This window comes from Ochotona princeps, chromosome 4 (assembly GCF_030435755.1).
Source record: "Ochotona princeps isolate mOchPri1 chromosome 4, mOchPri1.hap1, whole genome shotgun sequence".
Classification (NCBI taxonomy): domain Eukaryota; kingdom Metazoa; phylum Chordata; class Mammalia; order Lagomorpha; family Ochotonidae; genus Ochotona; species Ochotona princeps.
Window position 1 is genome coordinate 45,950,762 of NC_080835.1, and position 71,174 is coordinate 46,021,935.

Here is a 71,174-nt window from a genome sequence, read left to right on the forward strand (position 1 = left end):
CTGCAGCATCCCTCAGCATGGGTGTGGACTGTGTCTGGCATGCGCCAGACTAGGCTAGGCTCCAGTACCTGCTGGTGTTCGTGAGAGCCAGAGTAGGTATAGCATAGGCTGGGCTAGGTCTCTGCACCTGATGAACCATGCAAGAGCTGGGTCTGGGGGTCGGCCAGACAAGGTTGGACTGTGGCACTGAATGGTAAGAGCTGGAAAAGGTGTGGGCTGGTCAGGCAAGGCTGCTGTACCTGCTGGGACAGGAGGTGAACAAAGTTAGGCTGGGCCAAGCACCCACTGGTGTGCACAAGGTTTGTGACTGGGAGGTAACCTGATAGAGGAGCTTGGGGAACTCCTCTGTCAGGACACAGTCCCAGCAGGTAAGCACTAGAACCAATGCTGGGAGCAGCCCAGACCAGGTCAGATTATAGTATCTGCTAGCATACGTGTGGCACAGGTCTTGGGGTGGGCCAGGCATGCCTAGTTAATAGCTCTCACTGTCAAATGTGAGAACCAGGATGGGGTATGGGATAGGTCAGGTTGGGCCGCAACACTAGCCAGTTCACACTGGGGCCAGGACTTGGGGCTGGCTAAGCTGAGCTAGGTTGTAGACCTGCTGATGAATGCCAAGGTGAGGCTGGCCCTGCTAGACTGGGTCACAGTTCCCAGCAGCTGTAGAGGGGCTGCAGTGGCTCCCTGTTGGGCCACTGCACCCACAGATAAACATAAGAGCTGGGACTTGGAGCAGATCAGGCTGGGTAGAACTACAAAACCTGTTGGCCTGCATGTAAACTGGGCTAGGAGGAGAGCCCAGGCTGGGCTAAAGGATCATATCCACTGTGCATGCATGGGCCAGAGTAAGTACAGGCTGGTTGGGCTTTGCTGCAGCATCAGCTGGCAAGTCCTGTCAGGCTAGACTACAGTACCACCTGGTAAGTGCAAGACTCAAGACTGGGACTGGGCCTAATAAGGAAACTTTGGATGCCTCTCTGATGGGTTGCAGCTCCCACTGGTGAGCATGAGAACTAAGGCTAGGGCAGACTTGCCTAGATAGGTGGTAGTTAGTCCCCACTGGCTTACATGTGGGCTGGGTAGCAGAGTCAGGATGAGCTAGCACCCACTGATGTGTAGGAGAGCTGAATGGGATGTGGCACAGGATGGACCAGTCTGCTCCATATGCTAACATGTGCAAAAGCCGAGAATGAGGGTGAGCCTGGTGGAGGCTATTGGGAGTTGTTTTGACTAGGCTACAGTTCCCACTGGTGTGTTTGAGGACTGAGAATGTGGTAGGCAGGGTTGGGCTGGGTCACAGCATCCATTGGTTTGTGTATGAGATGGGGCTGAGGACAGAACTGACCAGGCAACTGTAACAATCAGTGTATGTGTAGGCTGAAGTGGATGATGGAGTGAGCCAGACTCTGCACTGGCGGGCACATACAGGGGTCAGGTCTGCTGTCACCTCTGGTGAGGTTTTTTCTGAGAACCCCCCAAACTGGACTGCTGGACTCAAAACTCCAATCATGGGGAAAACTGCAGGATCTGTGGTTTGACTGTGGAGTACATGGGTCAGAATTGGGCCTCTTCAGTTGTTGACAATAGTGTAGGGCCTGGCACGGTGGCCTAGTGACTGAAGTCCTTACCTTGCATGCACCAGGATCCCATATGGGCTCCGGTTCTGATCCTGGCAGCCCTGCTTCCCATCCAGCTCCCTGCTTGTGGCCTGGGAAAGCAGTCGAGGACAACCCAAAGCTTTGGGATCTTGCGCCCGCGGGGGAGACCTGGAGGAAGTTCCTGACTCTGGCTTCAGATCAGCTCAGTTCTGGCCACTGTGGCCACTTGGGGAGTGAATCAATGGATGGAAGATCTTCCTGTCTGTCTCTCCTCCTCTCTGTATGTCTGGCTTTCTAATAAAAATAAAATGAATCTTAAAAAAAAAAAACAGAAGATGGTGCAGTGGATGGCATGCCCAGATGCACATGGGGGACATGACAGCTCACTGAGGCTTGCAGAGGATGTTTAGTATAATGGATGGTAGAACAAATTGGACAATTCTCCTGGCCAAGCTTTGACAGAGAGTACTTGGGTGAATCAAGATTCTAAGGTGGTCTATGGCAGCCAATGGACCTTGGAAAGATTTCCTCAACTTTAGAGCAACAAAACCAACAGCATCTCAAAACTACTGACACCACTTAAGCAGTATACTCAGAACATGTTCCACATTGGGGACCCTGGGATGACACCGAGTGTCTGTGCCATATCCCTGGGTACTGGTGTAGTTAGGCTGCTGTGAGCAGGACTCGCCCCTTCTCTCCCACTTTTCCTCAGCTACAGGAAGGAAAAAAAAATTGGAAACAATTGTCTCATCCACTTTCCCCCTTCCCTCATCCCTTTCCATCCTAATCAGTGGTCCACATGGGTATGCATCCTTCCCAACTATTTAAATATCATCAAACATAAAATAAAATTATAAAAATAAAAACACATGAGATTATATACACACACATATATAGCTTGTAGTGGTATAATGGCAATCTAGGGTTTGTCTATCAAGACAAATACAAGAGGAGAAATTCTCAAACTCAAAATTCTAGTATTATTATTATTTTTTAAAAATTTGTTTATTTTTATTGGATAGGCAGACATATAGAGAGGAGGAGAGATAGAAAAATCTTCTCTTAGATGGTTCACTCCCCAAGTGGCCACAATGACTGGAGCTGAGCCAATCCTAAGCCAGGTCCGGGTCTCCCATGCGGGTGCAGGTTCCCATGGCTTTAGGCCATCCTCGACTGCCCTCCCAGGTCACAAGCAAGGAGCTGGATGGGAAGCGGGGCTGCCAGGATTAGAACTGGAACCCACATGGGATCCAGGCGCGCTCAAGGTGAAGGCTCTAGCCGACAGGCAACCACGCTGGGCCCCCAAATTTTATTATTTATTGTTATTATTTATTAATTATTTTAAAGATGTATTAATTTGAAAGTCAGAGTTATAGAAAGGGGAAAAGAGACAGGTTCCATCTGCTGGTTCACCTCTCCATGGTTGCAGTAGCTAGGGCTGGGCCAGACTAGAGCCAGGGGGCTGGAGCGTCATCCAGGCAGCCTATGTGGGTGCAGGGGCCGAGTCACTTAGGCCATCCTCCACTGCTTCCCCAGGCACAACTAGCAAGAAACTGGATTAGAAGTAGAGCAGCCAGGGACATGACCTGGTGCTTGTTTGGGATGCTGGTGTTACAGGCAGTGGCCTTACTTGCTATGCCACAATGCTGGCCCTGAAACAATTTCTGTGGAACAAAAGCTAAAACAAAACAAAAAGAAACAAACAAAACCCCACCAAATATACACACTTTTTTTTAAAATATGTGTTTAACTGATTTGAGAGACAAAAACAACATGGATTTGAGAGGGAGGAAGGCAATGGGGAGAGAGATGGAGAGCTTCATATACTGGCTCATTTCCCAAACGCCTACAACGGCCAGGATTAGGCCAGGGCGGAGCCAGGAGCCCAACAGCTGGGTCTCACATGTGAGTGGCAGGCACCCAGGTTCCGAGCATCATTGACTGCCTTCCTCGGTGCATGAGTTGGAAAACAGATTGGAAGCAGAATATCTGGGATTCAAACTGGCATGCTCATATAGACTGTGGGTATCTCAAGTGGTGAGTTCCCTCAAATACCCACATTTCATAAGCAAAATACAATATGTGACTCTATGAAAAAGTGGGCCTGAGATGGCAGATATGGCTTCAACTGCCTGAAGTTCCTTGAGCCCTCAACTCACGAATGCAGAGGAGGCTCCTTTACGATCTTTGAGGAAAACCTGGGGTACTGTACAGCTTGCACACACCCTCACTGGAAGAGGGAAGCACTGTGTTACATCCGTGTCAGTGCCAGTCCACCTAGAGAGCCAGGCAGCCTTCTGACCATCAGACCCGGGGCAAGCCCTGGGACCCAGAAGCCCCAGATGTACCCATGATGACCTGCAGTTCCCATACTGGCCTCCCCACCGACCCGCGCTGAGCAAACACACCTGGCAGAGCTAGCACAACGGCTTTTAGGGAAAAGCTGTTCCGCTCACATGCTCCACATGCCACGTCAGGCAGATGTTATTTCCCTTGAAAAAGTCTCTCTTCTTTCTGCTGGCTACTTCTCCCTGGGATAGAAAGTGCTCATTAGTTGAATCAAAACAAGGACTATTTGAAAAGTTCCAGGAAAATCATACTTCCTGGAGATGAAAAAAATATTTGTCTCAAAGGTAACTAGGAAGAAGCAAGAGATTTTAAAAGGTTGATCTGTGCAAGAGTAGCTGGCTCAGTGCGTACTTGGTCCAAATAAGCCAAGCTCTCTGAAAAGTGCCTGGCCTTGGGAACTGGCTCCATCACATGGGCATTTATGGGATGTTCTCTGTTTAACCTACATTCCTACAATCCCTTGCAACAACCGTAGGAGTCTTTTTTTTGGGGGGGGGGGCGGGATTCTTACATTTTAATTTGCCATGTTGAAGTCACATTTTGAAAGCTAAGAAACAGAATCAACCCAAGGAAATACAGCCACTGTTCAAGTTGGCCGAGCCTGGTCAGTGTTCATAGAATGGCATCATAAGGGCCTGGCGGCGTGGCCTAGCAGCTAAAGTCCTCGCCTTGAACGCCCCGGGATCCCATATGGGCACCGGTTCTAATCCCGGCAGCTCCACTTCCCATCCAGCTCCCTGCTTGTGGCCTGGGAAAGCAGTCGAGGATGGCCCAATGCCTTGGGACCCTGCACCCTAGTGGGAGACCTGGAAGAGGTTCCAGGTTCCCGGCTTCGGATCGGCGCGCACCGGCCCGTTGCAGCTCACTTGGGGAGTGAATCATTGGACAGAAGATCTTCCTCTCTGTCTCTCCTCCTCTCTGTATATCTGACTTTGTAATAAAAATAAATCTTTAAAAAAAAAGAATGGCATCATAAGAGTTAGCAAGAGGTAGCAGCCCTAAACCGAAACCACTGATGCCCATTCTCCTCAGGCAACAGCCAAAAGCCCACTCCACAAAGGCAAGAAATGCAAACACTCTGATGTATAAATGACCCAAATTCTACACTGGGGAAATGAACCAGAGCCAGTCAAAAAGGGTGAACAGATACACAGATAAAGTGCTTACATTCTAAAGCTTACTGTGGTCTAAAACACTGCTAGCTGCTGTTTCTAAGAAAGCAAGCAGAAGATACTATAAATGGACCCACACGGAAAGAAGAAATATGTGCAGGGAATAAGATATTCAGATCTTTTCAAAACAAATTACATAGTAATGAGAAATCAGACCTACTTCATTCTTCCATTTGCTACAAGGACAAACTGGCAACCAAGACTACTGCAAAGAAAACTCAGAAGAGTGGGTGACGACCTTCTGTACTCTGTAACGGCCTCCTCTCTGCCAGTTAACATTGCTCTTCTTCCCAGACATGTATCCACGTGGAAAAACTTGTGAGAGCTTCTGCCAGGGCCAGGAGATTAAATAAAAGAGAGCATGTCCTAATTAGCTACTTGTGAGCCCCGCTGGCATTTCTGGAACAGCCTCGTGGAATCCAGCCACTGGTTGTTAAACATCTGCGAGCTGCAGAAGGCCTTCTCTGTCCGCCACCGTTTCAGCTCAGCATCTCGGAGCTGGGTGCAGTGCCGCTGGTGACTCCCCTCGGGGCTCAGGTGGGTGCTAGTCATCAAAGTCTGGAATGTCATCGTAGGAGTAGCCACGGAAGCCTTTGGATGCGAGGTAGGCAATGTGCAGGTGGTAAAATCCTGGCAGGCACACCAGGATGCTGGTGATCAGCACGGGAACGGCTGGGTCTGCCCCCGCCTTGATGATGTAGCCCGCCAGCAGGAGAGAGCCGATGATGATGAGAAAGGCACCGATCAGGAACAGCACGGTGGTGAGCGCGATGGCCTTGTACGGGATCTTTGGAGGGCTTTTCTTAAACTGGAGGTCGATGTAGCCATTGTCTGTGCTGGAGAGTCGCGAGTACTTCACCTTACTGCTGGGGATTCCAGTAGCCAGGTTAGTGCGAAATGGCATCATCACACTCTGCCGTGGCGACAGCCAGGGACAGACCCGAGGAGAAGCCTATGGCGCCGGAGCCCTGGCGGGGGGCTCCTGGAGGGGACGGACGGCTCCCCCGAGGGCGCCGACAGCTCACCTCACCCGAGCTCCGCGCCCGCCAGCATGGGGCAGCTGCGCCCAGCCAACGGCCTCAAGAGTCTTTTGCTACAATGGAAAGATGTCTGCTTTAATGCCTCTTATTAAAAATTTTTCTTTCTTTATTTATTTATTGGAAAGGTAGAATTTCAGAGAGAAAGACCCTCTGTCCGCTGGTTCACTCCCTAAAGTGGTTGCAATGGCCAGAGCTGAGCTATTCTGAAGCCAGGAGCCAGGAGCTTCTTTCAGCTTTCCCACGAGGGTACAGGGTCCCAAGGCTTTGGGCCATCCCCAACTGCTTTCCCAGGCCACAAGCAGGGAGCTGGATGGAAAGTGGAGCAACCGAGACACAAACTGGCACCCACATGGGATCCCAGTGGTTGCAAGGTGAAGATTAACCACACCAGGCCCTAAAACCTGTATGAGCAGGCATTTGGCACAGCAGTTAGGACTCCGGTTGTGGGGGCTGCAGCCTGCTACACATGCCCAGCTTGGATGCCCACATTTGGCTCCTTTTTCCAGCTTCCTGCTAACACAGACCCTGAGGGCAGCACTGATGACCATGTCACTGGCTCCTTGCCAGCGAGAGACTTGGACTCGGTTCCCGGATTCTGCCTTGAGCCAGACCCTGTGCAGGGTGAAATCTTTTTAAATACAAGTAAAAACAAAACAAAACCTAAAACCTAAAAAAAAAAATGTTGTTGGGTTCGGCGTGGTAGCCTAGTGGCTAAAGTCCTCGTCTTGCACATGCCAGGATCCTGTACCAGCACTGGTTTGTGTCCCGGCTGCTCCACTTCCCATCCAGCTCCCTGCTTGTGGCCTGGGAAAGCAGTTGAGAATGGTCCAAAGCCTTGGGACCCTGCACCTGCATGGGAAACCCAGAAGAGCTCCTGACTCCTGTTCTTAGCTTCGGAATAGCTCAGCTCCAGCTGTTGTGGCCATTTGAGGAGATATCAGTGGACGGAAGATTTTCCTCTCTTTCTCTCTGTAAATCTGACTTTACAATAAAAAATAACAAATACATCTTCTTAAAAATGTTATAAAAACAGTAAGCCATTGCCTGTGATGTCAGCATCCTAGCAGCGTGCTGGATGGAGACCCAGCTGCTCCACTTCCAATCCAGCCCTCTGCTAATGCACCGGGGAAAGCAATGGAAGATGGCCCAAGTGCTTAGGCCTCTGCACCCATATGGGAGCCCTAAAACAAATTCCGAATTCCTGGCTGCAGTCTGCCACAGCCCTGACCATCATGGTTATTTGGGATCAATCAGTAGACGGAAGATCTCTGTCTCCTTTTTATAATAGCTTTTCCAATAAACAATCTTTTAAAACAATGACAATTTCAGTGGGGAAAGGAGTTTAAAGCTTCATATTCAAAGGATCAAAAAATATTTTTGTGGGCCCGGCGGTGTGGCCTACTGGCTAAAGTCCTCGCCTCTAACGCCCTGGGATCCCATATGAGCGCCGGTTCTAATCCCGGCAGCTCCACTTCCCATCCAGCTCCCTGCTTGTGGCCTGGGAAAGCAGTTGAGGATGGCCCAATGCATTGGGACACTGCACCTGTGTGGGAGACCTGGAGGAAGCTCCTGGTTCCCGGCATCGGATTGGCGCGCACCAGCCCGTTGCAGCTCACTTGGGGAGTGAATCATCGGACAGAAGATCTTCCTCTCTGTCTCTCCTCCTCTCTGTATATCTGGCTTTCCAATAATAATAAATCTTAAAAAAATATATTTTTGTGTACATTTCAATACCTTTGGTTTATGGTGCTTCATCTGGTCCTAAATCCACACCAAAGATAATGCAAATTGCATTCTCTAATTGTGACAGACCCAGCTGAGACTTTTAAAGCTTACTGTGGAGGACCAATGGCTTGAACTTTGACAAGTACAGTGCCCTGTCTAGAGGTCACTTGCTTATCAGTGCTACACAGTTAAGATTCCAATCCAGAGTGGGTCGCAGTACATCTGTTCTTTTTTTTTTTAAAGATTTATTTTATTTTTATTGCAAAGTCAGATATACAGAGAGGAGGAGAGACAGAGAAGAAGATCCTCCACCTGATGATTCACTCCCCAAGTGAGTGCAATGGTCGGTGCTGCGCCAATCCGAAGCCAGGAGCCAGGAGCTCTTTTGGGTCTCCCACACAGGTGCAGGATCCCAAGGCTTTGGGCCGTCCTCGATTGCCTTACCAGGCCACAAGCAGGGAGCTGGATGGGAAGTGGAGCTGCTGTGATTAGAATGGGCACCCATATGGGATCCAGGTGCGTTCTAGGTGAGGACTTCAGCTGCTAGGCCACCATGCCAAACCCAGTCATCTGTTCTTAACTGACGACTCTGTGTTGCTACTCCTGCTAACACCAATACCATCAAGAAATGGAAGGCTACAGCCACACATTGTGGCACAGCCAGTTAAGCCTCTGCTTGAGATGCCCACATCTGTTACTGGTCAGAGTCTGACTGGAGCTCCTGCTACTCCCTGCTGTGCACCCACGGAGGCAGCAGCACCCACGGAGGTTACTCAGCCTCTGCCACCCATGTGGGAGACCTGGACAGAACTCCTGGCGTTTGTAGGTGTTTGGGGAGTGAACCAGCAGATGGAAATATCTGTTGTTCTGCCTTTCAAATAAACCAGAGAGAGAGAAGAGCAGACAGACAAAAAGAAGGGAAAGACTGTCAGGCAGAAGCCCCAGGGCTGGGCTTCCATGAGCCACAGAGCAGCTGGGACTTGAACTGCCACTCACATGGGATGCTAGGTGATAGCCTAACCAGCTGCACTATTACACGTCCCCTCCAAAGCAGCTTTGTAGCCATAACTTGCAAGGGCCCAGCTTCTTAGGCACTTGTCCAATGACTGCTTAAGGTGAGTCACAAAGTGAAATGCTTAACTTAGCTTCCTGTCACTTGGGGTTGAAGAGACAAGCAGGGAAAGGCAGCAGAGGAGGCAGATCTGGCTTCTGGCAGAGGCTCGCCAGTGGCAGCTGCGCGGCAACCTCAGACTCCTCGCCAGCCCAGCCAGTGTCCGTGGGCTTCCCTCCCCGGTTGTCTAGGCAGACAGAGACCTTCCATCCCCTGGTTCGGTCTCTAGATCCCTGCAACGGCCAGGGATGGCCCTGAACTGCCTCCAGTTCCCTGCCATAGGTGGCAGGACGCCAAGGCCAGATGAGGAGCAGCACTCTGAGAAGGGATGCGGGCATCCCAGGCGGCGGTGTAACCCACTGAGTAACAACCAGTCACCCCAGGAAGGGAGTATGTCCAGGCTCTCCATTTGCTGTAGAGCTAATATGTGCTGACTTCATTCACTATAGCTCTTTAGAAATGCTACAAAAGATTCTTAGCCAGCTCGGGGTGTGGCCTGGTGGCTGGGGTCCTCGCCTTGATCCCATATGGCTGCTGGTTCTGGTCCCGGCAGCTCCACTTCCTCTCCGTCTCTCCTCCTCTCAGTATATCTGACTTTGTAATAAAAATAAAATAAATCTTAAAAAAAAAAAAGATTCTTAGCATAAAAAAATTCTTATATTGATTACTGAAAAAAAAAAACCCCTCATGAGAGTACTTTTGAGTCTTTTGAGAAAACCACTTCTAGCCTAAAACGTTTTTCCAAATACCTGCATAATTTACTCATGCTACATTTTTCAACATATAGGGATCAGTGTTGTGGCTTAGTCTGTGAAGCCACCATTTGAGAGGCTAGCAACTCAATGGGCACCAGTTTGTGTCCCAGCTGCTCCATTTCTGACCCAGCTCCCTGCTAAGTGCCTGAGAAAAGCAGCAGAAGATGGTTAAAGTGCTTGTGCCCCTGACACTCACATGAGAGCCTTGAAGAAGCTCCTGGCTCCTGCTTCAGCTGACCCAGCACTGGCCATTGTGGCCATCTTCCAACCAACAGTTGGAATGTCTCTTATTCTCCCTCTCTGTAACACTTTCATATAATTTTTTTTTTAATTGGAAAGTCAGAAATATCAGAGAGGAAGAGAGACACAGAAGATCACCTGTCCACTGATTAACTCCTCAAGTGGCCACAAGGGCTGGAGCTGAGCCAATCTGAAGCCCGGAGCCTCCTCCGGGTTTCCCATGCAGGTGCAGGGTACCAAGGCTTTGGGCTGTCCTAGACTGCTTTCCCAGGCCACAAGCAGGGAGCTGGATGGGAAGTGGAGCTGCTGGGATTCAAACCGGCACCCATATGGCATCCTGGCATGTGCAAGGTGAGGACTTTAGCCACTAGGTTACCATGATATCATATAATTTTTTTAAAAAGATTTATTTATTTTATCAGAAAGTCAGACTTACAGAAAGAGACACAGACAGAAAGAACCATCCTCTGGTTCAGTCCCCAAGTGGCCACAAGAGCTGGAGCTGAGTCTATCTGAAGCCAGAAGCTACTATGCTGGGCCCTCTTTTGTATAAATTTAAAAACAAATATTCAAAAAAGTTACTGAGCAAAGAAAGGACACAAAGTTATCCAAGAAAGTTGGTAGGAGAACTTTATTACTTGGCTTGGGTGGGTCTTTGTAGTCTACTAAACACAAAGGCATTTCCCACACCTCCCCCAGCCTAACGAATTATGTGTTTGTGATTTTTATCTACACGCAGCAGAATTAACTCCACTAAAGAAAACCTTCCTTCTCTATGTACTTTGGTGCAAGGATACAGTAGATATCTCTTCCTGTAGGAAGTGAAAACATCCTCAATCTAAACTAAAAAAAAAAAAAAAAAAAAGAGCAAATACGTGAACACCGAGTGTCTGCACCACTTGGCTGCAGGCTGCAGTACAAACCCAAACAGGATGCTGCTTGACATTCAAAGACGTGAGGACCAGGGCCACCTGCCCCCACGCTGGAGGCCTGGCAGGAATGCTCCAGCGGCCCGACGGGCTCACCTCCATCTCCTGCACTGACTATCCCGGAACTGAGCACAGGACACGTCTCCTGGGGCTTAACATACAAACGGATAGCAAACAAACATTGCCTTAGGAAAACCTTACAACTGTTTGACTAAACATTTGAGATGTTTCTAACACAGCTTTCATATATTAAAAATTTCCTCTGGACAGTATGTTTCTGGACGAAATCAAATCTAGTCGCTGTCATCTGACCCGTGATCTGAGCCCCGGTCCGAAGCCTCGTTGTTGGATCCCTCTGGCTCGGAGTCATTGCCAGAGCCCTGGCCAGAGCCCTCATTATCTGAGCCCCGCTCTGACTCGCGATCCGACTCGGCACTGGAAGAGGCTGGCCGAGAGTCATTCTCGGAGCCCGCTGAGCGGCTGCGGGCCGACCTCACCGACTCGTTGTCTGACTGCTCGGAGCCTGAGGCCCGCCTCTTCCTGGGCGGTTGGTCGCTGTCCGAGTCCTCGTCGGACTGCTGGGCCCGTGGCCTGCGGGGACTGGCTGCCTCGCTGCCGGCCTCATTCTGGTTGTCGTCCGAGTCACTCTCCTCTGAAGAGGCCCGTTTCTTCGGCCGCTCATCCTCGTCTGAGTCGCTGTCGCTGTTCCTGGGCCGCCTGGCAACGAGAGAGGAGGGCATTGCTTGACTTTCCCAACAGATCTGCCCCTCTAGGGACAGAGGACAGGCCCTGTATGGCTGGTGAGGCTGAGCCACGGTCTCCTTCCTGGGATCTGCTGCGGCGCTGGGTCCCCTCCACGACTGCACTCCCTCACACAGAGTGCGGGCTCCAGGGGCTCCTGACTGACCCACTGCCAGCTGTTCCATGTAGGGAGGAGGAGGAGGTGCTCTGGCTCAGCATGGAGGTGGCATGGGGAGTGCTGGCAAGCTGAGCCCTTGGCCCACCAGGCAGCCGCCCTGGAGCAGCCACACTTCTCCAGCAGACCTGCTCCCTGGCCTGGGTTTCCATGGTGTACACTGCATGGAGAAGCACTGGCTGGCACAGAGCTGAGTTGAGAGCATGAGGTGGTCACTCTCTTGTTGAGCAGGACACTAGGGCAGGGAAGGGACCCCAAGATGTGCCTCAGTGATCCCACCTGATCTGAGAACATGAAGGGAACTCCAAGCAGCCACACTACTCAGGCCCTCAGCTCATGTCAGTACCTCAGGACACATTAGCAGACTCACTTCCTGATGACCAGGACAAAGTGGGACAGAGGCAAGAGACTCAAATCAGCCTGGCCCTGACCTCAGGTGCAGGTTTGGCAGAAGTTCAGCCTCCCAACTGGATCTGCCTCTTGACACACATAAACAGGGTTGGTCCTTCAAAAACCACACTGGTCATGCCCATATAACCAGCAGACCAGCATGGAGGCCAGGAGAAACCGCACCCTTGGGAAAAGCGATCCAAACTCATGTCAGTCAGGGTTTTCAAAGGGGAGGGGATTGGCATGCTTTTGCTGCCAGCTCTCCAGAGGCCACTCCTCCAGGAGGCAGGCCAAGATCAGCACCCTGAGCCCCTCACCTCTGCCTTACCCCCTACCGCCAGGACTTGGTGCTTTGATTCCAACACCTTTTCTTTCACACACACACAAAAAGATCTCTTAAACTCCCACCATTACCCCAGCTCCAGATTAGGTATGGCCCCTGGAGTGTAATAGTCGAAAACAAGCGACACGACTTCTCCCGGTTTGGTGTGTTTGTTGTGCTCCAAAATCCCCAGGAGGAAGTTAAGGGCTATGTCTTTTTCCCTATATCCCAGCATCTAACAAACTTGCTTCACAGAACAAATGGCTAAGAGCCTATTGAGTGAAGGAATAAAATAGTGGCCGGCGAAGAGCACTGTGTGATGCAGGTGCAGGACTAAGTCCTGGTCTAGGAATCTACATAGAGACTGGAGCCTGAGGGGTAAGTGTAGGACACACAACTCCTCTCCTGCTTCATGAGGCAGGCAGGGAGCTCCAGGAGGGCTCAGGCCAAGCCCCCCACGGAGCAGGCGCAGGCTACTTGCTGGCACTTTTAGGCAAGCACAAGACAGTCAAAGGCTATGCCTCCTTTAGGAAATGCCGGCCATGGCCCATGAAGGAATGAGATTGCCAAACAGGCTTCCTTGAGGGAGAAGGGCGTCGCAGGACACAATGAGGGGCTGAGAGCAAGACGGCTGCCAGGCTCCTCCAGCTCCAAGCCGGAAAGAAGACATCTGGCACAAGGATCTATCTATTTCCTCCAGTTTTCAAGTCTGTTTTCCCTCTGACTAACAGACAAGTGTATTTTCCTTAGCGCAGATGGTTGGATTAACAATCACTTCTAGTTTACCCACACCCCGGAGCGGTTTCCCAAGAGAAAATGCCTACCCTTCATCAGCAATTTTTAGTTTGTCCTCATCTGAAGAGTCATCACTGGAGGATATTATGGCTTTAGATTTGATCTTGCCCTTCATTGAAGGAGGCAGACGCTCTGGCTTGGGCTGCAGAAAAAACGCGAAACATAATGACAGATCAGTCAAGAGTCTGACATGAGTGAGGACTTCCTACTACACTGGACCTGTGCCACAATCATCCCAGCACACAGCCACCCACAAGCAAGGAAAGCAGGCACTTGGGCAGCAGGGGCTGCACCAACGGGAGATGGGCCAGCGGTGCTCTAACTCACCGCCTTCTTCTTCTCCGCTCTCGGAGGACGGCGCTTTTTTGGTTTGGGGCCATTTTCTGTCTCTTCGTCATCAGACCCTTCTTCTCCTTTTGGAGGTCTTAAATAGTGGAGAGCGAGAGTCTGTCAGGAATCATTCGAGCCGTCTCTAATCTACCCCACTCTGAAAACCCTTCTCAATGGGTACTGCCCTCGACCACGCAGCACACACACACAGCACACACATACACACACACACACACAGCACACACTCCTCGAGGCTGGAGGCCATCCTTCCCTTCTGTGGCACAAGGCTCAGGACTGAGCAAAGATCTGGTAGACATGTAACGTCTTGGGACGAAACTCACCAAGGTTGAGATCTAAGTTTGGGTCTTGTGTTTGGTGGGATGACAGAAACTCTGAGAAAGACCCAGGCTCCACACCTTGGCTGTAGTCTTCCCAACTACTAGCTCCAGGCCTACTGCTATGATCTGCACTGCAGCTTCAACTGCATAGGTCTGTCTGGGTACGAAAGAACCCAGTATGTCTCACAGTCTGCTACAGACGGGAAGGGCAGTCTAAGCAAGACAGGTGACAAGGTTCCTGGCCATGGCAGCATCAGGAGAGGGAACAGGACAGCTGAGGTTAGAGAGGGGCAGGATGTGAGTCTCAGCGGCAGGTGGCACCAGACAGTTTAGAAGGTGGACGTTGCTGCTACAATGTTAGAGAGGAGTCTAGGACTGCACATGTGCAGTTGACGTGCACACTAGCCCAGCCTTCTCTTTCTATATCACATACATCTGCCAACAGATACTACAATTTCAGACACAAGGAAGGTGATTCTGACCAAATTCATAGAGAGGGCTGTGGAAGGTATGGAAATTCCAGGGAATTTTGTAATGGGAGGGCAGGGCCCAACTGAGGATGATAGTAGGAGGTGGGGACATGAAAAACTCGTCATTGTTTGCGAAGATCACATGAGCACCAGGTATTCATTAATTCTAAACATCAACAGCCTCAGAGGGTGAAGGGCTTGTCTGGCCCCTTTCCCAGGTTATCTAAAACACTCCTGATGACGTTACCTCCTCCTCTTCTTCTTCTTTCTCTCACCACCCTCTTCTTCTTCGCCTTCTTGTTCACTACCACTGCCCTTTCTTTTCTTCTTCTTTTTGGAGATAGGCAAGTCATCATCTGTGTCATCATTGACAAATTCATCAAACTCTCCTCCCTTCTTTGAACGCTAAAATCCAAACGAAATGACATCAGTTCTTTCCCGGCCGGCAGACTATGGTTGGAACTCCAAGGTTTAGGAAGATGCCATAATTTAGCAGTCACCTGAAAGATCTGTTACTAAGCCACATGCAAGATAGGCTTGACTAGGTCCCTGTTCTTACAATTTCTAATTGTGTTCAATGTCTCAACTGGTTAAAACTTTGCACAGGGCCCGGCGTCGTGGCCTAGTGGCTAAAGTCCTCGCCTTGAACGCACCGGGATCCGATATGGGCGCCAGTTTTAATCCTGGATGCTCCACTTCCCATCCAGCTCCCTGCTTGTGGCCTGGGAGAGCAGTTGAGGGCGGCCCAAAGCCTTGGGACCCTGCACCCACGTTGGAGACCCGGAAGAGGTTCCTGGATCCTGGCTTTGGATCGGCACAGCACCGGCTGTTGCAGTCACTTAGGGAGTGAATCATTGGATGGAAGATCTTCCTTTCTGTCTCTCCTCCTCTCTGTATATCTGCCTTTCCAATAAAAATAAATAATTAAAAAAAAAAAAAAACTTTGCACAAATTATCAACCTCTGGAGGCTATTCCAAGGTACCTGGCAACCAGCCAGCCTTGGAATGCACTTGGAAAGCACCCTCTGGCAGAGGACCGTCTCTTAGTAAAGGGGGCAGTCAATACTGCGATCATGGAGAGGGTGAGTCTACCACACGCACTGCGGAGGATGCCTGCCAGGAAGCACCGAGGTCGCCAGCGCCTGCGGGAGCCATGCCTTACCCGTCCACCAGCCCCTCGCTTCTTCTCTTTCGTGGCTTCCGTCTCACCGGTAAACATGAGAATGTTTTTGGTTTTCTCCACATACTGGGCCCGTTGTTCCAGAAGTTTCTTTTGCTCTTCCTTTTCTCTGAGACGTTTCTCTTCCTGTGAGGAAAAGGCAGGAAAAAGATCCCATCAAGATGTTCTGATAATGAAACAAGGCTAGAAAGACTTAAAAACAAAACAAAACAAAACAAAGTACTCTCCAACCCTGGCACACCTGGAAACCCAGCAGCTACCTGTTCTTTGAGCAGTTTCTGCCTTAGCAGCTCCTTCTCCTGCTCTTGCTTGGCCCGCAGCTCCCGCTCTTCTTCGTCCTGTTTGCGTGCCCGAGCCACGTGGTACTGTGCCTGGCTCAGTAAGTCTGAGCATTGCCTAGAACACACGGGAGGCTCTCAGAAGAGCAAAACAAAACTCAAGAGCATCTGATCTTTCTTTAAATTCAGAAATTGGAAACTGAATTATCACCTGACATGTATGTGAAATCTTAATTAGCAAAACTAATTTTCTTTATCATTTTACTTCCATCAAGTATGTTTAAGTTCCCAAATTACAATGTCTTCCTCAAGGCACAGCTAAAAAGATTTCTCACATTATCTTCAGATGACTCATGAACAGTCCATGAGTCTATGTTGACTAGTAACTCAACTGACATTAGTGAAACAGACAAGCATTCTCCCCACAATTTAAGTTCTTAAGAAAACAGTGTTGGGGGCAGAACTTGGCATAGTAGATTAAACCTCCCCCTCCATCCCATATGGGCAGGACTTCAAGTCTTAGCTGCTCCACTTCCCATCCAGCTCCCTGCTAATGCACCTGGGAAAGCAGTGGAGGACGGCCCAAGTACTTGGACCTTTACACCCATGTGACACACCCAGAAATTCCAGGCTCCTGGCTTCAGTTTGACCCTGCCCTAGTCTGCAGTCATTTGGGAAGTGAACCAAATGGATGGAAGTTTCTCTCATTTTGTAACTCTGCCTTTCAAACAATCAAACAAACAAACAAAAAAAGAAATATTAAAAAAGGGCCCGGCGTGGTGGCCTGGCGGCTAAAGTCCTTGCCTTGAAAGCACCGGGATCCTATATGGGCGCCAGTTCTAATCCCGGCAGCTCCACTTTCCATCCAGCTCCCTGCTTGTGGCCTGGGAAAGCAGTCGAGGATGGCCCAAAGCTTTGGGACCCTGCACCCAAGTGTGGGAGACCTGGAGGAAGTTCCTGGCTCCTGATCGGCACAGCACTGACTGTTGGGGTCACTTGGGGAGTGAAATCATCGGATGGAAGATCTTCCTCTCTGTCTTTCGTCCTCTCTGTATATCTGACTTAAAAAAAAAAAAAAAAAAAGATTCACCCTTTCAAAAAAAAAAAAGAAAGAAAAAGAAATATTAAAAAAGAAAGAAAACTGTTGGCAGAGGGAGTTCTGAGAGAAGTATGGAAGGGTGAGCTCTGTGAAGCCACTGTTGTCACTCTTCCAGCCCAGGCAGCACCAATGCCACGCCCCCTCCCACCACGTCACCTTCCCCGCCCAGCAGCGTTACCTGGCTTCCGTAGCAGCAAGGGCCAAATCAAATCTCATCTTATCACCCACTTTACTCAGGTAACTGAAGTATCTAAATGGAAAATAAAACATTTAAAAAGAAATGGTCCAATTTAAAAATTTTTATTCTGTTCTATCAAAACAGTTTGACAAAAGGCTTGCATACTGACTGACTGACATGGATATACTTAATGCACAAAAGACTATCATCTCAAGAGGAAAACAGCACGTGCAGCTCGTTTAGAAAAGCTGTTATCAGTAAGCTACTTGCTATGTCTCATACAGGACAAGCTCAGCACGGCAGCAGAGGACCGGGCTGGGAGGCACATCTGTCCTTTCCAAGCAAGGTAAGACATGCTAAAGGAGAATTCAACAAAGAGTGGATAAAAGCTGAGAAGATGTCAGGTAATGCAATGTGTGGTTAAATGAAGGCCTAACAAATACTATAAGGTTAAATAAATTTTGAGTTGAGCTGAATAAATCTATTAAACAGTATTCGAGAGTTAAGAACTTAACCCTAGCTCATTGAAAATCAACATCTCATAAGGACACACTAGCATAACAGTTTTTTTTTTTTTTTTTGCCTTTTAAGTAGTTTTTTTTTATTTTTTTTTTAATAATTTTTTTTCTTTTTATTGTATTGTTGTTGACAATCTTTACAACACACTAGCATAACAGTTAAAACCAACCTAAGTAGAATCTAAATTTCTTACAAGTATAAAATCAAAATTATTGTCAGACTAATGAAAAATCTAAGACGAGCTACCAAGCTCATCAGCCAGTTCTAAGGGTGGGGTTCCATGAGCCAAATCTGGCAGGATGCTGGCTGCAGTTTGGTGACACCTAGTGCCAACCATGTGTCTGAGCGCAAATATGGCTAGAATGAAGTGCTTTTCAGCACCTTGTGAGGCACATGCTTTAAAACACACACACACACACACACAGACTGAAGGTGTTTACTAGAAGCTATTACCTATGTGCAAGTTCCAGTTCTTTCACAGCATTAAGTACTTCCTTCAGATTACTTTTCTCATCTTTCAGCACAGACGTAGCTAACCTCTGCAGGACCAGGGCCACGTTAAACATGAGAACCGTATCACTGGGTGCCACGTGTCTCGCCTGTGGGTAAAAAGCAAACCCTAACTGTTACAGCTATGTGAAAACAGACCAAAAGAATTAAAACACACAACCCAGCACGAACACGCACGGGAATAACACAGTGAATTCTCCCTTTTACCTTCAGCAAAGTCTGTTTGCATTCCTGTAGCTTGCCACATTTGAAGAGGGCTCGGGCCAAATACAGCACCACCTCAGTGTTCTGGTGCTTATAGAATTTTCGGAGGCAGTTTTCATACTATGAAACAAAGCGAAATTCAACAGGGATGAAATGGCCTTTCTATTTGGTAGCAAAATTTCAAGTGATTTTGAAGCTTTGTAAAAAAGATATTTTAGGACCTAACATGATGGCTGAGTGGCTAAAATCCCTGCCTTTAATGCCTGGAATCCCATATGGTCACTCGTTCTAATCCCGGTGGCCCCACTTCCCGTCCAGCTCCCTGCTTGTGGCCTGGGAAAGCAGTTGAGGATAGTCCAAAGCCTTGGGACCCTGCACCTGCATGGGAGACCTGAAAGAGCTCCTGGCTCCCAGGTTCAGATCGGCGGTCACTTGGGGAGTGAATCATCAGACGGAAGATCTTCCTCTCTGTCTCTCCTTTTCTCTGTATATCTGACTTTGCAATAAAAATAAAGAAAAAAATTTAAGGTATTTTATTCTGTAGGGTTATTCTCAGAGAATGATTTTGGAAATATTTTTTATATTCATCAGGATACATTTTCACAACATAAAAACATCTTCCTTAGAAATACCAGATACATGAAATAGTTTCCTCACAGAAAGAAATGAACAGTTTGACAAACCTTTTCCTGCTGCCAGCAGGAAATCAGCCATGGAGAATCAGCCTATGACCACTCATCAGCAGTCCCACGCCAGCCCCTTGGGGATAGGGTCTCTAGTGCCTGGCTGTAGGAGTGGTAGAACCCACTGGCCACAAGCATGAGAATTCTGGTTTATTCTTGGTAAGACCAACACAACAGTACTGTTGTTAATTTGGACAAGAATCCTACATTATTTGACCGTGGACTACTTCTTGTCACAGTAAAGACCTTGTTTACAGAAAAGTTAGTTTCCCCCTAAATCTGTAGTAATTATTTTGCATTTATAAAAAACATTATTAGGGCTGGCACTGTGGTATAGCTGGTAAGGTTGTTATCTGAAGTGCTAGCAATTCATATGGGCACAGGTTAGAGTCCCAGCTGTTCCACCTCCTATCTAGCCCCAACTCCTGGTTCCTGGTTTTGGCCTGGCTCAGTTCCAGCTATTGCAGCCATATGGAGAGTGATCATCCAAACACCCCCTCATCAACACCACTGTTGCTCTGCTTTCAAATAAACAAACAAGCAAAGCTTTTTTTAAAAGGTGGCATTATGATTTTGCAGATCAAGAAGGCCACCTTAAAAAACACCTCTCGGCCAGGTGCCGTGGCCTAGCGGCTAGGGTCCTTGCCTTGAACGTGCCGGGATCCCATATGGGCGCTGGGTGTAATCCTGCCAGGCCCCGCTTCCCATCCAGCTCCCTGCTTGTGGCCTGGGAAAGCAACTGAGGATGGCCCAAGGGCCTTGGGATCCTGCACCCATGTGGGAGACCTGGAGGAGGTTCCTGGCTCCTGGCTCCTGGTCGGCACAGCACCGGCTGTTGCAGTCACTTGGGGAGTGAATCATCGGACGGAGGATCACTGTCTCTCTGTCTCTCTGTCTCTCCTCCTCTCTGTATATCTGACTTTGCAATAAAAATAAATAAATTAAAAAACAACAACAATAACAATAAAAACACCACCATATGGTCAGGTTACCGTATCATTCTCAGTTCTGTGAGTCCTGAGACCAACACCTCCCCACTATCCTGAACACCAAAATAACTCACTCTTTAGATTAAAGGCAAGCCACTTCCCACAGCCTGATCTGCTTTTATTTATTGCACTTTTTGTAAAAAGCTTGTTGTTTCTGGCTATAATATAACCCAAAGAATCGTTTTTACATTTAAATATATATAAATATATATACATATATGATTCATGTATTACTTATTTAAAAGGTAGAATTATAGAGTCAGGAGCGATCAACTGGCCATCCTCTGGTCTATACCTCAAACGGTTGCCATGGCCAAGCTGAAGCCAGGAGCCTGGAACTACATCCAGGTGTCCCACATGGGTCTCAGGGCTCGAGCATCTGCTGCTGCTTTCTCAGGAGCAACAGCAGGGAGTTGGATCAATAGTGGAGAAGCCAAGGCTCAAACCAGCACTCATGTGGGAAGCTCGTACAGTAGGCATCACTTACATGACACCACAACGCTGGCCCCACTTTTTAACATATTAAAGGTGCTGAATACAGCCTATATGTCAAAGTCAAATACTCTGCAAATATGATAACCACAACAAAATTCTGCAGTCATGAAAGCCTATCCCTATAAAGTTTTCTTTTTTCTGAAAAAGCAAAAAACAAAAACAAAAAACTGTCTTGCATGTGCCAGGATCCCGTATGGACGCCAGTTCATGTCCTGGCTGTTCCATTTCCCATTCAGCTCCCAGATAGTGGTCTGGAAAAGCAGTGGAGGATGGCACAAACTCTTGGGATCCTGTACCCACATTGCAGATTTGCAAGAAGCTCCTGGCTTCGGATTGGGTCAGCTCTGGCCATTGTGGCCACTTGGGGAGTGAATCAGTGGATGAAAGATTGGTCTCTCCTCTGTAAATCTGCTTTTCCAATAAAAATAAGTAAATAAAAAAATGTCATTTTAGTCTTCTGAAACTCAATGCAGCTTTACAAACCAAACAAACAAATGAATATGAAATCCTCTGTTTACTGGTTACTTAGTAATATGCTCGGCAAACTAGTGCTAAACTCTCTCCACATGGAGTCTGGCAACAGTCTAGGAGGTTGAAGTACAATTATCCTCACCTTAAAGAGGGGGAAGCTGGCTTGGAGAGAATGTTCTTTGCCCAAGGCATGCAATTAGTGGTAGTCTGAACCTCACATCTGTCTGGACAACAAAGCCTGACCTTAACATCATGTAATTACAAACCTCGGAATAGACACAGCATCACAAGAGAGCAGGCAGCTAGCTCTCAGACAGAGCCAGAAAGGCTAAGAAACATCTGCTCCACAATGAACATGCATAAACAGATCTCAGAAGACATTACCATCTGCACAGCGCTGATATATTGCTTTTGCTCCACATAGATGTGTGCTAAGTTCAGCCACACGTCACTGATGTCTGCCGTTGCTTCTCTTACTTGGGCAAACACGTCACGAGCTTCACGGAAATACCCTTTGTGGGCCAAGACAGCGCCTACAGTTATAGAAAGGGTCACATTTAGGAACTGCCTAATTGTAGCCCATAAAGCAACCGCAAGTCTTATTTTACATTTGGAGAGAAAGTCTGATCCATAAGCACTCCTCCAAATACATTCATTTCAGAAATCATAAGGGGTACTCAAGTCTTTTATTATTTATTTGTTTTTTGAACTTTAAAATGTGTTATTGATTTGAATGAAAGTCAGAGACAGGGAGGAGAGAGAGTAGGGGAGAGACAGATAGTGGTCTTCTACCCAGAAGTTCACTCCCCAGCTGTCCACAACAGTTTAAGATAGGCTAATGCCAGGAGCCAACACTTCAAACCCAGGCAGGAAGAGAGGTACCCGTACGAGCCATCACTTGCTGCCCTCTAGGGCACACAGCAGCAAGAACTTAGAGGACGCAGGCCTCCTACACGGCGCCTTAGCCACTGAACCAACACCTAGCCCGGCTGCCTGGGCCTCACACTCACCTATGCCGTTGGCAGCATACAGATTCTTGGCATCATTTCTGAGCACTTGCTTGTAGATGGCCAGAGCACGATCTTGATGACGCTTTTCCTGTAAAAAGTAACAAGTGTTATTTCACAAAATCCAAATAAGCACGCAGAGTGCAGGTTTTGCTTAAAAAGAGAGATGACCTTTTCTCGGTCTCGAGTGGGCTGATGCAAAGTCTGGAGCCACACGTTGCCCAGGGCTAGCATGGAGTATGTGTCACTCTGTGTGGATGGCTGTTTTAATATCCTCTCAAATTTCTTCTGGCCTGGACCCCATTCTTGCTTTGCCAAATGAAGATTGCCAATCAAAGACCAAGCATCTGGATGATCCTGAAACACACAAAAAGAAACAAAATCTGTAACAGATCATTCAACTTCCTACAATGGTGATTTCTGAAGAGGTTTATTAGCTACATTGAAACAGTGGTTTTTCCAACTCAGGAGTTAAGATCCACTACTAGTGCGCAGCTTTCGGCCTAAGAAATCCAACAGCATGGAAAAAAAAAAAACCCTCTGGCAAGAACAAACACTGCTTTGTGGAAACTTTCTGCTATTTATTCATGCATGTATGGGTATACTAAACTCTGACACAAAATCTAATTTTTTCCATGGTTCAATCAAGAAGTTTAGATTGACTTCTACTTTATTGTTCCATTTAAATGCTAAAATACTAGGATTCCACACACTTTTCTCACATGTTCCTAAAATTCCACATGTAGGGACACTAGAAAGGGTGTGTTGAGTACGTACGAAGGGAAGAAGGAATAAAGAAGGAAACAGAAGAAATTCATATTAAGATGATGGCCCAGTTTACTACAAGATTAACAATCCAGGGACAGTGTTGGCTTAGTGGTTGGACCACCTGGATCCCATGTCAGAGCATCACGTGTCAAACCGCAGCTCCAGCTCCTGACTCCAGCTCCTGCTGCTGCAGACCCTGGGAATCAGCAGGTGACAGTGCAAGTGTCTGAGCCCCCGAAACACACACGGAGACCTGGGTGTGTCCCAGATCTTCTGATGTGGGATATGGCATCCTTAGCCAGATGTCTTAACTGACAGACCAACACCCTAGCTACTCTTTAGCATTCTTTCTTCTTCGTAATTAATTAATTTGAAAGGCAGAGTTACAGAGAGAGAGAGAGAGAGAAGGAGAAACGGAGAGAAAAAGTTATCTTTTATCATAGTATACTCCCCAAATATCAGCAACAACTGGGGCTGGGCCAGTTTGAAGTCAGGAACCAGGAACTTCTGGGTCTCCCATGTGGGTGGCAGGAGCCTAAACATTTGGGTCATCTGCCACTGATTTCCCCAGGCAATCAGGGAGCAGCAGCAGAAGCAGAGTAGCTGGGACTTGAAACTTCACTGACATAGAACGCCGGTGTCACAGGTAACAGCTTAACCCACTGGATTACAATGTCACTCCTTTAGTATTCTTAAACTATAAACCGGGGGGCAGGGGGTTTGCTGGTGTGGTGGCAGATCAGCCTGTGGTAGCAGCATTCCATATGGGCACTGGATGGAATTCCATCTGCTCCACTTCCAATCCAGCTCCCTGCTGATGGCTTGGGAGAGCAGAGTGGGATGGCCAAAGGCCCTGCACCCATGTGGGAAACCCAGAGGAAGTCCCTGGCTTCAGACTGGCTTAACTCTGGTTGTCACAGTCATATGCGGAGTGAGCCAGTGGATGGAAGCTCTCTCTTCCTTTCTTTGTAAATCAGCCTCTCAAATTGAAAAAAAAAAAAAAAAAAAAAAGATTTTAATATATGTAAATACGAAAACAAACCAAAAATCAGGGAGACACCAAAGTCACTATAAGTAATGATAGCCATTAAAAAAGAAGAACCTGCTTACAGGGAGAAGTTACAATAATTATCTCTCACAATTAAACCTCAATATTACCAACCTGATTAATCTGAAGAGCTTCCTTAAACCAATCTGAAGCCTCATAAAAGTTCCCTTTATCTCTGGCCATGGCTCCTAGGCGCAAATAGCCTGAAAACAAGCATTTAAAAGGTTTTATGTTTGAAATGCTAACTGCCAACAATCATGACTTTAAAGCCATATTTTGAAATAACTGTCTTTTTGTGAATACAGCCATACAAGAAACAGAAAATTTCCAGAGGGGGAGACAAAACATCAAATATTAATCTAACAAGCTGAAGTATAATTTTGTCACCACCAAGTCTCACTGTTTGGAACCTAGGATTTCCCTCTTCCACTCCATTCTCAATGCTGGTACTCTGGTCCAACTCCTTATCTGAAGCTAAGTTACTTAAGAAGCTTGGCATTGGTCTCTTTCCAGTTTTTAACATATATGCCACTGCCAGTAAGTTCTTCTTAAAAAGCTGTCTGAATAAAAACAGAGCTTATAGGCACAGTGAAACCATGCGCCTATAAAATTATGCATACTGGGCCTGGCTCCGTAGCCTAGTGGCTAAAGTCCTCGCCTTGAACACGCCGGGATCCCATATGAGCACCGGTTCTAATCCCGGCAGCTCCACTTCCCATCCAGCTCCCTGCTTGTGGCCTGGGAAAGCAGTCAAGGATGGCGCAGAGCACTAGGACCCTGCACCTGCCTGGGAGACCTGGAAAGAAGTTCCTGGCTCCTGGCTTCGGATCGGCACAGCACCGGTCACTGCAGCCACTTGGGGAGTGAATCATTGGATGGAAGATCTACGTCTCTGTGTCTCCTCCTCTCTGTACATCTGCCTTTCCAATAAAATAAATAAACCCTTTAAAAAAAATTATGCATACAACACAAACTTAACTTTAGAAAAGGTCATTCTCTTCAAGAAATCAATAACAGCTGTCTATCCTGTCAATGAAATTCAGTTTGGCAACCAATTAAAATCTGATTTATTTTAAATCACTTCTATATCCACAACAGTGTGACAGATGCCAAGTTAATAGCTCCTGATGTGACCAAGTCAAAACAAGAAAGTACAAGGGCTCTCTGTTCCACTCTCTCAAATGAATCAGTCAACCATAATTACTTTAAAACTTTTCACATTTTATAATGTCTTGGTTGCAAACAACTCAGATTGAAACATTCCAATAAGGATTGTTTCACAGAAAAATAATTCCCTTGTTCACTATTACAAGCACTGCCGACGTTAAGATGAAGTCAACAGTTAAAAGGTGAATCTATGATCAAATATTTCAAAGACTGAAAACCAAAAGAAGCTGGCTCAGCTGAACACAGTCTGGCCACTGAATAGTGCAAGTGGGTTCAGCTATAAATTATGGGTATGAATTATAGGAATTTAAAGAAATGTGTTACATAAGACAAGTTAAAATTCTTACAGTCAACGTAATTTGGATGTTCTCGTAAGATATTTTTATAGAGCTTTTCTGCTTCGTGGAATTCACACATTGCCTCATACAACCTGGCTAGGTTGTACGATGTCGTCACGGAGATGGCGTTGTAATAGTGCTCATCATGCTCAGCTTCTGCCTTCGCACGATCCAGGGATGCCAGGAAATATTTCTAGAAGGAAGGAAAATCACATTGTTCAAAGACCCGGTCGACACATCCTACAAAGATGTACACAGAATTTCACCAACTGTTTAGAACAAAGTATTTCCATTTTCCTACCTTTGCCTCCCCCAGGTTTCCAAGTCGAAAATGGAGGGCCCCCACGTTATTCAGAATCTCTGGGGGGACATCGGCCTGTACTTTCTCCTGAAGGATCCGTGTGGCTGTTCCGTAAGCTGAAAGGGCACCCTGAATTTTCATAGTGGACAGGAGAGGTATTGAGTGAGTATGAAAGACAAACATTACAGCAGGATTACAGAAAAGCATGACGCAGGAGTTACAAAGTATAACCAAAACACCTGTATGTCAGTCTGTTCTAAGATCTGTGCTAATTCAATCCATGCTTCCACATCGTCAGGATACTGCTCTGTGACCTTCTTCAAATGGCCCTGGGAAGGAGAGAGAACATTAAGTGATCGCAGTCCACCAAAAGGCTGGCAAAGTGAAAAATGGTGGCTACTTTAACCTGCTTGGTATGTTAGGTGCTTGTTACCTAACAACAGTGCTCCTATTTTATCTCTAGTGGTAATAACCAGAAATGAGGACTAAAAGTATTCTTCATATATACTATTAAATTATTATATATTAATAGTTATTGTTAATATTAGGAACTATATATACTACTAAACTATTAATCTATCATATATTAATATATTAAGCTATTCCTGTTTACAGCTAACAAAACAGCTGAGATCTTTTAAATGTTACCTTGGCAATGTCTCTTTTTTCTTGGTCTTCTGAGGCAGCATACAGAGAGCCAAGAATTTTCATAGTTTCATAATTATTAGGATAAGCTTTCAAAACTTTCTCAAAGCACTGAGATGCATTTTCTTTGTCACCTCGATAAATATACATTTGTCCCAAACCAAAAAACGGTAGCACAAAAGAAGATGAGGCAAACTGTGTGGCTTGATAGTAGTACTGAAAAGCTTGGTCATAATCTTCCTAAGAAACAGAAAAAAAGCAAAAGTGTTAATACCATAAATAAAAGAACAGGCCCAGATGCTTCGGGGAGTTATCATGGTTTCTCACCTGCACGTGGAATGACCTAGCCAGCTGATAGCAACTTTCCGCTTGCATAGCCTCCACTTCTGTGTTATGGAATGCATGTAGAGCCAGGTGCTGGACTTTACTATAATCCTGAACAAGGAAGACAAAGTCAGCCGGGAGAACTCGTAAGTCAAGTCTGTGCAGCTGTTTTATCTAAGTAGCACCCTTCATTCACCTATAAGATCCATTCCATCTCCCCCTACACACTGCCCACTGGTCCCATAACACACCCCATAAGCCTTAGTCAAAGGTTCTAACGGAAGGGAGGATGTTTTTACAGCCAGAGTAAAACAGTGGTTAGCAGCTGTCCGAATTTAGACTATTAACTCTGCCTCATATCACTCATCCATAAAATGGTAGTAAGGTGACCTATTTCATAAACTTGCCATGAAGATTTCCTAAATAAACACATGGAATACACTTAGTATTTAGTAAGCAGAGGATGTATACAAATAACAACCATAATAGCAATTGTTAAAAGAATTGATATAGTTTTATAACTTAAAAAAATATTTATTTATTTGGATGGCAGAATTACAGAGAGATTGGAAGTGGAGCAGCAGACTCTCGAACTGGCACCATGAGATGCCAGTGCATTGCTGGCCCCTGTAATGTTTATTTAAATTGCCATTTAACTAGCTTAAAGTTCTTAGCATATTTAAGTACTTGGTTTCAATACAGTATATTACATTTTCATGAATATTATATAAAAACGCAGTCAACTGAGTCTGTTTTTAAAGATGTATTTATTTGAAAGGCAGAGCGACAGAGAAACAGACAGAGTGATCTTCCATCTGCTGGTTCACTCCCCAAATGCCTCTAACAGCTAGGGCTGGGCCAGCCTAACCCCAGGAGCCAGGAACTTCATCCAGATCTTCTACATGTGTGGCAGAGACGACCCATTACTTGTTTGTTTTTTAATTTTCCACGAACATTAGCAGGAAGCCAGATGGGAAGTGGAACGGTCAGACTTGAACCAGCTCTCCAGTATGAGATGCTCACAGTACAAGTGGTAGTTTAAGCTGCAGTGCCACAACCTCAGTCCCATCAACGACTCCTAGATTTAGTGTCTAAAGGAATTCAAGTACTATTGCTTCTACAGAATGAGTGGCAACTTTAAAAACTCATCACAATCAACAGAAAGCTGTCAAGAACTTCTAGTTGCCTCGTCAGTACATCCGTATGCTCCTATGACACATGTGCCTGTGCTTTGCTCCAGGGCTTGCCCATCGGGTGTGATGCTCTTCTAAACCAGACCGCTAACACTCTTATCCAGGTCTGTTGCCTTTCCCCTCTCAACCACCTGGTGAGCTACACCAAAACACCTACAACTCGAGAAACTTTCCACCCTGGTGAAAACCCTTCTTAGCCACTTGATCACTTCCTTATTTCTCTATAACTGGATATAGACTTTGAACGTTTGTTTATATGCCTGTGTTTTCTACGAAACTGAATTCTTTTGAGTATAGGAACCCTGACTCCCTTGTTTCACATCCTCATAAGTGTTGGGTACATGATAGTCAATAAAAATGGATAGACAAATATACTTGTCCCAATGTAATTTGGCAAACCAAACTCTGATATTTTCAAACTTCTTTTAAGTGACACAGTCTTAACTGTAATACACTAAGTAAAAAAATCAGGGCTTAAAGTAAATGACTTATCTTACCTTTTTGAAGAAAAAGTGATTTGCCAAGTGGTTCAATACCATAGGGTTGCTAGGGTCAATAGTGTAAGCTCTAGAAAGAAGCTGGACACCATTTTTGATGGAATCAGCCTAGAAATAAGATTGCAACAAGATGTGTGAAAACATTACCTAACTAGAACTTTTCCAAAGTTTTCTTTATAATCTCAAGAAACAAGATAATATAACCTTAAAATTCAGAAACTAAAATACAGCTCTTGTTTTACCAGGGGTTGAAAATTTAAAATTGTAGTTATATAAAATTATTAGGATTTAGTTTTAACTATAGAAGCACCCACACTGTATAGAACTCTGTACTCTGACATTAGATATGTATATTTCATATTAATTTTTAAAACTTATTTTCATCTATGAGAAAGGCAATGATAGAGTGACAGCAAGGTAACAGAGGTGTCACTCCCCAAATACCTACGACAGCCAGAGCTGGGCTAAGCTGAAGCTTGGGAGAGGTGTGGATCCCTTCATGGACAGCAAGGTCCCCAAGCACTTGGTCATTCATTTGCAGTGTCCCAGAAAGCATTAACAGGAAGCACAGGTGCTGGGAAGGGCACTGGCAATCCAATATGGGATCCTTGCATCCCAAGTGGCTGCTGACCTACTGTGTCATAATACCTGCCCTTGAATTAACTTTTAACTACAATTTGCTTTTACAGATTTACATAATGTATTTCAAAGGCAGAGTTATGGGGGACCGGGGAAAGAACAGAGAGAGACAAAGAGAGGAGAAGAAGGGAAAGGGACAGTGGGAGAGGAAGAGAGATAACCTCCAGTTGCTGGTTCGGTCCCTAAATGACCACAATGGCTGGTGCTGGGCCAGGCTGAAGTCAGGAGCTTGGAGCTCCATCTGGGTCTCCCCCATGGGTGGCAGGAACCCAAGAACTTGAGCTATCTTCCACTGCTTTCCCAGCCACATTACCAGGGAGCTGGATTAGAAGTAGAGTACATGAAACTCAAAGGTGTTCATATGGGATGCCAGCATCACAGGCAGCACTTTAACCCCTCCTCCCCCGGTGCCAGTCTTTTTTTTTTTTTTAAGATTTTATGTTTTTTATTACAAAGTCAGATATACAGAGAGGAAGAGAGACAGAGAGGAAGATCTTCCGTCCAATGATTCACTCCCCAAGTGACTGCAACGGGCTGGTACTGCGCCGATCTGAAGCTGGGAACCAGGAACTTCTTTCCAGGCCTCCCACACGGGTGCAAGGTCCCAAGGCTTTGGGTTGTCCTCAACTGCTTTCCCAGGCCACAAGCAGGGAGCGGGGTGGGAAGTGGATTAGAACCGGCGACCATTTGGGATCTCGGCGAGTTCAAGGCAAGGACTTTAGCTGCTAGGCCACCACGCCGGGTCCAGCCAGTCTTAACTATGATTTTTTTTCAAAGATTTATTTATTTTTTATTGCAAAGTCAGACATACAGAGAGGAGGAGATACAGAGAGGAAGATCTTCCATCCGATGATTCACTCCCCAAGTGACCACAACGGTCAGTACTATGCCTATCCAAAGCCAGGAGCCAGGAACTTCTTCCAGCTTCCAGGTCTCCCACGTGAGCGCAGGGTCCCAAGAATTTTGGCCGTCCTCAACTGCTTTCCCAGGGCACAAGCAGGGAGCTGAACGGGAAGTGGGACTGCCGGGATTAGAACCGGTGCCCATATGGGATTCCGGAGCATTCAATGTGAGGACTTCAGCCACTAGGAAATGGTGCCTGGCCCTTAACTGATTTTTAAGCATGTTTACTGCGCTTGTGATGAACCTTCCTTCCATTAATCTTTAATATTGTTCTTGTTTCTGTTATTTTTTCCCTCTTCTTACTTATTTTTACAAGTTATATTTATCTGAAAGAGTTACATAGAAAGAGAGGGAGGTATTTTGTATCTACTGGTTCATTCCCTGGATGGTCACAATGGCCAGGGATGTGGCAAGTGGAAGCCAGGAGCAAGGAACTTCATCCAAGTCTCCCATGTGGGTAGCAGGGACCCAAACACTTGGCCAGTTTTCTGATGCTTTTCCCAGGCATATCAACAAGGAGCTGGATTGGAAGTGGAGCAGCCAGGACAGCAACTGACTTCCAAATGGGATGCTGGTGTCACAATGTAGTCACTTTACCTGCTGTATGACCCTGCCAACTTCTCTTTTCTATTTTGCACAGCTCTCAGCTGCTTTGACAGTCTCCATCTTCCAAGAGCCATCTCTGGTGTTTCTGATCTAGCTGTCTTCTTGGCATGGCAGATGGTGGTGGGTTTCCCCATAGCCATGTTGTCCCTCTACCCTGATAACAGCCTGCGCAGCCTTTGGAGCTCTTCTGGTTTCAAGGAGGACAGTTCCCTTCCCCAGCCCAGAAGGTGAGCCTTAAGTGACCAGCTCCAATAACCTACTCCCCCACCTAGCAAGTCAGCCTAAGGCACCGATTCTCAACTGAGAGCAAAGCCACTTTCGATTGCCACAAAATGGTGGAGGCAGTGCTACTGGCATTTACTGGGTAGAAGGTAGAGATGTTGGATAAGATAATTCCACACACACACACACACACACACACACACACACACACGCAACGGGACATTACATATTCCCGAAGTACCAATGGTATTGAGGTTGAGAAACCATGGAAACCCTGCTTTAGAGAATTAATGAGGGAAAGGACGGAGAGCTTCCTTCTCAATTTATGAGGGAGTCTTTCAAATAGCCTTTTATCCTGTCCCTTTCCTCCATCTTTGCTGAGATGCAGCAGCCATCTTCTGAGTATGAAGAAACAGACAACGACGAAGAAGGAATATACATTAAAGGGAGGAAATCTGAGGCCTTAGATGTTTGGTTTAATAAACAAGAAAAAAACCTTTATTTTAAGGGTTGTGTTATTTGCAAACTGATCCACACAGGTCTATAATCCCTTATCTGAAACTTGGATAAGCTCTAAAAAACCAGGTTTTTCATTTTGAATCTTGGTGGAAACTCATTTGGTGGCAAAACTTCCCCTCAGCTGTCCGGCCAGACTCTTAGCGTGCAGAGTCACTTCTTGCCACAGAACGTTTGCTTTGGGGTAGTGCCCTAGTAACGGGGGTGTTGATATCATACAGTACAGGCATGTTCTCTTACTAGCACCTGAAATCTTGATTTTTAAGATATACGTGGCTCTCAGAACTTGAGATAAGAGATAGCCAGCCTAACTGATCAGTTAGGAACTAGATTTTTTTTTTTTTTCAGCCACATACCTCTTTATTGTTGAGTTCCAGAACAGCCAGCCCAACCAAGGCTCCCACACATTTGGAATTGAGCTCCAGGGCTCTGCTGAATGCCAGACGAGCTTTCTCTAGTTTGTTTAGTTTCACAAAGCAATGGCCCATTCCTAAACGAACTTCCGCTAAATAAAAAAAAAAAAAAAAAAATCAAGCTTTCATGCTAAAGTATTTTTAGGATTCAAGCCAATTACAAATATGCTTAAGACTTTCTCCATTTTTGAGCTGCAAAATCTCCAAAATTAACCTTGGTAATTATAAAATTATATTAAAAAATTAACCTTGGTATAATATTCTCAGGCTTTCCACAGCTTTGGCTTCCCTGGAGGTTAGAAGAAGCCCTCCCCCCTCTGATGGATAATTTTCTACCACAGAGCACCTGGAATACTATTTTTCTTATCTTCCAACACCTTTGCTATACCAAAACCTTCATTTTCTCAGAGAACAAAAGTTCCAGTAAGACCTTAAATACTGTGAATGACTAAATGCACATACTGTCATGCCCTCTGGAGCTATGCCAATGCATGTAACCTCATTTCAAAGCCCTGTACAAACACAGACCTGCTCTTTCCTGAGGCCAGCTTGTCCACTCAACAACTGATGCTCTCTCTTCTACTGGGGGGGGGGGGCACTGCTTCCATAATCCTGCCCTATTTTTGTAGCATTGTAAAGAAATTCTCTCTTGGATAATATTCATTCACACAAATTGCTACCACCTTTTAAAACACCATCATGATTCCATTTTCTTTCCCAGCTGCCAATGCATCTCTCTTTTTCTTGATAGCAAAATTCCTTGGGAGATCTAGCTACATTTGTTTTTCCCAAGTCCTTTTCTTCAAATTTTTCTAGAATTTACTCTAAAGAGGCTCTCATCTCACTATGCCAGTAAAACTGCCTTGATTAAGGTCATTAATCATGTGTACACTGCTAAATCCAATGACTGATCAGCTTTGGCTCTGCCTACCAGCAGAGTTTGTCACTGTCAGTCATCCAGTCCTTCTGGAAACATTTTCCATCTTCGCGGGCTCTGCACTTACCCATTTTCTCCCTGTAGTTCTGGCTGCTCCTCAGTTCCTTTGCTGCTGCCTCACTGTTCTCCCCTTAATGTCACAGCGCTCTAGGACTCTGTCCCTGGACCACTTTTCTACCCACATCACTCTGGTTGACTTCATGTACCGTTTTGGTCTTAGAGATCATGCACAAGGATGATGACTTCCAAATCGATCACTTTAGACCAGGCCTGCTGCCTTTTGGATTTCATCACTTGTATGTCAAAAAGGCATTTCAAACTCTTCCTGTCTAAATGCAGTAAAATGTATCTCCATCTTCAAACTGCTTAGGCCCAGGACTTAACCTTTGACTCCTCCTCTAGTTGTCTCACACATCACTTCTATTCTACCAGTTCTCCCTTTAAAATAGATTGAGAACCTGGCCACTTACATCACTGCCATCACCACCACCCTGCTGTGAGCCACAATCTCTGACTTGCAGGACTGCAACAAACTTCCCACTGGCCTTGCCCCTCTCTCCACATGCCACCCAGTCTCGACCCAGAAGGGTCAGATCACACTACTTCTGTGCCTCAGGCTCTCTGAAGACTTTTTATCTCCTCCAGAGTAAAAGCACAAGTCCTCCTAATAATCTACGACTCCGGACATGATGAATCCCTTGTGGTATTTTTTATCTTATTTCCTATCAATTTTCTCCCTCATTTCAACCTCTCCATCCCAGACACAGAGACCTCTTACTACTCACACTTGCCAGGCACATTCTTTTCTCAGGGCCTTGGTTGAACCTCCTCTGCTTGCTTATTCTGGGAATGCTATTTCCCATGAATCAACGAGGTTCTGAATTTTTTGAGTCTCTACTCAAATATTATCATTTCTAATGCATTTTCCTGGCCACTCTCTAAATCTGCAAAACTTCTCACAATTATCCTACGTTCCTTTCCTTAGCCCTTGCCAATATCTTACATAAGAAATCTTTGACTCATGCACTAGCCCTGTTGCAAAGTAAATTCCATGAGGGGACAGACTTACGTCTCCTTGATTTACTGCTGCATTCCCAGCTAGAACAGCACATGGAACATCGCTGGCACACAACAAAAACTTACTGAATAAATGAGATTTTGCAAAGAAAAACAGAATACAGCAAAAAGATTTATGATACGATTTACTTTGTAGCTTTTCAATCAAACATAAAACTACAAAATCTGGATGATTCCATCATTTCAACAATCCAACGGTCTTTTTTCATAACTAACTTCATAAGTAACTGCCAAATTCTGGAAAGTTGTGTCATACAGAACTTAGATCTCACCTGGACACCCTGGGTTGGTACGCAAGGCCTTCTTATAATAAGCAAGAGCTCCTCTGTAATCCTTTTTGTTAAAAGAAATGCAGGCTTTACCTGTAATAGTTTTTAAAAATACATACTCTAGTTATAGAACACAAGTCTACTATACTTCACAATAACTCACTTAAATTTCCTACATCTCTTAGCAAGAAATACTTGAAACTGGTAAACACGGTATTACATTACATTTTCATTTTCCATAAAGCTATGTCAGTTTATGAGCAAAATAAAAATCCTTCATCTTTATGTTCAATATTATAAAGTTATAACTAAAATCACCTGGCATTGTCTACATAAAATGCTCACTGATCCTCTAGATGTGAATAAATTATTCTTAACTGATATGTTCTTACTTCGGCAATTTCAAAAATAATTTGTTGAAACTTTACAGTAACTTGTTGACATTCTACTTGACTGTCTTGTTCAATTACTAAAGAGCTTTTTTTTTTTTTTTAATAAAGAAATCTCTTCCAGGAATATGCTTCAAAAAAGTTGATTCTGAAGGTAGCTGCCAAAGAATGCTTACCGAGAAGGGCTGGAATATTGTTGGGAGATTGATTGAGCACAAAATGAAACTGTGCATCAGCTTGGTCCATTTTGTCACCTTCCAGGAGACAGAAACAGGCTCTTCCCAACAAATGGTTCTGTAAAATAATGCATCATCTTAGATTTTAAGTACATTTTAACTTATTTTTTTTAACTAAAACCAGCATAACTTACCACACAGAAAAGAGGTAGAACCTAATTCAAACTTCTCTGTCAACTCTAACGGGTGTAAACCACTAATACAATTCTCAATTACCAAATGAGAAACTACCCTGAAATGCAAGTCTCCTGTGCCAGCAAGAATGACAGAGAAGTCAGATTTTAAAAAATATTCTGAAAATTTTCCTGTAGACGTTAGAACTGCTGACTCAACATGTGGGCAAGTTTTATACTAAATTTGCCAATATTACTTCAATAGTATACGGACTAAAGAAAAACCTAATCTAATGATGAACCCTTCTTTTCTTTCATCCTTGTTTTTGTTTATTTATATCATGTTATCTTAAAAAAAAAAACAAACTTTCACATGCATCTTGCTCTCCTTCCATAAATTCAAAGAAATTTGAAAAAACTTACTTGATCGTACATGATAATTTTGTCAGCCATTGTATACAGCAAGGTCGCCTGTGTGATAAGGTCCTTCTTATTGTCCTTGTTCTTCTCTTTTCGAGCCTGTTGTACATAGTAGGCCGCCAGTGTGTCTAAGCAAGTCATCTGATCTTTCTCATGGTCTCTGTAGTCCAAATTGCCATCTATACGGGCTGCTTCCAACAACTTTACGAACTCTTCTGTTTTTCCTTGCTTGTAGTATTCCAACTATAAAGTAGAGGATCAAATTACATTCACTACAACATGTGTCCATAGAAAAAGCCATACACAAAAGTTGTTAGCTTTATTGGTAATAGCAATGAAGTGGAAACAATACAAAAGATAAATAAACAAACAGTTATGGCATAGCCATACAATGGACACTACTCTGCAATAAAAAAATGATATTTTTTTTCTGATTTTCAAAGTTTTAAAGATTGATTTATTTGAAGGTAGAATTACAAAGAGAGAGGGGCTAGAGATACAGATCTTCCATCCACTGATTCCCTCCCTAAATGGCCTAAATGGTCAGTGCTGGGCCAGGCTCAAGCCAACAGCCAGAAACTCCATCCAGGAGTCTCGCTTGGGTGCAAGTGCCCATGGATTTGGGTCATTTTGCACTGCTTTCCCAGGTGCAATTAGCAGGAGCTGGATTGGAAGTGGAGCAGCTGGGATTTGAGCTAGTACCCATATGCGTTGCCAGTGTCACAGGTGGTAGCTCAACATGCTAACTCACAATACCCAAAAAAGGGATGAATTATTGATACAAGATACAATATAGATAGATCTCAGGATAATTATTTTGAATCGAAGAAGCTGGACTGCCTCCACACCTCCTGCCGAAACACTACACATTATATAATCCCATTTATAAAGCTCTAGAAGACATTAATATTTTGTGACAAAATCGCACATCAGTTGTTGCCTGGCACTGACAAAATGAGGAATGACATCAATGGGATCTTTAAGGGGTGAAGGATACATTCCTCATCACGAGTGTGCGGACTTCACAGGCACATACACATGTCCAAACTTAACCCAAGTGGTACACGTTAGGGTCTGGCTGCTCGTCCCTTCAAGACTTAGGTTAGTTCAAACTTAATCCCTAAATAATGAGTTAATTGTATGTGGACATGTGCCCGATGGGAGGTAACCAGGACTAGATGAAAGTCGTGAAAACAGACCCCATCACTGCATGGTAGCGGCTTTGCTAGCAAGCTTGCTGCTCTGCCATGTGATGCTTGTCACCACCATGGATACTGGCAGGTCCCCATCAGCAAGAAGGACCTCACCAGCCACAGCTGCCAGAGCATGAACCTCTCAGACTCCACAAGAGGAAGCATAGTAGGAGGGTCTAACCAGCTTTGTCTGCTGCTCCACAGCTCTGACCCAAACCTGTACAAATTACTCACTTGTAGCAACAAAAACGGACTAAGACAGTAGACTTCAAATATATGCAGTATATTTTAGGTCAATTAGATTTTATTACAGCTATTAAAAAATTAAGAACATAAAAAAAGTTTTTAATCTGTTTTCTATCTAGCAATAGCTGATTTCAAGCTAAAATTTTCAAAGCACAGACTGAGAGAGAAAGCCACAAAGATATCAAAACAGAAAACTTGGGTTCTGGTTCCAGATCTATCAAAAGTTATCTGTGATGTTGGCTTGCTGAGTGACATTCCCAGATATCTGCTGCAATGACAAACAAGAAAAAAACAACATCTATTGTTTATTAACCACCTACTAGGGGTTATGTACTACTTAGGAACTTCAAGTACACAGTTTTGTCTGAACCATACCTCTACCGCAGCAAGAAGGTACATAAACATCCCCAGGTCAAAAGTCAAGTCAGTTGTCTAAAGTCTTAGCAGCCAAGCTGGGATTTAACCAAAGCCCCTAAACCCAAAAGCCTATCCCCTGTAACAACCTTCTTAACCAATAGTATCCCAGTCTCAATTCCTCCAATGTCTCAATTTTCCTATTGGTGCTGTTCAAGAAGGCATATGTACTAGCATACGTATTAAAGACAACCCAAATTCTCTTCATTTTAAAAAACTTTGAGTTTTTTGTAAATGAGAAGTGACAGCTTGGTCTCCATGAGACAGGAAAATCTGACACTGTATGTTCTTGAAAGTTGTTCTTCTCTCCACATCAAAGGAAGAAACTGAGCAGGCCTGAGCAATGCACACAGCCCAGCTGCAGACCTGCTGCACTGCCCTCCTGGGCTGCTTCTGCAGTGGACGGGATGGTTACCGGTGCAATGCCTTCTCCGCCTGCTGGGAACAGAGACTAATGCTGACAGGGCCCAGCAGCAGTGCTGGAGGGCCGGACACACAGTCCTAGTCTTCCCGACGGGACTGTGCTGGGAGGTACTCATGAAATGTAGGTGACCAAACAGGACAAAAAATGCAAAGGGCTGTGTGGTTTAGCCTGGAACTAATGTATGGTAGTGAAATCTTCCACTGTTCTGGGGAACACTGTTAGGCAGCAATGTTTACATTGTGATATTTTGTTTCTTCTTCATAACCGGTTTTCATTGTACCACCACTAAATAATTAAGTACTGGATACTGAGGGTGGGTTTTGCTTGTACTAACAAATCCTTATTTCCCAGTTGAGTATCAGCACATCATTTAGGAAATGGGCCTTACTTGTCTACAAATAATGGAATCAATTTCTTTTACATGTGGGACGATTAATTAATCTATCACAAACCCAAGCTGGCCAGTACTGTATCTGAAAACAGAACACACACCTTCCCCGCAACTGACCCACAGATGATGCGTTTTGTGAATACTTACCGCCAAGGCAATCCATATGTGCAGCTGTGTGTGTTCCTGCTTCAAAATACTGATAACTTCATCTCCCTCCGGTAACTGATCGAAGTCAAGTTCAATGACCTGCAACACAAAACTCGGGCTTTACCTCTGATTTCCTTTTTAACTTCCTCTTTTGTGATCCCTGCTGTCCTGAACACACACCAATATGCATATACAGAGTAATGGTTCCAGGCCAGTTCCCGTCAATGTTTGCAGGCTATGTGACAAATATGCTAAATCTTTTTTTTTTAAGATTTTATTTATTTTTTATTGGAAAGTCAGATATATAGAGAGGAGGAGATTGAGAGGAAGATCTTCCATCCGCCGCAGCAACGGCTGGAGCTGAGCCAATCTGAAGCCAGGAGCCAGGAGCCTCTTCCAGGTCTCCCACGCTGGTGCAGGGTCCGGCCTCGACTGCTTTCCCAGGCCATGAGCAGGGAGCTGGATGGGAAGCAGGGTGCAGAGATTAGGACCAGCGCCCATATGGGATCCCAGAGCGTTCAAGGTGAAGACTCCAGCCACTAGGCTAATGCGCCAGGCCCTAAATCTTCCCGCATCATTCAAACTGTAAAACACTGAGTCCTGGGCAACGGAACAAAACTCCTGTTTAATAGGTACTACAGGCAAAGAGCAGTTAACCCGCGGGAAAACGGGGAGGCCACAGCCCGGACACCTGGGGAAGCTGAACACCTCCTTACACACACGAATCACAGAGACAGCATCCCTGTGTCACAACCACTGCTGACTGTGGGCACAGAAACAATCAAGAAGGTTCTGGGACTGCGGACAGCAGTTACACAGCCCTGCGACTGCACGCTAAGCTGACCGTATCTCGAACACAACACAACAAGCGTGAAAACTCCAAAAAAAGACCCAAGAACATGCAGTGACGGGGACTCGGGGGGCCTCTCTCCTCGGGGTTCCCAGAGGAGCCGTGTCGGGGACCAGCTGGGAGAGGAGGCGAGAACGCCGTCCCGACTCGCAGCAGTTCGCTCCCTGCCGGCCCGGGCGCTCCCTCGGGGCTCCGGCCCCGCCGCGCGGGGGTCGCTCTCCGCGGAAAGCAAGCCCAGCCGACGGCGGAGGCGGCGCGTGGGTCGGGGAGGGGTGCGGGGACGACCCCCCAAGTTCACGGGCGCCCGCTCCCTCCCCTCCTCCACGCTCGACACTACCTCGTCCGTGTCCCGGAGGGGAATCTCGATGGAGCCCCGCGACATGGTGAGAGCACAAGGCAGGCTGCAGGCCCGCCCCGCCGCAGCCCGTCCGTCCACTAGTCCTTCAGGCGAGTGCGGAGGTGAGCGCCCGCCGCGCTCGGGTCGCGACTGCCGCCCTGCGGCGCCGCCCGCAGCCCCGGCTTTCTCCTTCCCGTCAGCGGCTGCACCGCCAGCAGCCGAGGCGGCCGGCCACTTCCGGGGCCCGCCTCCCGGCCCGGAAGTACTTCCCCCCGAGAGGGCGGGAGCGAGGCGGGGTCGCCTGGGGCTCCGGAGTGTCTGCCCTTCGGGGTTTGGGCTCTTGGCCTGTGGCCGCCGGAGACCCCGAGATCTCACCGGCTTGGACCTCGAGAGCCACAGGGAATCGGGGACCCCGAGAAGCCACCGGCGGGGACCCCAAGATTCCACTGGGAATCGGGGACCCCGAGATCCCACCGGCGGGGCCCCTGCATGGATGCCCCCTGCCAGTCAGTTCCATTCTCCTCACAGCCCCTCAGTCAGCGTCTGACAAGACTCATACGACCACTTTACAAAAGAATGTTCTAGTGATACTGTAATCGTGCCAGAATTCGTGTATTTTTTAAGTTTTTGGACGCAAATGAAGAAGGCGTGCTGGATTTGTTCCTCTCATACCATTGTGTCCTGATTGTATTAGGGAATTGTATTAGGGGAGGTTTATTTATGCTTTTCCTTTAAGTAATGGAGTAGTATTACGTTAGTGTGCGGCCGTCACTTTCCCACCAAGTGTCTCTGGACAGATCCCCTTTGTCGGCCCAGCTCATGCCACCAGCTGCACCACCTGCCGTCTAGCCTGGTCACCCCATTCCTCATCCGCTCCAGCCAGCTCCAGCCATTTTGCACACAGACCCTTAAGGAAATACCAATTCATTCCTAGTTTTTCTTCCCAGATCTCCTAGAAGCTTTAAGTAGAAATTGTATTACTTTTATCTTTCCATTTATTGACTATCTATTTTAATGGTCCTATCCAATATGAACGTGCTAACATCACGTATAATTTAAAATTTTCAGTAGCCACATTGCAAAAGAGATGAAGTGAATTTTGGTCACATATTTACTCACATATCTAAGATAACCATTCAAAATAAAATTGGAGATAATTTTTTTAAAGATTTATTTATTTTTATTGCAAAGTCAGATACACAGAGAGGAGGAGAGACAGAGAGGAAGATCTTTCGTCCGATGATTCACTCTCCAAGTGAGCGCAACGGCCGGTGCTGTGCCGATCTGAAGCCAGGAACCAGGAACTTCTTTCCGGGTCTCCCACGTGGGTGCACAGTCCCAAGGCTTTGGGCCGTCCTCGACTGCTTTCCCAGGCCACAAGCAGGGAGCTGGATGGGAAGTGGAGCTGCCGGGATTAGAACCGGCGCGCATGTGGGATCCCGGGGCGTTCAAGGCGAGGACTTTAGCCGCTAGGCTACACCGCCGGGCCCGGCAAATGTATCTTAGGAAAAAATAACACCTGGATTTCAGAAAAGTTTTGCTTCAAAGTCTACTTATCTTCTAATTGCATTTTTCTAATGTTTAATTAATAAGAATCACAATTTAAAATTCAGTTGGATGAGCCATTTCTTTTTGTTTGTTTTTGAAGATTTTTATTTATTTATTTTTTATTCGAGAAACAGTACAGAGAGAGAAGGAGAAATAGACAAGGAGAGATCTTTTGTCTGCTGGCTCACTTTCCGCATAGCCACAATGGCCTGAGCTAGTTGCTCTGATGTCAAGAGCCAGGAGCTTCTTCCAGTTCTCCCACATGGATGCAGGGGCCCAGGTGCTTGGAAAATCCCCTACCACTTTCTTTGGCACATTAACAAGGAGCTGGCTCAGGGTGGAGTAGCCAGAACTAGAACTGGGCGTATAAGGGATGCCGGCACCACTGGTAGAAACTTAACCAGCCTTGTCAGGGCTCCTGCCCCCTGGATCAGCCGTTTCAAGTGCTCAAAAGCCCAAGGTGGTTAGTGAATACTGTACTGAATAGTAAAGCACAGTATTTCCAGGAAATTTAGTTGGATATACTTTAAGGTCTATGAGGCAAGCATTAATCCATTATTTGCCATTGCACTATATAATGGACATTTATAAACTTAAACAGAACAATAAATATACCATTTAAAATAACTGAGATTAAAATGTTTTTACAGATTTGAGACATACAGTAAATGAACAGTAAGTCATTTGAAAACATTTTGAAATTCATTGTGAACACAGCATAAGCTTCACTGCAAAAGTACTTTTAACTAAATGTTCAACTGAACAGAAGATTGCATACACGGGGTCTGGTGTCGTGACTCAGCAAGTTAAGCCACAGCTTGTGACATGAGCATCCCATATGAGCTATGATTCAAATCCTGGTTGTTTTTCTTCCCATTCAGCTCCCTGAAAACGCACCTGGGAAAGCAACAGAAGATGGCCTAAATACTTGAGCCTCTGCCGACTACATTAAAGCCTCGGATGGAGTTGCTGGCTTTGACCTGGACCAAATATGACCCTTGTGAAGGGATTTTCTAGAACTACATAGTAATTTTATTTCAAGAACGGTACTGTATTTGAAGTGATCAGTATTCAGAAAGAGCTGAGCTGCCCGCAGGATTCTGGGACCCTGCAGCCTGTGGGAAATAAGCCCACCTGAGACCACCTATCCTCTAATGGATGGATTCTGAAATCTGAAAGAATCAGAAAGCTACATCCTCTTACTCCAGGTCTTGAGAGTGGTGACCAGTTGGTACAAGCAGGTCAAAATTTTCAAGCAATTAGTTCTTTCGATCCCTGCAACCCACGAGTCCCTGCCCCCTGTGTTTCATTAGTTAGAGAAGCTGGAAGGTAACATGTAGTCTGATATGGCGACTAAGGTGGGAAGAGATTTAGGGGCGTGGTTCCCAAACCTGTTGTTGGGCAGATAATAATCCTGTCCAGCCTGCTCATGATGAAACAAACAAACAAAAAATCATTGAAAGGGTGAGATAGATTTTTGGATGTCACAACCCATCATACAAAACCTGTCAGAGGGCCTTGGGCTTCTCCACCCATGTGAGAGACCCAGAAGAAACTCCTGATTCCTGGCTTCAGATTGACTCAGCTCTGGCTGCTGTGGCCATTTAGGGAGTGAACCAGCAGATGGGAGATCTTTCTCTCTCTCTCTTCTTCTCTCTGTAAATCTTTCCAATAAAAATAAATAAATATTTTTGAAAAGAAAAAATATTCACAGTAGTGAAAACTTGGGATGTAGGGATTAAACAAAAGTACACTTAATGGTGAATGTTATACTCCACACCCAAAAACCTCACTAGTATTGAAGACCCTGTCCATATGCTTGACTTAAAGTTACCAGCAATCAAAGGTATCCTAAGTGCTAGAGACGAACATTTAAACAAATGCTTATTTATTTATTTATGATTATTTTTACATAGTTAATTAGGGTGATTGGGGTCAAGGGCAGCAGGAAGGTAGGTGAGCCCATTATCTCCACATTCTCTTTTTTTCCTCCTTGTATCTGAGGGGAGGGGGAGATGAGGGGAGACGTTACACCCAGCCTCCCAAAACGCCTCTGTTCCCTGAGATGGACAGTCTCCCAGTACCACCCTGGGGTCCCCCATGTGGGGTATGCTGTAAGGGTCCTGTTCAAGAGGTTTTGATAGTTCAACAGTTCTGTATTACTGCCAATCTTGCTACTCCAATCACGATGAATTCTCTCCAGAATCCACTGGTTGATTTAATCCACCCTAGAGACTCCATTTGCCCGGATATTCCCTCCCAGCACTTGGCTGAGGTAGTTGATCAACTTGTTCTGTCCTCTGTCCTCTGTGGTACAGGTGTCCTTATGCAGAGCATCTTGATTGCTCTAGATTAGATCAGAGTTTGGGAAATACGTGAAAGTTGTAGCTTTGGAGAGGCAAAGAACAGAGGGGAGTGTGTACCAGGCAGAGTGGAGAATATGCTGGAGAAGAAGGCTGTGTGGCTGGAACACAAAAAAATGAAGGACGAAGCTGAAGATGTGCCAAGTACATGCATCATACTGGGCTTTACTCACGGAAAGCAAAACTGACAGCTGGTCCTGCCTCCAGTACAGATCACTTGCCACTGTTAGCCAACAGAATGTTTTGTGCTTGAAATGTGAAAAGACAGTGCTATACTCTAGTCTCCCATGTGAATGGCACCTCCAGCATTTCCCATATGCTATGGGCACTAACAAAAGCAGTTCAATTGCTGATTTTGTAAGATTCAAGTGTGAAAATGGAAAATGGTTTGGGAGCAGGTGGCAACTCTGTGGGAAAACTGTTCTTTTCCCACTCTGAACCATTCAACGGACAGTAGGCATTGGAACCCTGATTGCATGCATTTGGTGAACTAGTCATCCTTCTTCTCATTAAAGATTTATTTACTTTTTATTGGAAAGACAGATCTACAAAGAGAAGGAGAGACAGAGAGGTCTTCCATCTGCTGGTTCACTCCCAAATCACTGCAATGGCTGGAGCTGAGCCGACCCGAAGCCAGGAGCCAGGAGCCTCTTCCGGGTCTCCCACGAGGGTACAGGGTCCCAAGGCTTTGGGTCATCATTGACTGCTTTCCCAGGCCACAGGCATGGAGCTGGATGGGAAGTGGAGCAGCCAGGACATGAACTGGATCCTTACAGGATCCTGGCGCATGCAAGGCGAGGACTTAGCCACTGAGCCACTGTGCTGGGCCTGAACTAGTTCTTCTGAAGCCTGAACTTATGCAAGTGTTTTTGTAAGCAAACTATTATTCTAAACGCTTTTGAAGGTATCTTTCAACACAGAACAATGTTAAGGATTTGGGACTTAATTTTAGGTTCTTGGGCCCAGCGCTGTGGTCTAGCAGCTAAAGTCCTCACCTTGAATGCCCCGGGATCCCATATGGACCCTGGTTCTAATCCCGGCAGCTCCACTTCCCATCCAGCTCCCTGCTTGTGGCCTGGGAAGGCAGTCGAGGACAGCCCAGAGCCTTGGGACCCTGCACCCGCATGGGAGACCTGGAAAGAGGTTCCAGGTTCCTGGCTTCGGATCAGCGCAGCACCGGCCATTGCAGTCACTTGGGGAGTGAATCATTGGACAGAAGATCTTTCTCTCTGTTTCTCCTCCTCTCTGTATATCTGACTTTGCAATAAAAATAAAATACATTGTTAAAAAAATTTTTAAAAATTTAGGTTCAAAGTGACTGCAATGCTTTAAGTGATATGGATGTGCCAACTAAAAAAAAAATGAAAGAGACTGATTTTGTGGTTTGAAAAAATTGCCTTGACTATGTAGTAGAAAGTGGCTTGGGAAATATCTACGAAGATGTGAATGGATCACTTACAAATTCACTCTTGTCCAAGTGTCAGGTAGTCAACATCTAAATAAACATCAGGTAGATGAGTTCGAGAGAAGAGGATGATTTAAGATGTGTCTCTCTGGGCCTGGTGTGGTATCCTAGCGGCTAAGGTCCTTGCCTTGCACATGCCAGGATCCCATATGTGCCAGGATCCCATTTGGGTGCTGGTTTGTGATCCTGCAGCTCTGCTTCCCATCCAGCTCCCTGCCTGTAGCTTGGGAGAGCAGTTGAGGACAGCCCAAAGCTTTGGGTTCCTGCACCCATGTGGGAGACCTGGAAAAGGCTTCGGGCTCCTGGCTTCAGATCGGCTCAGCTCCAGCTGTTGCAGCCACTTGGAGAGTGGGTCAGCAGATGGAGGATCTTCCTCTCTCTTTCCTCCTCTTTGTATATCTGACTTTCCAATAAAAATAAATAAAAAGATGTGTCTCTCTGAATGCCAATCACTAGGGTTTCCTAAGGATCGAATCCAAGGGTCACTGACAGCAGTCAAGGACGACTTTCAGTTTCCGGCATGAACAACTGGTTCAGTGATATGTCATTTCCTTAGCTAGGAAAGACTGGTCGTGAAGGACCTCTGGACAGGAATTGACCACTTGTTAAAGTCCCGATTCTTGCTTGCATTGTGTGTGGCTTGACCAAGGGCGAGTATCAGACAGTCAGTGGGATATGCAGGTCCAGACCTGAGCAGAGTTTCTTGAGCTGGAAGGAATGAAGGAGCCACAGGCACGAGAGGAAGCTTACAGCTGTGGAATTAGATGATCTAGAGAGCAAGCTGGGGGTGACAAGGATTTCCAGTGTTCGGAGGGAGTTAAGATTTCAATACAGGAATTCTGTTCCTGGGATGGAATAACCAGAAAATCCTCTAGTTAAAACTGCCTAGATTTTCTGGATAAGACAAACCAACCCAATAAATGAAAATGCAGTGCAGAGCCATCTGATAATCCAAATGACATGCACCTGAGCCCCTACTGAGATGGCCTAGGTGGGGACCAAACAGTAGATGCTTTTTTACAGACCATTTGTGTTTGATGCACACATGGAGACTAAGTTAGACGCATTGGGTCCTAAGCGACACGGGAACTAAAAACGGTTGTCCCGGTACACATGACCCAGGCTGGTCTCTGGGTGATCACAGGGGCTGACTGCACAGCAGGTTGGTATGTTAGGCAGGCCTGGTGTCTGTTTGTTATCATCTGCTTGCTTTGGGAGTCCCTAAGGCAAGAGATGAACACAGAAATGATCCCAGGGTGGGGGTGGGATAGGGTGGGGACGCTCAATTGGTCAATCCTCCCCTTACAAGTGCCAGGATCCCATAATGGCTCAAGTTCATGTTCCGGCTGCTCCACTTCCCATCCAGTTCCCTGCCTGTGACCTGGGAAAGCAGTCGAGGACGGCCCAACGCCTTGGGACTGCAACTGCATGGGAGACTCAGCTTCGGTCATTGTGGCCACTTGGGAAGTAAACCAGTGGGTGGAAGGCCTTTCTCTGTAAATATGACTTTCCAATTAAAAAAAAAACTTAAAACAAAACAAAAAGAATAATCCTTAAGCGACGAGTATCTTTGGGATGCTCAGGCAAGTCACTTAACCTTTTTGTTTGATCCTTATTTCTAGTAAGGATTAAATAATGAAATAATGGTAACATATGTACTGAATGCTTAATTTCATTTGACCTTGGTATCCCAATACTCATGTCAACTCCAATCCCACGACGTGGCCCAGTCGTTCTGTCAGTGGCGTTGGTGACGGGGTAGGGGTGAGAGTGGGAGCAGGCCAGTCGTATGCCCATCTCCTAGGGTTGGTGTGGCATCAGTGTTCTGTCCTGGGCTGGTGTGCATGGGTCTCAGTTCCTAGGGGAAGTTGCTACCATCCACTCCGTCCTCCGGAGCTACCTCACCTCAGCTGGGACAGACTGTCAGACTCTTTGCTCCCTTTCTTGTCCCCAAAAGACAAGAAGCACATGATACCTTCCTGCTGAGGGCGACACACTTGGGTTGAAATCGTGGCTCTGCTTCTTCCTTTTTAAAAAAGATTTATTAATTTTTATTGGAAAGTCAGATACACAGAGAGGAGAGACAGAGAGGAAGATCTTCCGTCCGACGATTCACTCCCCAAGTGGCCACAACAGCTGGAGCTGAGCCAATCTGAAGCTGGGAGCCAGGAGCCTCTTCTAGGTCTCCCACATGGGTGCAGGAACCCAAAGCTTTGGGTTGTCCTCAACTGCTTTCCCAGGCCACAGGCAAGGAGCTGGATGGGAAGCGGGGCTGCTGGGACAAAAACCAACACCCACATGGGATCCAGGTGTGTGTTAGGCAAGGACTTTAGCTGCTAGGTTACCTTGCTGGTCTCATGGCTCTGCTTCTGATGCACTTCTTTCTAACACACATCCTGGGAAGCAGGGTGGCTCAAGTAGTTGGGTTTCTCAAGTAACTGGAGTTCTTGGCTCCTGGCTTAAGCCTGATGGGGGTTGGGCTGTCATGGGCTTTTAGGGAGTGAGCCAGTGGATGGGAGATCTCTTCCTGCCTGACTCACTGCAAATAAATACTTCTTCATGAACTTTTCCAGCTCCTCTTCTTGTTTTAATGATTGGGTCATTGATCCTTATTGAAAAGAAGAAAGGAAAGAAAATGGGATTCAGCTGGTCTTGGAAGACAGGATCTGATCAGGCAGAACTGCAGGAAAGCTGTATTGTGCACAGAGGACATGTAGAGCAAAAACCCGGGCAAGATGGGCTCAGTGCGAAAGCATAGTGGTTAAAGTCCTCGCCTTGAACGCCCCGGGATCCCATATGGGTGCCGGTTCTAATCCCGGCAGCTCCACTTCCCATCCAGCTCCCTGCCTGTGGCCTGGGAAAGCAGTTGAGGATGGCTCAAAGCCTTGGAACCCTGCACCCGCGTGGGAGAGCTGGAAGAGGCTCCTGGCTCCTGGCTTCAGATTGGCTCAGCTCCAGCTGTTGTGGCCACTTGGGGAGTGAATCATTGGACGGAAGATCTTCCTCTCTGTCTCTCCTCTCTCTGTATATCCACCTTTCCAATAAAAATAACTAAATCTTAAAAAAAAATCTGAGCCAGAGAAATCCTCTTTAAGGCCAGCAGCAGAAGAGCTACAACCATTAAAACTCATCATTTTCTCTGCACCATCTCTTCTCGGAAGCCTGTGTTGCTGTCATCCTTCCACAAGGCTCTGCCCTTCTGTACTTTTCTTATTGTCTTCAAAAACAGCTTGGCATGGAACTATATTCAGTTTGGGAAAACAGTATATATTTCTGTCTCTCTTTTTGGGAACATTTATTTATTTACTTGAAAAGCAGACTTATACACAGACAGAACAGGAGACCTTCCAACTGCTGGTTGAGTTGATGGCTGCAACGGCCAGGGCTGGGTCAGGATGAAGCCAGGAAGTTTGGGTTTCCCATGTGGGTAGCAAGGACCCAAGCACCTATGCCATCCTCTGCTGCTTTCCCAGGCCATTAGCAGGGAGTTGGATCAGAAGTGGAACAGTCAGGGCTTGAATGGATGCCCATATTGAACGGCAGCATTGCAAATGGTGGCTTCACCCACCTTTCCACAATGCCAGCCCCCTCTATTTCTTTCCAAATACGTGTGTGTGTGTGTGAGTACATGCAGTCTTTCCTCTCCTCTGAGCCCAACCTTTTTGAAGATTCTTTCCAAATACTCCCCTCTTTCAGTCTGAGGAATCTAGAAAGTGCTGAGGACATACACCAATCTGAATTTTTTTTTTTTTTTTTTTTTTACTGAAAGCCCAATTGGAAACACAGCCTGGGACTCTGCCTCAAAAAGCAAAGCGCACGTGGGATTCGCGTGTTACTGCTTGGTGTGGGTGAAGAGTTGAAGTAAACATTTGGAAGACATGCTCGGGCCCTTGATTGCTGTTTACACACATTCCTAAAATGTGTATGAAGTATTTCAAGTCCTAGGGAGAAAAAAAAAATGAGTTATTTAAGCGGAACCATCTTAGACTTTGTATATGGAAAGGTCTTTGTTTGTAAAGTGAATTCCAAACTGTTTCAAAGCACTTTTTTTCTGATTCTTTGTCTATCTTTTCCTCTGTGGTAAACATGCCACTGTTTCTGGGCCTTGCTAGGGCAGGCGGGGGAAAAAAAAAAAGCAAACCAAACATGCACTCCAATGGGAATTCTTTGTCCGCATCCCAGGGGGGTGATTTCAGGCCTTCAGACATAGGGTAGAACACTTTAGGACATTCTTTCCAAAGCATCCTTCCGGCTCACCCCCGCAATTAATGCGGGAACATTTATGTGACCGTCGTTTATGGGCAGCCAGATGAACGGCTCAGGCCGTGTGATGGAACTTTGCCAAGTTCCCAGGGCTTTTTGGCTGAGGGTGGGTCACGACCAGGTCGTTCATGATTTGTCGGCCCTGGAGGACACACAGGTGAGGCCAGTTCACAAAGGCAAATCCAAGGAGGGAAGAAAAGCCAGCCCTGGAGATCAAAATTCCAGCACTGTGTTTATTTTAACTTTGTTTTGATTAGAAATACTCTTTTCCCATGTTTATTGCGTTTTAAAATAGTTGTATTTTATGATAGACTAAAAGGGGAGTTTTTAAGTTTTGGAGAAACCTACCATTTGGGGGTATGTGTCCCAGACGGGACTGCCCTTGGGAGTGGTGCTTCTCAAACGCTTGAGTGGAGCAGACACCACTTGCAAGCTCAGCAGAAGTCCGCTTTCTGGGCCCCACACCCAGCTTCTGACTCAGTGGGGACGCGGCAGAGTGAAGGGTTTGCCTGTTGTCTTCTGTATTCCCAGCCAAGCTGGGTTGGGGGCCACACTTTTAGAACCACTGGGCTCACAGAAGCCTAGAGTGGACCCTTAGAAAAGTTCAAATTCTGTTCACACTTAACTTGCTCCAGGCACCGTATAAGCTGCTTGACACATGTTACATCCAGTCCATAGGACAACCTCAACAGTTGGGGGTGCCTAAGAAGTTGCCACTAGGCCATGCTGCCGAGCCCGCCTAAGAAGTTGCAACTCAAGGGGACTGGCATTGTGGTGCATTGGATTAGGCTGCGGATTGCAAAACTGGCATCCTTCCTCAAGGAGAGAGGAAGAAAATTTTTCTTGGAAAGAAAAATGGAGGAGAAACACAACTTTATATTTTTAACAATGATTTCACCAGGAATCAAAAGCCTTAACTGCTTACTATCTCATCTGACTCCTCACAATTTCTTCCTGCCCCCCAGAAGAAGGAACCCTAACTGCTGTTAGGGCTGATGGAATGACAACCACTCTACCTGCTTCATACTGAAAGGGGTGTTGTTGAGTAACAGCAGCAGAAAGGGATTCTTCAGGGGTGATCTAGAGGTCCCCAGCAGACCGCAAAAGTCATCAGAGGTCCCAGAGTGTTGTTTGGGCTCCGAATGTTCCTTCTTGTTGAAGTCTAGATAACAAAACAAAGACGGTTATAAATGTTCCCAACCTAGTAAGTAATGGGTTCAGTTGGAAATCCCAATTTGGGCTCGGCGCAGTGGTCTAGCAGCTTAAGTCCTTGCCTTGAATGCGCCAGGATCCCATATGGGTGCCGGTTCTAATCCCGGCAGCTCCATTTTCCACCCAGCTCCCTGCTTGTGGCCTGGGAAAGCAGTCGAGGACGGCCCAAAGCCTTGGGACCCTGTACCCGCGTGGGAGACCTGGAGGAAGTTCCTGGCTCCTGGCTTCAGATTGGTGCAGCACCAGCTATTGTGGCCACTTGGGGAGTGAATCATCTGATGGAGGATCTTCCTCTTTGACTCTCCTCCTCTCTGTATATCTGACTTTGCAATAAAAATAAATAAATCTTTAGAAAAAAAAAGGAAATCCCAATTTGAATACTTGAATTTTAGACCTTAGATGTGAAAAAAAACCGTCAGGTGTCAACTTTTGTTAAACATTAGACCCAAGCACTTTATTTAAGATTCTGGGGCCCGGTGACCTAGCACCTAAAGTCCTCGCCTTGAACGCCCCGGGATCCCATATGGGCGCCGGTTCTAATCCCGGCAGCTCCACTTCCCATCCAGCTCCCTGCTTGTGGCCTGGGAAGGCAGTTGAGGACGGCCCAGAGCACTGGGACCCTGCACCCGTGTGGGAGACCCGGAAGAGGTTCCTGGTTCCCGGCTTCGGATCGGCACAGCACCGGCCATTGTGGCTCACTTGGGGAGTGAATCATCGGATGGAAGATCTTCCTCTCTGTCTCTCCTCCTCTCTGTATATCTGGCTGTAATAAAATAAATAAATCTATAAAAAAAAGATTCTGAGCTAGATTTGTTAGTTTAAGTTAACTCCTTTAAGGCTCAAATTTTGAAAGAATTAAACTCAATGAACAAAATAGAACACAATAGAATGCATGAAACTTTTCTGAGTTGCATAAAATTGTCATCTAGCTTAGCAAATTTCAAAGCACAGAAACAATGAAAGTATTAGCATGCAGCATCAGGACATAGACCCATCACAAAACAAGTAAATGTAAGTTAAAGCATGCGTTGTCAGGAGCCTGGTCAGTGGTTCAAGGCTGAGCAGTTACAGGCCAGCTATTTTTTTTCCTTAAAAAAGCTTCTTTTTCTGGGCCCAGTGTGATAGCCTAGTGGCTAAAGTCCACACCTTACATGCACCTGGATCCCATGTGGGCGCCCGTTTGTGTCCCAGCATCTCCACTTCCCATGCGGCTCCCTGCTTGTGGCCTGGGAAAGCAGTGGAGGACGGCCCAAAGCCTTGGGTTCCTGCACCCGCGTGGGAGACCTGGAAGAACCACCCGGGGCTCCTGGCTTCGGATCGGCTCAGCTGCAGCCATTGTGATCATTTGGGGAGTGAATCATCGGATGGAAGATCTTCCCTTTTGTCTCTCCTCCTCTCTGTATATCTGACTTCCCAATAAAAATAAATAAATAAATAAGCTTCTTTTCTGAGCTCCCGATTCGTCTCTGTGTCTGTCACCTGAGCTAATTTGGGGCTCCTGAGAGACCCTGATGGTCACTGTAAGGCAGGAAAGGGGCCAAGCTAGAGTTGAGGAAGAGAAAGCTGTTCCCTTGTGTCCAGAGGAAACTTACCATCTTCCCTTGTGCTGTGGGAACCACCCGGGGCTCTTGGGTGCTGCTCTGAGGTGTCACTGAAGCCTGTGGAGGGCCCTTGGTTGCTTCAGTCCCATGTGAGCTATCCAATAGGAAATGGCTGACCCCGAAATTCTTGGCCTTAGAAGACAGTCTCCAATGACCTCCTTGGCAGTTGGGACATGGCCCTGGGTGTCCTTTCTGACCATCCTTGGCGAGGTGTTCATTGCGTCTGAAGTGAAAAGCACTTGGGAGGCCTCTGGGGGTCTCGCTGGGACTAGGGACACACCCCTCTCCATCCTCTTGCTCGGCCCTGGGATCCCTCCTGCTCTCTGTGATGAAAGGTCGTGGTTACTCCTTTGACATGCTGCCAGGGTGCTTTCAGGACCCAGCGTAAGTTTCTAAAGCTTTTTCCCAATGTTCAGGGCAGTTAATAATCTGCCATTTATACATCACCTTTTCTTCTCTTAACAGTTAGGATCTAATGGAGTGTACTTAAAGTCTTCCTCAAACATTTTAAGAAGGTGGGAGATTTCTCTGTGACCCTCGTCCTTCAGGGATTTGTTCAAGTTAAAGTCAAAAAGATTTAGCTTAGCAATCTTCATTCATGAACATTTCTATCTACAAGTCAATTAAAATAGACCACATAGCTTACACATAACATACATACCAGGCACATACATTACAGTACAATATACCAGTTTTGGTAATAGTCTTTTAAAAATATATTTTTAAAAGATTTATTTTATTTTTATTGCAAAGTCAGATATACAGAGAGGAGGAGAGACAGAGACGTGGATCTTCCATCCGATGATTCTCTCCCCAAGTGATCACAATGGCTGGAGCTGCGATGATCCGAAGCCAGGAGCCAGGAACTTCCTCCAGGTCTCTCACACAGGTGCAGGGTCCCAAAGCTTTGAGTCGATGTCGACTGCTTTCCCAGGCCACAAGCAGGGAGCTGGATGGAAGTGGAGCTGCCGGGATTAGAACTGGCACCCATATGGGATCCTGGGGCATATAGGCAAGGACTTTAACCACCGCTATGCCACTGTGCCAGGCCCAAAACTTTTGAGTTTTTAAATGACTTTTAAATGGCTGTCAAGGATGCCAAGAGGGCTTAAAATATCTGGTTGGAATAGGCACAATATAGATCAATTAAGTTTTGACACAATGATCTACCAAGCATACAACTTTGGCTGTTTTTTTTTTAAGGGTGTTTTTTTTTCCTAAAGATTTATTTATTTTATTACAAAGTCAGATATATATAGAGAGGAGGAGAGACAGAGAGGAAGATCTTCCATCCGATGATTCACTCCCCAAGTGAGCGCAACGGCTGGTGCTGTGCCGATCCAAAGCCAGCAACCAGGAACCTTCTCCGGGTCTCCCATGTGGGGGCAGGGTCCCAAGGCACTGGACCGTCCTTGACTGCTTTCCCAGGCCACAAGCAGGGAACTGCATGGCAAGTGGAGCTGCCGGGACTAGAACCGGCGCCCATATTGGATCCCGGGGTGTTCGAGGCGAGGACTTTAGGTGCTAGGCCACGGTGCTGGGCCCTCCCCAGGTAATTTCAATGCCCACCTTTACAGTATGTGACATTCCCATCCAATCTATTTCTGATGTTTCTTTGGGTCCCTTGATTTCTTCTCTTGGGGAAAAACTGTTCTGTCGATTAAAGTTTCAAAAATCTGTGTTGGTGGCAGGCTAGATGTAGGATGGGGTGACTGAGGAGCTCTTGCTGGTAGACATGTAGGCTGATACTTGGAAAATAAGAAGAGATGGGGACAAGGACATTCCGGGTAGGGGACGCTGCAAGCACTTAGGCCGGGAGGTAGAGCAGCTTGGCTCATGGAGGGGGCAAGAAGAGACGGCTGCAGTGAGCTCGCTACATGGGGGGAGGAGCACTGAGTGCAGGGTCCCACGACTTTAGGGCCGTATTTGATTACTTACCCACGTCACAAGCAAGAAGCTGGATGGCAAGTGGGGCTACTGGGACACGAACCGGTGCCCATATGGAATCCCGGTTTGTGCAAGGCAAGAACGTTAGCCACTAGGCTACTGCTCTGGGCCCCCTTTTATTGTTATTAATCTCTAAACAATGAAGTATAGTAACTATTTATGTGGCCTTTTGATTGTATTAGGTATTAGAAGCCATCCAGAGATGAATGAAAAATACAGGAAAATGTGTGTAGATTCCAGGCAAATGTATGCAATTTTAGACAGAGGACTGTGGGTACTCAGACTTTAGTGTCTGAGGGGGTTCCTGGAACCAATCCCCTGCTGATGCTGGGGACAGGGGAACTGAACTTTCTCAGAAGGAACAATGGCGGTGGTTTGGGGAGGGGCTCAGGCCTGTAAGAGTCAAAGACTTAGTGCTTTCTTATATTCTAAAGCCTCAGCAAATGGACCCAATTTTTTTGAGATGGGAAAGCTTGGGTTTACACTGAGCGGGGAGGTACCAGATTGTATCTAGGAGAGCCAGGTTGAGACTTCTGAGAAAGCCTAAGATGAAGAGCCAGCAGGTGCAGGTGGAGCCCCAGCATCCCAGAGCCTTCTCTGGAGCGTCAGCGGTGAGGTGATGGCACTCCAGGAGCAAAGCGTCAGTGATGGGCGGGAGAAGGCGCCAGCCGGAGACCGGGCAAGTGGCTAGAGGCATGGCAGGAAGGCAGGAGGGCACCGCCTCAAGTCCCCACCCAGCCCTCCGTGGCTTTCGCTGCAGTCATCCGCCATGGAGCTCTGTCCACTGCAGCCCATGTCTGTGTCCCTGGCCTGGGCTCTCGCTCCTCCTAGCCCTGTGCACTCTCTTCTCTGCCTTCACACCCCTTACCCTGCAGGCAGGACCCAGTGTGTCCTCCTGCTGCCTCCGTCAGTCAAGCAGCTCCCCCTGGTTACAGTATCTCTGACATTTTATTTGTCCCCTTCATCCTGACTCAGAGGCTGTGTTTGTTTACTCTGGGCGGGAGCTCCGTTAGGGCAGGGATAGCAACCTTTTTATTCCTCCTTGTATTTGTAGCCCCACCACAGTGTCTAGCAAACAGCAGACGGACGGTAAACACATGACTCAGGGATGACTTAAGTAAGCCTTGTGGTCTTCACTAAGGCTTTGGGAGGTGAAATGGGAACTTGTTTTTTTTAAATTAAGGATGACACTCAGAACAACAGGGGCCTGTTCCAATGTAGTGATAAATGAGTGATGGAGTGGAGGGGAAATAATGGTGACTCCAGTGAGCTCTGTTCTAGCAACAGCCCCGAAGGGGACAATTGTCAAAGTTGGGAGGGTTGGCCAAGGTGTCTCCTGAGCTCATCTGTTGGAGAGTTTGGGAGTTATGTAAGAACGTGGCCAGCAGAGGGCAGCAGAGGGCTGCACAACAGACCCGTTTCAGTTAAGCTGGTCTCAAATAGCTGAGGCTCTCGCTCTCTCTCTCTCCCTCTCTCCCTCTCTCTCTCTCTCTCTCTCTCGCTCTCTCTCTTTCATTTTGTTTGAAAGAAGAGGGAGAGAGAGAGAGACAAGAGAGCTTCCATCCCTGATCCACTGTCCCAAATACCTGCGACAGTCAGGTCTGGGCCTGTCTGAAGGCATGAGCCTGGAGTCCAGGTCTGGATGGCCCAGACCCACGTCCTTGGGCCACCACCTGCTGCGTCTCAGGAGCTGAAGCCAGGTACTCGGACATGGACATGGGTGTCCCAGGCTGCAACCACTCCTGATGCCCCTCCCCATCTTGTTCTTGGAAGGCAGCACCCTGATTCTCTCCGCTGAGGGCAGCAGCTGCTGTCTGGCTGTGGACCCCAGGCTGCTGGGAGGGGTACACGGAGGGGTAGGGGTGAAGGTTGGGTGGTGAGCCCCAGTATACAGAGGGAGTGTTCCACCTCTGGGGACTGCTCACAAAGCAGGAAATATAGTGGCTGGGAAGGCTCAAAGGCAGAGTCCATAGGGCACATGGGCGGTAATTCTTGCACTCAGTTGGCTCAGGCACACATGTTGTCAGAGAAACTGCTTTGCAGGTTGCTATCCTCTCTGTCCTGTTCCTTTTTGTTGAAGTTTTAAAAAAATGACCCATTTTGGGGCCTGGTGTGGTAGCACAGTGGCTAAAGTCCTTGCCTTGCATGCGCTGGGATCCATATGGGTGCTGGTTTGTGTACCGGTGGCCTTGCCTCCCATCCAGCTCCCTGCCTGTGGCCTGGGAAGGCAGTTGAGAGCCGCCCATGTCCCTGGGACCCTGCACCCATGTGCAAGACCCAGAAGATGCTCCTGGCTTCAGATCGGCTCAGCTCTGGCTGCTGTGGCTACTTAGGGAGTGAACCAGTAGACACAAGATCTTTCTGTCTCCGCTTCTTTCTGTAAATCCAACTTTCCAAGAAAAATAAATAAATCTCTAAAAAGATCAGTTTCCTTTGGGGAAAAGGGATTTAGCACAGGCACCAGGAGGGGGCAGTAGACTGTCCCCCAGGGGTTGGCGGAATCAGGCTGCATGCTCCGAGCACACACTTCCACACGCTCTTAGCGATGGATACACACTTCACACAATATATACACATGCCCACATACATTTCCCACAGACACATCACACCTGGCACGCATGTACACGCAAGCACACACGCCCTGGCATTACGCAAGCACACATGGCCAGGAGGCATTGGGGTGGACACTGTGGTTCCAATTCTCCGTCCATCACTCCCGTGCCCCAGGCATGGTAGCATGTGGATTAGGACTAGGATCAAGCCAACTCGGAGTCTCAGGAATAGGCTCCAAGTGGCCTCGGCTCCTCTCTGCAATCCTAACCCCCGTGGCATTCCCTTGGTTGCAATGGCTGGAACTGGGCCAATCCAAAGCCAGGAGCTTCTTCCAGGTTTCCTATGTGGGTGCACAGGCCCGAGGACTTGCACCATCCTCTGCTGCTTTCTCAGGCATTAAACAGGGAGCTGAATCAGAAGTGGAGCAGCCAGAACACAAACAGGCACCTTTATGGGATGCTGGCACCACAGGTGGAGGCTTAGCCTACCATGCCACGGACGGCACCAGCCCCAGGACGACAGTTATGATTCTTATTTTTGTCTTAAAAATTTTCTTTCTTTGAAAGGCATAATTATATAGAGAGAGTTAGAGACAAACAGAGATTTTCCACTTGTGTATTTACTGGGCCAGGCTGCATCGAGGAATGAGCAGCCAGGATCTTTCTCTGTATCTCCTGCGGGGGTGCAGGGGTGCAGGGGTGTGGGGGTGCGGGGACTTGGCCCATCTTCCTCTGCTTTCCCAGGCACATTAGAAGGGAGCTGGACAGGAAGCAGAGCAGCCAAAGCCTGAACAGGCAGCTATATGGGATGCTAGTGCTACCGGTGGCACCTTTACCTTCTATGCTACAGCTACAGCCCAACAACTGGGATTCTGACCGTGGTAGGAAGGATAGGCAAGGTAGACCTTGGACACAGGGAGGGACTCACACATAGTGATTTTCCTTTCTCTCTCCCTCTGCACACCCCCCTACCTTTTTTTTGAAGTGGAGAAGCTGGTATATGAATCGGTGTCTATACGGGGTTCTGGAGCTTGCAAGGTGTCTCTCTGCCTCTTGAGAGTAAGCATGCAGGAAGTGGGGTGGCTTACCAGTGCTGCCTCTGTTGCTGAGTACTGGTATGAGGAAGAGGAGGAAGAGGAGGAACAGGAGGAGCAGCACCTTACTCCACCAAGCCGAAGCCCAGCAGTCCTCATGCAGGCATCCCGACAGACAGTCTGGGTGCCGAAGAGTGGGTCTCACAGGGTGTGGTGTCCCTCCGACAGCTGGCCTGGGTGTCAGGGCTGGGGCGGGAGCACAGCTTACCCCTGCCCTGGGGATGGGGCATGCAAGCAGCCAGGGACACAGCGAAGGAACTGGAGAAGGAGCGTGGTGTTCAGGGCTGCCCCTTTGCCCTGATCTCATCAGGCTGAGCAGCTCAGAAGGGTGGGGGTCGGGGTACAAGTCAGGAGGCAGTCATGTCCTTTACGACTTCATCTCGAAGGAGCACCTCTCCAATTGTATCATATTCTAGATCTTAAAAGCAGTTCAGTGTGGTTACATGCACACCCATCAACATGCAAGAGGGGGCTGTGTCAGAGGGTGAGACCCAGAGACCAGCTCCCCAGGAGCTGTTTCCAAGGTGCTCAGCTGCAGGGTGGGCGGTGGGAGGCAAGCGGCAGTGGCCCACAGAGGCCCAGTTAGGCGCTGCCATTCCCCTTGTCCCCCACATGAGAGCTTCAGGTAGGACATGGGGGGGTAGCTGCCAGGACAGAAACTGATGCAGATCTGAACAGGACAAGTTCAAGCGCTGCAAGGAATGGCAAGTGGAGTTCTGAGGAGGTAGCTGGGAGATGAGGGAAGTAAGCAACACTGCTGGAAACAACCACCAAGCCAAAGCCACAGGGCCAGTGCTTGGTGTAGCCTTCAACATGCTGTTGGGAGTCAGCTTTGTCCCGTGTTGGAGGGCCTGGGGTTGAGTGCCGCCTCTGCTTCTCAGCCAGCTTCCTGCCAAGGCACGTGTTGGAGGGCGGAGCAGCAGAGGACTGCTCAAGTCCTGGAATCCCTGCCACCTCTATAGGGGACCCAGATGGAGTTCTAGGTCCTTGGGTTCTTGGTGATGGTCTGGCCTGCTCCTGGCTCTTATGGGTATTTAGGGAATGAACCAGTAGATGAACCATCTCAACTAAAATGAAAAGAAATGTTTATTATTATTATTATTGTTTTCTTTTTTTAAATATACATAGGTTCTGTGCAAATACCCTGGCATTATTTTTAAGATTTATTTATTTATTTATTTTTTTAACAGAGAGGAGGAGAGACAGAGAGGAAGATCTTCCATCCGATGATTCACTCCCAAGTGACTGCAACGGCCAGTGCTGCGCTGATCCGAAGCCGGGAACCAGAAACCTCTTCCAGGTCTCACACGCGGGAGCAGGATCCCAAAGTCTTAGGCCATCCTCGACTGCTTTCCCAGGCTACAAGCAGGGACTGGAAGGGAAGCTGAGCACTGGGACACAAACTGGCACTTGTAGGGGATGCTGGTGCTGCATGACAGAGGGTTATCCTGTTGAGCCACTGTGCTGGCCCGAGATGTGTCTGTCCTTATGTAACACAGAGCAAAGGACTAGGTCGCCTTAGCCTTACTGCTCACACCTTTAGAATGGTGAACCTACCTATTCAGGCTGTGATGTAGCAATTTTAAAGAAGTAGCAGATATACATGATCAAGTATGCAGTAGGTACTTAATAAAAGTTAGCTCCCTTTTCTTTTCCCTCTCATTCAAAATGACGGAGTGTGTTTTACATATGGCTGGCTGTCAGCCTTCATTCCACCTGCCTTCTAGTGGACTGTCTGGCACTGCCAAGACTGAAAAGCTGAAAACTACATTTCCCAAGATTCAAGGTACTCAGGGCTCCAGAAGGGTGCAGTCTGGGAAATGTAGAGCAAAGCCAGCCAGATCTTACTTGATCTAACTCTGCTGTTCCTATTGGCTTTGCAGAGAAGAGATCTAAGGGTTTTCTGTGGTGGCAGGGGTCGGGATCCTGGTGTCCTGTGGCTGGCCTCAGTTACATGGGGAGGCGAGGGCTAGGCATTCTGCTGGGGCCTTGAGGCAGTAGCAGTAGCAGCAGCAGAGCTGGTTAACCAAGCGGGCTCCAGGCATCCAGGGGGGAGGCAGGCCAACAGCTGGCTCCCTAGGTGGCCCCAGTCTCCTCTGGGAAGCCTTGTGACAAGCTGACCTTGAGGTCCTTTCTAATCCCACCTTATTGTTCTGTAAAGAACTTAATACCCTTCCATAAATACTTCTCGCTTCATTTAGCCAAAGTGGATTTTGTTCTCTTCAGTTAACCAGTGCACATGGGATGGAGCATTTTCTACTGCTGGCTTCCCGTAGGAGAAATCTCCCTGAAGACTGATGAGGGGGGCCTGCCCCAGCCACGTCCTTCCTCCTGCTCCAGGGCCTAGGTAGGTGTCTGTCCCCAAAATGCAACGGCCAGAAGGCAGGAGGATGTGGTAGCAGGAGACCAGGTGCTATCAAAAAGTTCATGGCCGTTGCTGTCACTTGGGGAGTGAATCATTGGGCGGAATATCTTCTTCTCTGTCTCTCCTCCTCTCTGTACATCTGCCTTTCCAATAAAAATAAATAAATCTTAAAAAAAAGAAGTTTGTTTTGGTGCAAAGATTAAAAAAAATTGTTCATTTTTTCCCCACAATATGCATTCCCATGGACTTTTTGAAGATTCCTTGTGTTATGTAACTCTTCTAGAATCTCCTATCCTGAACTTTTGTTTCACAAAATTGTGTACATGAGTGATATGAACAGTATTTCTTCTTTTTGGTATGGAAACCAAGAATGGGTTGTTTTCCTTCCTTCCTCCCTTCCTCCCTTCCTCCCTCCCTCCCTCCCTTCCTTCCTTCCTTCCTTCCTTCCTTCCTTCCTTCCTTCCTTCCATTCAAGCCAGAGTTACCAAGAGAGGGAAAGCCCTTCCATCTGCTGACTCACTCCCCAGATAGGCACAATGGCTGGGACTGGGCCAGGCCAAAGCCAGGAGTTAGGAGCCAGGAGCCAGGAGCCAGGAGCTTCTTCAGAGTCTCCCACTTGGGTACAGGGGTCCAAGCACTTGGGTCAACACTCATTGCTTTTCCCAGGCCATGAGCAAGGAACTGAATCAGAAGTGGAGTCATCAGGACTCGAACCAGTGCTCATATGGGGTGCCAGTGTTGAAGGCGGCAGCTTTATTTGCTGTTCCACAGCACTTGGCCTGAATAACTGAATTTTGTGTTGAGAGAATGCAGCCCAGGGATAGAAGAGGTGTGAGAGGAAGAGGAGGGGCAGGAGAGCAGAAGCCCACGTGGGAAAGCAGCAGGCATGCTGGTGTGGATGCTGGATTTCTCAGTCCATGGGATTGGGAATCCAGGGTAATCTGTCTTGGGAATCAAGGGCAGAGGCCTTCAGCAGACATCTGGAGTGCACAGGAATAGCACTGGAGACTTGTGACTTTGCGCTGTGCTTGGTTCTTTCCCCTAAGATGGGTCTGTGTCTGCTCCACCCTCTGGATCCCAAGCTCCCTGGCCATGTTCTCCATGGCTGCGTGCATTTTGTCGTTGCCGTAGTTACTTTGCAAGATTCTCAGCTCTGGGAAAGTGGAGACCCAAGTCTAACTCATCATTTAACCCCTGAAAGTTACCACAAGCGAGGGTAGTATAGATGAGGGCATCTTCAAAAGACAAATTTCAAAAGCTGGGTACAAACATGTTGAAATTCATGCAGTTTTTTCATGCCATGCATTTGTGCAAACTGTGTGTCTGCTTCTGAGGAGAGCACCGTAGAAATTTAGCCATATTCTCAATGTTTTCCAGAGGTAAGACATACTTATAGGAGCTGCAGGAGGGGATCTTTCTTTGGACACCTGGATGCTGCTCCTTACACAAGCAAGAGGCATCTTTCCAAAGCCAAGTCTGCCCTGCCTGGTGCCTGCCTCCCATGGAGGCAACACTCCCACAGAGAGCTGGGGCTCACAAGCAAGGCAGGGAGCCTCGAGTCCATATCTGACTGCCAGATTCTGTCTGTCAGGGGTCCTGCCAAGTGCTGTTTGTTTCTAGCTTCTTCCCAGGACGCCCTGTCCTGCCCTGCACTTCTAGGGGTTTATAAGCCAAGCTAACACCGAGGGAGTCCCACCATGGGTGGGAGGCACGGCTGTGGTGTGCTCTCCATTCTGCTGTCTCTCAAGCTGTAAATATTTATCAAGTGAATGTAGGGGCGGCGAGCTGTGAAACATGTTCAGGGTGGAGTGTGTGTGTGTTTGTGCATACACGTGCGGGGGTTGGGGGAGAGGAAGGGGAGGTGGGGGTGGTCTGGGAGAGCGAGAGTTCCATGGCTCTAATATGTGCTGTGGATGCATGAAGGACCAAAGACAAGAGCCATAGAAACCCCATCAGATGCCAATGTCTCTGCTGCCCAGAGCCGGTGGGAGGTGACGAGCCTTCTCCTCCCCCTTCTTCTTCAGGATTTATTTTATTTTATTTTTTATTGGGAAAAACAGCTATACAGAAAGAAAAAATTATAAAGAAAAACAGCTATACAGAAGATACACAGAGAGAAAAATTTTCTGTCTGCAGCTTCACTCCCCAAGTGGCCACAAGGACTAGAGCTGAGCCGACCTGAATCCAGGAGCCAGGAGTTTCTTCTGGGTCTCCCAACTGGGCTTTGGACCACCCTCCACTGCTTTCCCAGGCCACGAGCAGGGAGCTGGATGGGAAGTATAGCAGTTGGGATACAAACCGGTGCCCATATGAGATCTCAGCAGATGCAAGGTGAGGGTTTAGCTACTAGACTATCACGCTGGGCCTGAGCTCAATTCTAACCTGCACATCTTAGCCCACAAACCTCGGATAAGCTCTGGCTCCCCACCACTGCCGAGCTCATGGGCATTGTCAAATTCCCATATTTATCTCTTCAGTGAGTCCAGCAACACTTCCTTTTGGTTGACAGCACCATTTGCGGGTGTGTGGACGAGTTCATGGGGAAGACAAAAAAGACTAGGGAGGGCCAGATTATTTTTCTTGTTGGTATTTTATGGAGTTATTGGTTGCTGAAAGGGAACTATTTAGTTCTCAGTTGCAGCAAAGGCTCCAAAATCCTGGTGCTTTGCAAAGACGACCTTTCATCCACTCATGGCTACAAAAGAGTTGGAGTCAAAATGGCCAGAAGCACTTGATGTGGGAGGAAGAGTTTGTCCATGTGCTTGAACACCTAGCTCTAGAAAACATTCTAGAAAATCTGAACATTTTCTCCTCTCATTTTCTACATTCCCCATGAATCCACACAGCTGCCCCCCTGCCCCAGTACCATGCCACACCTCTACAGTTTCATGGGCTTTGTCCCACCCTTTCTTTGGACACCTGCAAATTGGTGTGTGAATACTTCCTGTGCCATGGGCAAAGCCAACAATTTCATGGTCCAGCGGGGCAGCAGGAACCAGCAGAACACCTAAGAACTTGGCCCACACTTCGGCTCTCTAAGTCTTGATGGAATGCATAGTTTACTGGCAGAACCCCACCACTATCCATAGCGTTGCAACACATTTGGAAAATGTATTTGAGCTCACCAGCTTCCACGTACAGGAAGGCATGGTGGCACAAGCTTAGAATGCATGCTAAGTGTCAGTTCTCCTTGTCTAACACTCTCCTACTGCTAATGCGCCACCCAAAGCACTGACTGCTTTGGAAGACTCATCTCCTACCACCCCCAAGCCTTTGGGGAAACTTCCTCCTACCAGGGTCGTGTGGTTCTGTCTAGTTAAGATGAGTGTGCCTCGGGCCTAGCGGCTAAAGTCCTCCTCTTGAACGCCCCGGGATCCCATATGGGTGCAGATTCTAATCCTGGCGGCTCCACTTCCCATCCAGCTCCCTGCTTGTGGCCTGGGAAAGCAGTCGAGGACGGCCCAAAGCTTTGAGACCCTGCACCCGCGTGGGAGACCTGGAGGAGGTTCCTGGTTCCCAGCATCGGATTGGCGTGCACCGGCCCGTTGCAGCTCACTTGGGGAGTGAAACATCAGATGGAAGATCTTCCTCTTTGTCTCTCCTCCTCTCTGTATATCCGGCTTTCCAATAACAATAAATCTTTAAAAAAAAAAAAAGATGAGTGTGCCTCGAGGGCAAGGATTTAATTCAACTCATTTCTATGTGTCTGGCTTCTGTAGTACAAGGCCTGAGAAGGTAATAATGGTTGTGTTATTAACTTGTGCATGCAAATTTTTTAATGCTTCTGCATTCAAGAACTTAAGACACAGGCTGGGATGCCCATTTTCCATATTAGATTCCTGGGTTCAGGCCCTAGCTTGGCTTCCCATTTGAAACTTCTGCTCATGCGTGGCTGGTAACGCAGCAGAGATGGCATAGTCGGTTGGCTCCCTGCCACTCATGGGGGAGCACTGGGTTTGGTCTGATCCAGCCTGGCTGCTGTGGGCATTTGGGGAGTGAAACGGCAGATGGGAAATCTCTGTCTTTGCATCTCCCTCTCTCTCTCTCTCTCTCTCTGTCTCACACACACACACACACACACACACACACACACACAGTGTTCCTCCCTTATCTTCTCTGATCCATTAAAGTGCTTAAAAACCACAGCCTGTTTGACTCATCCTCATTGTTTCCTGCGTGTGGAATCCTGGTGGCTAAAAACCGAGAGCATTAGGAGTGGACAGATGGAACCAGGGGAATTGCTGGCTGCTCTCAATGAAGGTTACAGCTTGGGCTTTGGCCAAAGGCGGCTAGCCCTGCTGAGGTAACAGACACCAAGTGTCTTCTCAGAGGAGCCTGCGGTCCTGTTGAACTTGAGCCATGGATGTGAGGAACTCACCAGGCCTAAGCCACTTAGCTGTACTGGGCCCAAACAGGTGATCTACAAAGCTGCCCCACCCAGTGGAGATCAATGCCTGGCCCCCAGCTGAGTCGCCCACAGGAAAGCCCACATTTTCTCCACCTCTTAAAGCCCACCTCTAAGGCACCTAATGAGGGTAACCATTCATTTCCCGGAGAAGGCAATACCTTGGCACTCCTCTGTCTGTATTCCTCCATGCTGTACTACTTCACCTCCTCCTCTTCCTCCTCTTCCTCTTCCTCCTCTTCCTCTTCTTCCTTCTTCTTTTGTAGTTTTTATTGGAAAGACAGATTTACGGAGAGAAGATCTTTCATCTGCTGGTTCACTCCCCAAATGACCACAATGGTCAGAGCTAAGCTGATCTGAAGCCAGGAGCCAAAAGACTCCTCCTCTTCTCCCATGCGGGTATAGGGCCCCAAAGCCTTGGATCATCCTCTACTGCTTTCCCGGGCCACTAGCAGGGAGCTGGATGGGAAAAGGAGCAGGCGGGACATGAACCAGGACATATGGGATCCCGGGGTGTGCAAGGTGAGGATGTAGCCAACGAGCCATCACATTAGGCCCTTCCTTCCTTGCTTCCTTCCTTCCTTCTCTTTCTTTCTTTTTGTTTGAAAGGTACATTTATAGAAAGAGAAGGGGAGAAAGAGAGAGAGAGAGAGAGAATCTCCCATCTGCTGGTTGGTTCACTGACCAAATGACCACAATGGTCAGAGCTGGGCTGATCTGAAGCCAGGATCCAGGAGCTTCTTCTGGGTCTTCCATGTGGGTAGAGGAGTCCAAACACTTAGGCCATTCTTCTGCTGCTTTCCAAGATCATTGGCAGGAAGATGGATGGGAAGTGAAAACTTTGGGAACTCAACCAGTACCCATTTGAGATGCAGGCACCACAAGCAGAGTCTTAACTTCTGTGTCAGCACCACTATTTTTTTCTTAGTGACATAATGAGTGTATTTCCATGTAAAACGCAAAAGTCCAAACGTTACCATTATATGGAATAAATGGTGTGGATATTCTCTTGAACAACTTGCCCTCAATTCACCTCCTCCCTGCAGGTAATGACAGCTACCAGTTTGACAGGCAGCCTGCTGGATCTCATGGCTGTGTAGGCGTCATACTTTGGGTGGTGTCCCGCAACCCAGTGTTTCCTGCACCCCCCAATGATCCCTCATGGACATCTTCCATCACAGAAGTTGGGCAGAATTAACACACATTTTTTTTAATCAACAGCTAATATTCCACAAGACACCTAAGAGAAAGAATAACGTGCTGCTAAGGGTACCACTTCTCATTGCTTGCTTGTGTTCAGCTGAGGATCTGGAAGCTTCTGGGTGGCAGGGAGTTGGAAAGCAGATGCAGGAGCTGAGTTACTCCTTGTCACGTAGCGGACGAAAGCCAGAGAGGGGGAGAACCGGGGAAGGAAGAGGTCGCTGATGGGCTGGATCACAATGCTCTGCTCAGTGGCTCCTTCCCTCCCATTGGAACACGCTTGCTAAATTCATGAATGAACACAGCCACCACCCTCTCAGGTGTGTCCCTTGAGTGGCACCACCAAGAGGCTGGTGCTGAGTCAAAAGGAAGGGCTCTTGAGATACTGTTTGTGAAATTGTTACCCCAAAGGCCTGCAAGAACCATGCTGCTGCTTGGGTTGTAGGCAAAAGATCCTTAGTTCAGAATGTGCAGTTGTGGAATTTGAGATTTGAGAGGGTCTTCCTGAGGTTTGGCCGATGGACATACACATACTACTGTGAGCCGCAATATGTGCCAAGGAGGCTGAGCTGGCCCACGTATCCACCACAGCTCCCAGCCTCCCAGAGCTAGCAAGCTCAGGGGTCAAGGCATGCCTGCAGAATGACCTGTCAGGTCTAGCAGAGTCACAGGCCAAGAGCAGTGTAAGGGTGGCACCTTTGCCACACTCCCCAGGTCCACATTTCTGGCAAATGTCCCAGCCTGATCACTCAAACCCTTTCTGATGGAGCCCAGATGCTGCCTTAGAGTCGTGCTTAATGCAGTGCTCCAAGCAGCCATCCCTCCTTGATGAGGGTGAGGTGCTAGGTTGGGCATATCTCAAATGTATTCATCTTCCCTGCTATATTTGCAGCTTAATTAAAAATGGGATTCTGAAATTTTTCCAAAAGAATTGCTTCTCACAATGTACATGAGAATAGGTAACATGAAGGTACACACCCTTGCGAACATCCTGGCACAGAGGAAAGGAGGGAACAAGGCCCTTGCCACCAGCTTCCTGAAGCCTGGCTTGCGTCCCCGTCTGGTGAGCCTGTGGGCCCATATCTGAGACCACAGACAGTGGGGGAAGCAATGACAGCCAGGATAGCGGCTGGGAACAATTCTGGACAGGCTTCTATGCTATCTGAAGGAAGTCAGGGGCTAGAATCAGAAAGAAATGAGGCTGAGGGGAGGGCGGTTACCCAGCAGTTGGTGAAGGCCTCGCTTGATCCCTAGATTCGAACCAGAGGGCCTCTGCGTGAGAGTGACTGTGGCTTTCTGCCTGCAGTCGTGTGCTCTGCTCAGCACAGACTTTCTCCCTTGGTTTTGTTTGTCCAGAGATGCTTATTATTGTTATTTCTCTGGCACTTAGATAAGAAATGTCGCGTCTGGCTGAGCCGGTATCGTGGCACGGCGAAAGATCTGGGGATGAGACACCGACAGAGACCAGAGATGGTGGAAAATGTCTCCCTCCGGCCTCTCTCGAGGCCTGCTTTTATTGCCTCCACTCTTGACCTCTCACCTAGTTCTTGTTTACGCTTTAGCCCACACTCTCAATATTGGATACAGCTGAGTTCCATTAGACCAGGTGCTTTCAGCCCCAAGCCCATTACCTGTAGTGCTCAGTTTAGTGAGTGCTAACCAACTCCTTAGCCCACAACAAAGAAACCTCTCCCTGTGCTCAAGTTCCCACCAAAATCAGACCAAAGGGATTGACTTCAGAGCTCTCCTTGGGAGCTCCTGGGGTCTTGCTGCACCCTGGCCCTCCAGTCAGCCTGGGCATTGCTCTGATTTTGAACTGCAGCTTCCATGAACTCTGGGTCCTGCCTATCTGTCTCCTGGTCTTGCCTCCATTTGAATCCAGGCCTGCTCCATCAAAGTGCCCATCTGTCTCCTGAATCCCTGAATTCATACAGGTTTCTCTTGTGGCCCAGTGTCACTCACTCTGTGAAACTGCCACAGATGCTGCCAGGCCCACAATATTGGCCTCACTTCCTTGATTCCTCTGCCAGCAGGGATCTCAACTGTCATTCTGGCCTGGCCTGGTGGCCTTGTGGCTCCCTCATGGCCATCTGGGAGCCACCACATGGTGTCTGCCCTGGGTTACAGGAGCAGGGAGCCTGTTTGCATGGACAGCAGCTGGGAGAGCAAGTTCACAGGAAGTACAACTACCAAGCAAGGCTGGCTGGAGTCCAGGACACGGGCAGCGCCTGGTGCGAGGACACCTCTTCTGTGTGAGGCAGCTATGGGGGTGGGGAGGGAAGAGCAGGGACTTCCAGATCAGCCAGCAGAGTCAGATAAAGGCTCAGCAGCTTGATACCTTGGGAACATTCCTTAACCTTTCAGAGTTGTCCAGCTGTCCTTACGCAGATAATGAGGATAAATAAAAGGAAAACTCACTGTAGGAATGACAAAGCAAGTGAGCACGATTTGCAGCAAAAATTTCCAAGTGTTCTACTCGGCAGGGCAGGGCAGGCACTGGGGGAAGTGACCCAGCAGATAACACTGAGAATTCTGATGAACACATAGTGATCAGTTGGTAAGTAGCACCTGTTCAATGTCCCGCGAGAGCATGGCTCTAAAGCAAGTTGTGGGGTAGGCATTCAGAGTGAGTGTAAGGACAGGTTGGCAACAGCTGGGGTGGGATCTGTGTGATTGGCCTCAATGAATAACGGAGCGTCCCCTGCTGAGCAGGTGTGCTGAACATCCACTGATGTTGTGGGGTAGGCAGCTAGTTCAGGGTCACCAGCTTGGAAGCCACTCCTCCACCACCACCTAGGTGTTCCCTTCTTCCCACTTGTGACGCTCACCTATCATCACCTGGAACCTGAGAGGGGGCGGTATTGCATTGTTGCATAACCACGCCCCTCGCAAATCCCTATAAAGGCCCACGAGAGGGAGGGGCTCACCATTTCCTGGTTGTGTTGCTCTGCTCTCAGTACCTGCTTGCTCTCTGGCTTCCAGTGGACAGACTCCAAGGACAGGTATCCCCTGAACATGGCCCCTGTATGTTTGTATGCCTCACCTTCTGTTCATTGCTTGGGTGGGACAGTAAAGATGTTAATGCTAATATGCTTTGTATTTCTAATTTGTGTACTTTCAAGAGTTCCAGTAGAGGTGAGGCCTAGCAATAATGGAATGTGGGCAGAGAGGCCAGGGAAAGGTGAATGTCTACAGCTTTGTGAGTTTGTACAGCTTGTTCACTGTATGTCTCTTAGGATAACTTATATAGCTCAGGAAACTTGGACATAGGTCTTCAGTTTAACGGGTGGATTTCAGGGTAATGACCATTTGTTCCTCTTGGAGTTTTGATTCAGACTGGATTGCTGTATGGACTTGTCATTTGCTAATTTCTAGTGGGCACTGCTGTCACCAAGCTTGGTTAATAGAGACTCCTTAATACATCCTAGACTTATCTGGCATGATCTTGCTCACATTCAGCAACACTGAGGCATGTGACTGTCTGAAGGAGGTCAGGCACTCGCAGAAGACTAGGGCACCCTCACTCCTGCTGCTCCATTCTCTGCCCAGTTTGCTGCCTGGCTCCCAGCTCCTCTGTAGCCTGCAGCCACTGGCCAAGTGGCTGCAATTTCCCTGTAATTGCATGGATTACTGTTTGAGGAAAGTTACAGGTATTTGGGGGATTCCTGTTTTCACATGAGTTCACTAGTGCCTTTGTGCTTCTATATTGTGTTATGTGACCTTTCACCGTTTAGGACAGTGGTTCTCAGGTTTTAGTAGGAACTTCTTAGAGAGTTCCTTCCGGGAGGGACAGGGCACTTGGCACAGTGTTGTGACCTGGGATGCATTCTTGCCATATTGGAGTGTGGAGGTTTGAGTCTTGGCTTTGCTTCTGATTCTAGTTTCCTGCTAATGTGCATTCTGGGAGGCAGCGAGTGATGGTTGGAGTATTTGGGTCCCACCACCCACGTGGGAGACCCAGAGTGAATTCCTGGCTCCCAGCTTTGGCCTGGCCCAGGCTTGGGTGCTGTGGGCATGTGGGGAGGGAATGAACAGACGAAAGTTCCCTGTTTCTCAGTCTTTCTGCCTCTGTCTCTGGGTCTCTTCAAATAAAATGAAAATAAATAAACAAAAGCTTAAAGGAAGAAAAAGGAGGAGGCAGGGGTGAGGACGTAGACAATGGTAACAACTATACCCCCTTTCTCCCCACCTCCTGTTCTGAGAAAAACCAAGAAATATCTATTTAAAATGTTACTATAAGTTAAATATGACATCTATTGAAAGTCTATTTTAAAGTGATTACATTAGAGGAAATACAGTATATATTATAAAAGTGATTGCATATTGAGATCCTCACGACTCTAAGAGAAGATGTCCAGGTCCAATCCCGAATGGACAGGGTCATTAGGGATGGGGCAATTTCAGTTTCATGTAATTCCTATTTTGTTTATCCCAGGAAATGTTGGATGCAAAGCTAAATGCAGTGTGAATTTTAGATCACCAGGAGACGGTTCCTTGCAGTGCCCTTGCCATTCAGAAAAGGTATCTCTTACCAAGTTGTCTTCCTAACAGAGCTGCGAAGGTACTAGCTGCTCTTTTAAAGGCCAATTTAGGTTCGCTTGAGACTTTGACCCATTACGGTATGTAAAAGAAAGACTGGCACTTGAAGCATGCTCTGTGTGTAAGGTCGCTGAGTTGTCCATCACTAGATACGCTGATTTCTTCCAGAAATGAGGGCCTCTCCATATGCAAGTGCAGGCACCATGCACTGGCCGCAGGGGTCTGGCCCTGGGTGTGTGGTGCAGGGAGGGCAGGTTCGATTGGACACAGGCTCAAGGCAGGGCAGGTGGCCATCCTCCGTGAGGGAGGGAGAGGCATGGGATCAGGGCACGCCCGAACAGCCTCAACCTTTGGAGGTGGAATTGGGTAGTTTTATAAAAAAAATTTTTTTAAAATTATAAAAAATGCTAGCAGACATAACAATTGCACATATTTATGGGGAACTGTGAGATGTTTTGTTGCATGTGCATATTATAGAATGTTCAACCAGGGCATTTAGGCTTCAATTTTCCCTGAGCATGAAGATGGAGAGCGGGGAAACTTCTCCCCTTTGCAGGGGGGTCCCAGCCCTACAACAGCATCAAGTAAACACATGGAAAAGGCGAAGCAAGGGAGAGCATCCTTTCAGTGCCTGGTTCCAGGTCCTGTCTGGCCTGAGGGTATAAGCACCAGAGGGGTATTTTAGAAGCATCTCTGGCTGCTGTGGGGTAATGGGATTGGCCAGAAGCAGGTATCAAGGAGAGTAGCCAGGAAGAGAGGGCACGTTGATTGAAATGAAATGAATATTGAGTGTTGGCTATTAAGCTGTGACTCTGGGTCCCTGCTCTGGCCCAAGACCATTCTCTGTGTGGCTCATGCCGAGATCTCTAAGGACCATGGTGAGTCTTCAGAAGTGTGGGAAATCTTGCTTTCCAGTTCAGCTTCACTGACCATCCAGATTCCCACTCCTCCCCTTCCTGGTAAGTCCCTTTGGCCACGCGCCCCTGAGATCCTGTTTTTCTCTCTGCTTCTCTGCTGGTTTGGATTATGCTTGCAGGCTGCTGTTAAGTCTGGTTCTGGCTTGGGTGATCTCCGTGTCACCTCTCATGATCTGAACTGTGTCTTGCATAGGGACAGGGAACATTTTCATGTCTCACAGCTGGGCTGATTCACACCACATTTTTAGCCCACCAGAATTCCCACCTCAAAGCCTCTCCCTCCTGTCCCATTCACCTTCACAGCTCAAGCAGGTAACCTGTGGGTCATGCGATGACAGCTCACCTGCAGAGCCAAGGTGACTGCCAGAAGCTACTTAGCCTTGAAGCCCTTGTTGCTCTTGGGCAACCTGTCGTCTGGCTGCCCCAGTTCCCAGGGGCTTGCCTTGTAGTCTTCCAGTTTTTTTTTTTAAGATTTATTTTATTTTCATTACAAAGTTAGATATACAGAGAGGAGGAGAGACAGAGAGAAGATCTTCCGTCCGATGATTCACTCCCCAAGTGACTGCAATGGCCGGTACTGCGCC

At 47.3% G+C, this 71,174-nt stretch overlaps 2 protein-coding genes across 2 annotated transcripts; both read right to left on the bottom strand.

The window, feature by feature from the left end:
• Positions 1–5,047: 5,047 nt before the first annotated feature.
• Positions 5,048–6,099, bottom strand: LOC101527163 (transmembrane protein 230-like). The gene has a single exon (XM_058662484.1). The coding sequence runs from the start codon at positions 6,027–6,029 to the stop codon at positions 5,667–5,669; it is 363 nt and encodes a 120-aa protein (XP_058518467.1). The 5' UTR covers positions 6,030–6,099; the 3' UTR covers positions 5,048–5,666.
• A 4,498-nt stretch (positions 6,100–10,597) lies between these two features.
• Positions 10,598–39,380, bottom strand: CTR9 (CTR9 homolog, Paf1/RNA polymerase II complex component). Its single transcript, XM_004593786.3, has 25 exons — positions 39,120–39,380; positions 37,933–38,031; positions 35,121–35,360; positions 34,525–34,642; positions 33,963–34,052; positions 31,620–31,768; positions 28,378–28,485; positions 26,691–26,798; positions 26,367–26,603; positions 25,958–26,047; positions 25,719–25,847; positions 25,427–25,610; positions 24,027–24,115; positions 22,268–22,453; positions 22,100–22,187; positions 21,474–21,622; positions 18,455–18,571; positions 18,191–18,336; positions 17,219–17,290; positions 15,924–16,059; positions 15,646–15,789; positions 14,731–14,888; positions 13,673–13,769; positions 13,375–13,487; positions 10,598–11,639 (listed from the first exon to the last, which is right to left on the bottom strand). Exons 1-25 carry the CDS (start codon positions 39,162–39,164, stop codon positions 11,216–11,218), a joined length of 3,516 nt encoding a protein of 1,171 aa, XP_004593843.1. The 5' UTR covers positions 39,165–39,380; the 3' UTR covers positions 10,598–11,215.
• Positions 39,381–71,174: the final 31,794 nt, after the last annotated feature.

Excerpts from the sequence above, each read along its gene's own strand:
- LOC101527163 (XM_058662484.1), bottom strand. The coding sequence starts at position 6,029 with ATGATGCCATTTCGCACTAACCTGGCTACTGGAATCCCCAGCAGTAAG.
- CTR9 (XM_004593786.3), bottom strand. The coding sequence starts at position 39,164 with ATGTCGCGGGGCTCCATCGAGATTCCCCTCCGGGACACGGACGAG. Across the intron at positions 25,611-25,718 it reads GAAACCTGGGGGAGGCAAAG|AAATATTTCCTGGCATCCCT; the intron begins GTAGGAAAATGG and ends CCTTCCTTCTAG. Across the intron at positions 16,060-17,218 it reads CTTGCTGCTACGGAAGCCAG|GCAATGCTCAGACTTACTGA; the intron begins GTAACGCTGCTG and ends CGTGTGTTCTAG.